At 38.5% G+C, this 60948-nt stretch overlaps 1 protein-coding gene across 7 annotated transcripts; it reads left to right on the top strand.

Moving 5' to 3' along the window:
* Nucleotides 1–252: 252 nt before the first annotated feature.
* On the top strand, nucleotides 253–57389 carry sptbn4a (spectrin, beta, non-erythrocytic 4a). Of its 7 annotated transcripts, XM_049466543.1 has the most exons (24): nucleotides 297–333; nucleotides 1824–1847; nucleotides 2019–2675; nucleotides 3069–3212; nucleotides 3713–3836; nucleotides 33491–33796; nucleotides 33958–34209; nucleotides 36822–36911; nucleotides 38454–38732; nucleotides 40206–40336; nucleotides 41297–41501; nucleotides 44274–44519; nucleotides 45553–45687; nucleotides 47440–47684; nucleotides 47929–48067; nucleotides 48921–49005; nucleotides 49144–49203; nucleotides 49535–49722; nucleotides 50781–51748; nucleotides 52865–52925; nucleotides 53521–53774; nucleotides 54423–54593; nucleotides 55191–55233; nucleotides 56683–57389. In XM_049466543.1, the coding sequence occupies exons 5-24, from the start codon at nucleotides 3714–3716 to the stop codon at nucleotides 57148–57150; spliced, it is 4449 nt and encodes a 1482-aa protein (XP_049322500.1). In that variant the 5' UTR covers nucleotides 297–333; nucleotides 1824–1847; nucleotides 2019–2675; nucleotides 3069–3212; nucleotide 3713; the 3' UTR covers nucleotides 57151–57389. The 7 variants fall into 7 exon arrangements, with proteins under 7 accessions (XP_049322492.1, XP_049322500.1, XP_049322503.1 ...); XM_049466535.1 differs by lacking the exon at nucleotides 1824–1847 and having other exon boundaries at nucleotides 253–333; XM_049466546.1 differs by lacking the exon at nucleotides 297–333 and having other exon boundaries at nucleotides 471–2653.
* Nucleotides 57390–60948: the final 3559 nt, after the last annotated feature.

Genomic DNA, 60948 nt, shown 5'->3' with positions numbered 1-60948 from the left:
TAAACTTAAAAAAGAAATAAAGGTTAAAAAATAGCTAAAGTAGATGAGGGGGCAGTTTTTTTTTTGCAGCCTTTCTACTTGCTAACAAAAATACAGTTTTCAGTAAAAATTGTGAATAAAGGTTTGTTATGAAGGTAAAATGTTTCTAATATTGTAGTAAATTAATTTGTATAATATTTTATCTTTTTATACAATATTAAACGCCTCAGTATTAACAGGTGGTAAAAAATACGCCGATTTTTTTGTCGTCACAGTAAAAATAAAGCCTGTCTAGTTTTAGGCGGTTAAGGCTCGAGCTCAGAGCGTCGCTATGAGGACAAATTCACCACCGAGGTAAACAGTTCAGATTTAAAACATAAACTAGCTAAAACTAAAATACGAACCGAGTAAGAACTGTGTTGCTCTCTGTTGGGATAAACTGTGTTTTAGTTGTAACGAGCTTTTTGATATTTTAATGTGTAGCGTTAGTAAAACTAGCGTTAGATTGGTTAAGGTAAACCTAGCTTTAGCTAAGCTAACCTAGGTAGCTAAGTAGCTATGTTAACTAGCTTCGTATTGCCCAATGCAGCGCTGTAAGTATGGATAACAGAGTTTATCGTAGTTTTTATACGTTGTTTTTTGGATAAATGTTTGGTATTGTGTGTCACAGAGATAAATAGAGGGAGTGACAGAGAGAAAGAAAGAGATAGACTTCGACTTTACATTTTCTTTTATTAAATCGATTCTTAAACTAACAGTTTAATACATATTTAAAAAAGAGAGATACAATGAGAGAAAGAGGCAGACAGAGAGAGATATATAGAGATTCAGAGAGAAAAAGACAGAGAAAAAAGCAGAAACGACAGCGAGAGAGAGAAATATTAGATATTCTGAGAGAAAAAGGCAGAGACAGCGAGAAAGAGAAATATAGTGATTCAGAAATAGAAAAAAGAGAGAAAAAGGCAGACAGAGAGAGAGAAATATAGAGATTCAGAGACAGAAAAGGGCAGACAGAGAGAGAGAAATATGGAGATTCATTTCCCGGATTTATATACATGTATGTATAGGTAGAGGTTGAACAATTTTAGGGAAACTTGGCATTTGTTGAGTTGGGGACCTTTTCTGTTTTATTGTTTAATTATTGTGATATTTTACAACAACAGGGTTGTTTATCAGGCAGCACTTCAGACATGGCAAAACTGAACAAAATGTACAAAAAGTTCTGTAAAGTACACATTAACATTCTATATTTGTAATAATGTCATAATAATGTTATAGAGTACATTTAGATTAAATTATGTGTTGTTACACGGTGGGCTCTATATTACACCCTGCACAGAGTGCATTGCAATGCTCATTGCTATCTTACACCCACCAATAGTCTATTTTCACACCTTGTGACTGGACTGTTCTAAAATAGCAAAGACGCTCAAAAATATATCTGCACCAATGAGTGATATTAAACATTGACGGCTCCCCTATAGATTGCTAAAATAGGGCCCAGTGTTGTATGTTGTGTGAAATTTAAACAGCTATGCTGCAGACACAATAAGCTCATTTAATTGATTCTGACCCAGAAAAAAAAGACTTCACTTCCTCTCACTTCTAGGTATCACACTGTACATAATACAGCCAGCATGATTTACATAATTGCTGCAGGTGTTTACAGAGGTTTAACTAAAAGTGCAGGTGATTATTTAAACTTGTATGTGGTTATTTGAAAGTGCAGGTGAATATCTAATGCTGTTGATGTTTATTTGAAAGTGCAGGGGATTACTCAAACCTGTATGTGTTTATTTGAGGAGGCAGTTAATTTCTTAATTCTTTATGTGTTTATTTAAAAGGTGCAGGTGATGTTTTTACACTAGGTAGGTCTTTATTCAACACTGTAAATGTTTATTGAACATTGTCTCTGAGGTATCTTGAAATTTGTTCTTAAAATGACAGACGTTTAAATTCAGCACTGTCGCTGTCCACTCAGCATGGGGGACGCTTTCTTGTGAAAATATTGATTTTGTTTTTTCCGTTGATGTCCTCAGCCCTGGTCCAGCTCATACTGTCCCTTTAAACCGGAGCAGCTGCACCATAGAGCCACGTGGACTCTTCACCCACGCTCAGCTGGGAGGAAATGACCCTCTACACACACACACACACACACACACACACAAACACACACTTAATCACTAGAGCCATTTTCTCTGACCTTTACACTCATGTCCACTTTAGTCCCAACATACAGTGATTTCACCTATGCTTTATCTTTCCTCCCCAAACCAAACTACAAAACACATACACACCGACACACAAAAAAACACAACCATACACATACACAATGTTTCTCATTTTTCTCACCCTATAATATATACCACCTTGTTCTACCACCTTCTCCCTGTCTCTGACTCTGTCTTTCGCTCTTATTCTCAGTCTCTTATTCACTCTCTCTCTCTTTCTCTCTCTCTCGCTCTCTCTCTCTATCTCTTTTTTTGGGCGTTTTTTATTTTCTGGGAATATAGGTGGAACCCCTATCTCTCTCACCTTCTCCTCCTCCCCCTTCCTTCCTCTCTCCCTTTTTCTCTCTCCCCCTCCCTCTCCCTCCTTCTCTCTCTCTCTCTCCCTCTCTCTCTCTCTCACTGCAGTATCGAGTCCTGAACAGAACAGAAGCCACTGCAGCATGGTGCGCTAACGTCAACCCCTGTGTGCGTGAGTGTGTATGTGCTTGTGTGTGTGCGTTTGCCCACGTTGGACTTCTCAAAACCATATCATTAATAACCCTGTGTGTGTGTTTGTTTTTTCATTGAAGGTGTATTTGTATCTTTAGACTGTATAACCTAATCCCCCCCATCACACACAATTGGCTCCTCCCTCCTACCCCCCACCCCCACCAAACACACACCACTGACTCGACAGTGGGACAGCGTAGCGAACGGACGCACCAGAGCTTCCTGACCCCCACACACACCCACCCACCCACACACATCACACACACATACACACACTACGCACACTGGTTATTGTCTGTGTTGGAATTCTGCTGATATGGGAATATACTGCTGACTTTTCTCCGGCTGTGGATTTCTCTCACGTTCCAGCGCCTGCGTGTGTGTGCTGCTTGTTTTTTCGGATACTGCAGCATTGGACTGTAACCTGGAGGGCATGAGGACCCAGCGGAGTCTCTGAGACACACACGCACACGCACACACACCACCGCCACTGCTGCTGCTGATACTGCCAAGGTGCTGCATGCTTTAGCTACAGCCTTTTGAGAGAGAGCGAAAGCGTGTGTGTGTGTATGTGTCTATATATATATTTATATATGTATGTATAAATGTGAGTGCATGTAGGTCCTTGTAGGTATATATGTGTGTGTGTGTGTATGTTTGTGTGTACGTGTGTGAATGGCTTTTTACATTTTCATTCAAGGATAATTTTATAAGGACCTAGCTGTGATTTGCTGCATTGTACATGTGAGTGAGTGAGTGTGTGTGTGTAAGTGTGTGTTTGCGTGTGTTGACGGTTTTCCTCGTGTTGGGATGCTGGAGTGGTCCGGTCATGTGAGGCCTAGCCCTGGATTGCTGCACTGTGTGTGTGTACGTGTGTGTGTGTGTGCTATTAACTACATGAATTGATGAAGGCTCAGTCGGTCTTTTCTATGACAGTGTGTGTGTGAATGTATGTGCTTGCGGTACCTGCTTGCTGACTGCCCTGTGTGTGTGTGTGTGTGTGTGTGTGTCAGGATGCTCATGCCTCGCGATGCAGGCCGTGACGAGGCTCAGAAGCTGCACAGGAAATGGATGAAGCACCAGGCCTTCATGGCCGAACTCGCTCACAACAAGGAATGGCTCGCCAAGATCGAACAGGTGAGTCACAGAGAGAGTGTGTGTGTAAAAGAGAGAGAAAAAGAGAAAGAAACTGAAAGAGAAAGAGATATGGAGAGAGAGAGTGACAGATGGAAGGCAAGAGAGAACGAGAACAAGAGAGACAGGGAGAGAAGAGTGATGGAGTGATAGATACGGGGAGAAAGAGAAACACTAAGGCAGAGAAGAAGATTGAAAGAGAAACAAAAGAAGAGAGATGGAGAAAAAGGGTAAATTGTAGATGAAATGGTGGGACAATGAAGGAGAAAAAATGAGAATGAGGGACGTCAATCTGAAAAAGGAAGTGGAGATGAAAAGAGGGCGAAAGACAGAAGGAAAACAGACAGAAATAGATACAATATAAGAAAATGAGCAATGACAGGAGCCAAGAGATAATGAGAATAGAGGAGTAAAAAGAATGGAGAGAGTGTGGGGCAGTGCAGAAGAAATGAGAGGAGATGAGAAAAGGAGGGTCAGGAAAGATTAAATTTAGAGATGAGTGGAATATGTGAATGGAAAAAAGGAAGAAAATAAAAGACAGGAGACTTGTGGAAATTAGAGGAAGATAGAGGAGATGAGAGGAAGCAAAGAGGAAGAGGGGATGGAAGTGCAGAGGGGGAAAATGAGAGAAATGAATGGATGAAATGCAAGAAGTAACAGAACATTTGAATGAGAAAAGGTGAGAAGATTAGAAGGAAAGGGGAAACACTATTCCTGTGTCTCCACAGGAGAAGTGGAAAGCAGAGGATGAGAGAAGAGAAAAGAAAAAGGAAAACATGGAAAAGGAGTTAAAATGGGTAGAATGAAGGAAGGGACAAAAGAGATCAATGAGAAGAGGAAGAGAAAAAGGAGGAGAGAGGAGAGGACAGATGTGAAGAAGTAAGAAAGATTGGACAATGAGATGAAAGGGGAAACAAAGAGTGGGCAGTAATAGAGATACATGGAAGAAAAGAGATGATAAAAAGTAAAATAGAAGAGCAGGTTAAAAATGAGAGGAAAGAGAGCATATGAGAAAAGGTTGTGAAAGTAGTTGAGGTGAGAGAGAAGAGAGGACAAATCCAGGGAAGGGGTAGAGGTAGGGAGAAGGGGAAAGGGTGGAATGATGGAGGATGACGAGTGCAGGCCAGGTGAAGCTGTAGGAGGTGGATGTGTAGAGGACAGGTAGAGGACAGGTAGAGAGGGTCTGTTAAGAAGAGAACAGTTAAACAGGACTAGGATCTGATTATTTTTCAGCAGCTTTGTATGATTGGCTTGTATGCTGCAGTAATGAAATGAAGTGTAGTGTGTTTTATATGTGTTTTATGGTGTCTGGATCAGAACTATAAGTGTATTTTATTTAGTAATATTCATGTGTTTGTAGTTGTGGCAGATTTATTCATAATTTCTTAGATACACATGCCATTAACATGTGTTTTGTATCTGGGTAATATCTGGACATATACTTGGACCAGATTCTGATAACATTTGTCATTAAAATGCATCCTCAGCGTGATTAGATAAGATCTGATTAAAAAGAGCATGGAATTCAAGGTGACAAGAAGCTAGTCTAGCCTAGACAGCGAATACATATTGAGACAAATGTTACCCTCAAGTATTTTTGTATATTGCTCTATAAGAGCTGCTTAATTAGTTATATTTTACATTTCCATAGCAGTGCATCTAATTTGGGGTGTGCAATATGACAATATATTATCATGTCGTAATTAGGACTGGACAATAATTTAATTCAATATACAGCTATAAAAAAATCTGAATCAGTTTCTTTGATTTAGCTATTTATTGGTATATGTTTGAGTAAAATTAACATTATTGTTTTATACAATAAACTACGGACAACATTTCTCCCGAATTTCACATAAAAATATTGTCATTTAGAGCATTTATTTGCAGAAAATGAGAAATGGCTGAAATAACAAAGAAGATGCAGAGCTTTCAGACCGTAAATAATGCAAAGAAAACAAGTTCATATTCATAAAGTTCAGAAATCAATATTTGGTGTAATAACCCTGGTTTTTAATTACAGTTTTCATGTATCTTGACATGTTTTCCTCCACCAGTCTTACACACTGCTTTTGGATAACTGTATGCCACTCTTCATGCATAGATTCAAGCAGTTCAGCTTGGTTTGATGGTTGTTATCATCCAACTTCCTCTTGTTTATATTCCAGAGGTTTTCAATTTGTTAAAAAAATGTATGTGGTATTTTTTTCCAGAACTTTATATTGCAATAGATTTTTTTTATATAATGGTGACCACAGTAAACAACAAGGCAAACAACATAGCAAACATCACAACTTACTCTCTCTAATTAGTGCTGTATTAGTGATCTGTCATCAACTATAAGCGTGGCAGCTAACTACTCCACGCTTCTGTGCTAATGCACTAAGGATCACATGCTTATAATAAAACATGAGATGGTGGGTTATTTCTTGCACACGAATAGTACAATTAATTCAGATGTTTATTTTTTTATTATTTAATTTGGTCTTTGCTAAATAAAGATTTGATCAACATATGGCCTAATATCTAAATTCAGTTCATTTTTGCATCTTAAATGAAGACGTATTTGAACAGCCTTGGATCTAGTAAAAACCCATGTGAGACTGTCTCCTATAAAATCTTATTAGTTTTCTTTCTATGAAATATACATGATTTACTGTATCTGTATCACTGACTGATGTTCATTACAGGGCAGTGCTATTAGTTCATTGCATTCAAACTGAGCACAAAGGGCAGAACACCATAGGCTTCGGTACCCTGGCACAGTAGATTGTATCAACCAAAATTAAGAAATATATACAATAAACTGTGTCTATATTGTTCAGCCAAAATCATAATACACAGTATGCTTTTCTAGGCATATTGTTGATATCGTCGCTGTTTAAAAATGCTTTATTACAACAAATAGAGAGTATATTAATATGGGTGCAGCTATTTTTTTATCAAAATCACTGTACTAAATGTGGGATAGTTTCCAGGTAGCATGCTAGATTACAATGCCATTCTTCATATGCTAAACTAAAACACAGTGTAGTAGTACAAAAGTATATTATACATTATGGAATAGCATTGTAGTTCATTCTAAACTGGTAAATTGAGCAGAAGCAGGTTGATTGGGAGTACTCAGTCCTCAGTTATTCTTGAAGGATATATTTTGTGTAAAAACACAAATGGAGCAGGAAGAAGAAACATGTAGAAAGCCATAGATTTTAGAGGAGATGAAAAAAGAGTGAATAAGTGAATGTGGAATTAAAATGAGATAAAAGGAGAAGAAGAAGAAGAAGGGTGAGGAGGTGAGAGAAAGATGAGGGAGTGGTTGGAGAAGCATGAGAGAGGAAAAAGCCTGACGTTTTCTGTTCTTCACACTTCGACGCTCTCTTACAGAGGAGTGGCCGTTCTCCATTCTGCTCTGATACAGCCGAGCACTCGACATGTATACAGAACATATATATCCATTACACATATGTTACACATCATTTATAAGATTCATAATTCATTAATAAGATTCATTAATATTCTTAATATAAGACTATATGGGTGTTAAAGAGTTAATGGGTGTTTAATGCTATATAATGCATGTTAGCATTCATAAGGATGTATTAGAATGTATTAGGGTGTCAGACTTTAGTCTGATAAAAGTCTTTTCAGAGTCTTTTCAAAGTTGTGTAGTGTATGGACAACATAAGACATACTTATCAGGAAAACTGTCTCTCATGGCCATGTATATACATATATATCTTATATCTTAGAGCATTGTGCATATAATTATTGTTTGTAGTTTTGTTAAGTGTAATGGGTGAAGGAAGATCTGCTGTGTGAACCTCATCAATGGAATGGTCCAAGTTAATTAGGGGAGGAGTCTAAAAGGAGGTGTAAAAGGACTGTGTTGAAAGGGTGAGAGGGGCGTTTCTCTCTCAGCTTGCTTTGAAAGCAGCTGCGTGTGCATTGACTATCTGGCCTTGCTGCTCATAGTCTTAGGCTGTTTTAGCCTTACTGTATTTGGTACAGCCAGAGGCTGACTGGGGAGATCAATAGGAGTCAGAAACATTTTTTAAATAAATTTTAACTTTGTGAATTTAAATGGTTTCTTGGCTGTTTTTGCACAATTTAAAATCACTGGAACTTTCTTTCCATATCCATTTCCATATAAGTCCACACTACCACACCACAACATACATTTAAGTGTTTAACAGTGGCTTATAAGAATGTATTAGTGTGTATTAACATTATCAGACAATCAGACCGTTTAAGGAATATTACTGTGTGATATTGTATGTGTAAGGGTAAATTAGAATGTGAAAGGGTGTATTAAAATGTGTAGGAGTGTATCAATTCGTGTAAGTATATTAGCCTATCTAATGGTATTTTAGAGTGTGTTAGGGTGAATTAGAATATACAGTAGTACATATGAGCGTATAATAGTGCATTTATTAGTATATATTAGTAATATTTGTGTTCATACAACAATATATTCATTTATATACAGCAGAGTGTGCTCAGTGTATTAGACTGTGTGTGAGGGTGTGTTAAGCTGTGTAAGAGTATATTAAAAAGAGTCTATTAAAGTGATTTATACTACATAAGGCTGTATTAGAGTCTATACAAATTAGGGGTGGACGATATGGCCCTAAAATAATATCACGATATTTCATGGTATTTTGCCGATAACGATACTTTTGGCGATATGACAAAACACTGAATTAAAAAAATAAATCAAGAATACACTACTGCAACATAATGAAAATGAAGTTTAATTATTGCGTACAATATGATATGGCACACCCCTACCTGAGATATTAAAAGATACAAGAATTTTATCAGATTTGTAACAGAAGTCAATGATCCAGAATATCATGATATTAATAATGTACTCCAAATATCTCCATATATTCAGGATTAAAGTAAAATAAATGATACTGGACAGATATAATCTGTCTCCAGTAGATATATAATTGGAAATGAGAACAGTGTGAATTTTTCTTTTGCTAAAAACATCAAAAAAGTAATACCCTGATGTGATAAATAGGGGTGGGTGATATGACACGATATTTCAGGGTAAAATATCATTCACCATATTAAAAAATGTTGGCGATACAATATGGCACGCCACTAATACAAATATATCGAAGTGTATATGACATAGTAGTGTATGGAAGAATATTGCGTGTGTATGAGTTTATTAGATTGGTTAGGAGAATATTAGGGTGTATAAGTATGTATTACAGTGTGTATAAGAGAGTAGTAGTAAAAATGTGCCCTGTCATGTTCTGACCAACACAGCATGGCGATGACCACCTTTTTCTGAACCAGAATCTCAGTAATAGATATGTTAGAGTATATACTAGAGTATAAAATATAAAAAAAGTAATTTATAGTGTATTTGGTTATCTTGGTGTTTATAATACTAAGATATATATCAGAATGCCTAGAGCATAGTAGTGTGCTTAAGGGTGTATTAGACTGTGTGTGAGAGTATGTTAGAGTATGTATAACAGTTATTTTTAGTGTATAAGGTTATATTAGTGTGCATAATAGTATATCAGGTTGTATAGAGCATGTTAAAGTGTAAGAGTATATTACAGTGAGTAGAAATATTCTACAGTGTGTAAGAGTATATTTGATGGTGTAAGAGCATATGAGTGTGTATAAGGGTGTATTAATCTGTGTGTGAGAGAGTGATAGTGTGTGTACAGGTGTGTTAGGCTGTGTAAGAGTGTATTAGAGTGTATAACAGTGATATATATGTGTAAGCTTATATTAGTGTGTATAATAGTATATCAGATTGTATAGAGTATATTAAAGTGTAAAAGTATATTAGAGTGGGCAGATATGGATAGACTGTAGTAGAGTATATTAAATGTTGTAAGAGTATATTATGTTTTTGAGGATGTATTATACTTAGTGTGTCGGTGTTTATTAGAATGTAACAGTGTATTAGGCTATGTAAGAGCCTATTAGAGTGAATAAAAGTGGTTTATAGTATGTAAGGATGTATTAGCGTGAGTATTAATATATCAGACTGGGTAATGTGCATATTAGAGAATATAAAAGTATATTATGCTGTGTAAGAGTTATTTATAGTATATAAAAGTACATAAGATTGTATTAATGTGTGTAAGGGTATAAAAAACATTAGAGTGTGTAAGGGTATATTAGAATGTGTGTAGGGGTGTAACAGAGTGTGTTTAAGTGTGTATTACAGTGTGTGTAAGGGCGTTTTAAGCTGTGTAAGAGTATATTATAGTGTATTATATGTATTAGAGTGTATATGAAAGTATCAGTTTGTATAGGCGTGTGTTAGAGCATATAAGCGTATGTATGGGTAAATGAGGCTATATAAGAGTATAATCGAGTATATGTATTTACTGACCAGCCATAACATTAATACCTCCTCCTTATTTCAACACCATCTTTCCATTATGTCTGAATCCATGCCGTGTCAAACAGTAATGAATACAAGGAGCACTGGGCCATCAATAACAAGATTGTGGGTTAGCAAGGCTCCTAACCCTTACTGCTCCCTCAGGTGCCACAGGAGTGCTGCCCACTGCTCCGGGCATGTGTGCTCATTGTATGTTACCGAGTGTTTGTGTTTACTGGGGTGTGTATGTGTGTGTTTTACTTCACGCACTGGTTAAAGGTGGAGGCTAAATTCCATCTCTGCTTCCAGCTCTAGGAACTATGGTTATCTTATGATTATCAGCTATCAGTTAGCTCTAATGTTAGATTTTTTTAGTCCAGACTTTCAGAATTTTAAGTTTTAAATAAGAAAGGGGATGCGAATTACAGTCCAGACCAAATTACAAGAGGTCCGACCAAAAGACCTCTGGTACGACTTGGGTCCATCCAAAAAAGGTGATCTCAGTGCGGATTTACTGAATTATGGTCCAATTACCAGTTTGAAACAATCTATGTTGGAGAATTTGTTCTAAAAGTGACAGTATTTTCTTACTGTTTTTAATAGTATGGTCTGCCATCTCATATACAGGCTTGTTTCTGGTTGCACTTAAACCCCAAAGGAGATATTTAAGTGAAACCAAAATAAAGGTAAACCTTGTTTTTAAACCATTTCATTGTTCTATGTATTACATTGACAATGTATGTTTCATTGTCTATATGTAATTATATATCTGTATAGAATTACATGATAATACTGCCCTGGAATGACAAAATCATGCTGTGAGCATCCTGTAGAGAATTACACTCTACAGACTGTACTGTGACAGTTCCATAAATAATTACATCACTGTACTCTTGAATGTTTTATATAAAATTACATATCTGTACTGGTAGTATTTGTTATAGAATTATAGACACAACTGTGACTGTTCTATATACAATTATATAACCATGCTGTGATCATTCTGTGCAGATTTACACAACTCTACAAAGACCATTCTCAATAGAATTACATTACAATACTGTGACCATTTATAAAAATGACATGACTGAACTGTGATTATTCTGTATAGAATTATATAACTATACTGTGACCATTTTATTAGGAACTACATTACAATACAGTGGCCATTCTGTGGAATCAAATGAACCCACTGTCACCATTGTGAATAGAATTATACAACTGTGCTTTGACCCTTCTTTATAGGATTACACGACTGTGATGTGACCATTTCATATAGAATTACATGAATGTGCTGTGACCACTGCATATGGAGTTACACAAAGGTAATATGATCATTACATATTGTGTTACATTACCCTAATGTGATCATTCCATATGGCAAACTATTCCACAGTAATCCCACCATTCTGCAGGAAGGAATTTAAATAATGTACCTGCTTGATAGCTGCTTTCAGGAGCCAATTGCTGCTGACTGTTAAGACAATGTTAAAGACTTCAAAACTTCCATTACCTAACTATAAACTATGGCTAGGCAATATACAGCTCTGGAAAAAAGAGACTACTCACAAATTAAAGTTATCCAAAAGCAGTGTATTAGACTAGTGGAGGAGTATTGGTTGATTGGGTTGTAGAATGCAGTCAGTTCTGCGAGTTGCTTTTCTAGGTGTGCTGAATTGTACCTCTCGATTCCCCTTCGCAGGCACATGCATTACGTAGCAGTAGGGGTGTGAAGAGATACCTGCCTCTCTTTATCTGTAGACTTTAACGTGTTGTTCCGTTAATCATGTGGTCTGCCAAGTCCCCACCCAAACATTACCGCCTTCACTGTTTAAACTGCAGAGCGACAAGAAATGCACTGATACAACGCAAGAGATTTGGTTATAGGTTGCCTGGTCTGTATGTAACCCTCATGGTGGTTGTCATTTATATAAAGAATCCTTACTTGGGGATTCTGACTGTAATTTCCAGGACTTGTGAGATCATACAGGAGAGAAGTTGTTGTGTTTATGGTAAAACCGGCTGCAGTACTTGCATACTGTTCTGTATTTTACTGCTTATGATAAACCATACATAATCCATAATCAGAGTAAAAATCTATCAACCTCTGTTACAAGATGGTCAGTTTTGCATTTTGTGCGTTTTCAGTCAAATTAAATATTTTTAATCATATATTTTAACTTTAAAATAAAAATATATATATGCAATGTAAAATCTCAATCTCGTTTTGTGAACCCAGTATTGTGTCTTCTCTCGTGAGATGAGTGTCCCGTCACACCCCTATGCAGCAGAATAAGTGTAATAGATCACCCTCAGATCTTTATTTCTGATTATAAATAAGGATTAAGCTACAGTTACTGTGTTTTCTGAAGTCATCAGCGTAAGTGTTTGCATCCAAGGTGCCACGGGAATTCGGGTTTTAGCACAACACGTGTTCTTTTTTTATTCTGGTTTGTTTTAAGGCTGTGGACTACGGACTTTACACTGCAGATTAGGGGTGTGCCATATTGTATTGTATACGATAATATCGTCAAAATTTTTAAATATCGTGAACGATATTTTACCTTAAAATATCGTGCCATATCACCCATCCCATTTCCTATTATATATCTACTAGAGACCGATTATATCTGTCTAGTATCATTTATGGACATATGGAGGTATTTGGAGTGCATTATTATTAATATCATAACATCATTGACTTCTGTTACAAATCTGATAAAATTCTTGTATTTTTTGTAATTCTTCTTGTAATTCTTGTATCTCACTTAGGGAAGTGCAGTGTTAAATATATTTTTTATTTTCTTGCAGTTTATAGTGTATTTTTGAAATAGTTTTTTAAAAGTGTTTCGTCATATCGCCAAGAGTATCGTTATTGCGAAAATACCATAAAATATCGCGATATTATTTTAAGGCCATATCGCCCTCCCCTACTGCAGATGAACCGGACTATGGTTCAGTACCGGACAGAGAAACACAGAAATTAGTGATGTAAAGGAATACTTTAAAGCTTTATTGCATTAATATGTAACAAAGCTCTTGTAATGACTATATAGGATTATTTAGGTTGAATTCTGCAGGAATTCTGAGGACTGAGGCTGGGCAACACTTCACAGTGACACAAAGCTAATGTAGTTATTCAACATATCTAATATCTAATTGTTATTCCAAGATAAAACTCAATGACATCCTTATTTTCTGTCTTATTGTTTTCTCCACATGGCAGTACCTCTGCAATTAGCATGTGCACTGTTGCATGACATGATTTTAATGAACCAAACCTCTAACTGCTGCCCATCGAAAGCATTCTGCCTGCTATTTTCTATGGACCTTCAGGGTAAATTTACAGTTTGCTAAAGGTGATTTAAAGCTCTGGAAGGGCTTGAAGCCTGTAGGTTTAGAGCTTTGTGTCGCAGAAAGCTCAGTTAGCTTAGTTACAGCTATGCTAGGTGGTAATTAGACTGATATTTATTGCAGCAGTTTGTAAATGTCAGTCTTGTTTGTTCTCTGGCATGGATGCACGTGTGTTTTGCCTTCAGGAGCTCGTCGCATCAATTACGCTAAATGTCTGCTTATGGTCCAGATTGTTTCTTTTTGACAAAACAGTGTAAGGCTATATTTGTTTTCACAGAGCAGTGTCAGATGTCTGTGGATTTCAGAGTTTTGGATATAAAAGCATTAAGCCAGTCTAGCTGACAGAGGTTAAAAAATAAGAAAACAGGGAAAAAACTGAAAAACTTAGTCAAAGGCCTGACCTTAACCTTGTTAAATAATATGGCAGGACCTGAAACATTAGTAGAAGTAGTTCAGTAGGAGTTTGCCTCCATCATTTTATAGTGAATGGAACTGTAGCACTGGATCAAAGGGCACCAAGAAAGACGATTATTCAGTGTTAATTTTTTTATATATTACGTCTGTCAAATTGTTATGATTTCAATTAAAACAGACAAAATAACAGTAATTTTTCATCCCCAATGTATAATGTATCATTTATCAGTGTGGCCTGTGCAAAAATCTGGGTTATTTGAAGGACCAGTTCTTAGTAATGCTCCCTTTTGTAGCAGCTGAAAGTCTATGGTGTTGGAATTAGCTCATTGTCCTCCACTTACAAGATATTTTCTTAAAATAGCTTCTTTTAAACTAAATCCTTAAATTTGGTGGAGTCCATGCTTTTTTGTGAAAAGGAGGAGATAGTTAAGGTTTTTTATGCTTATGACTATAAGACTTTGTTTTTGTAATTAGCAATGCGTCACCTTCTTAAAGTAGTTTTATGTAGGTTCTTAGGGGCCAAATGGGAGGTTTGGTTAGATTATCTTAACAGCAGCTCTCTAAGAAAGTGTTTTTTGTGAATTTATGTATGTTGGTTTTCCAGATTTCATACTGACTTCCACAGTTCCCCTAAACTAAAACATTTTAGTCATATTCCACACTGTTAAACCACGAGCTAAATCTTTCTCGTAAGCCTTTCTCTGCCTTTTTATAATTAATAACTGTCGGTTTCTGATCTTTACACAACTGCAGACCCACAGTTGTGTGTTAGTACAAGGTTAGAGTCAGATAATGTACAAAGCCTAGAAATGTTATTCAGTGAATAGACTTTTAACAGCATTTCTTTTTGTTGTTTTTTTATGTCAAAAAAACAATGCAGTGGCCTAAGCATCTGTCTAAGCAGCCTACAGCAGCTAAGCCTTAACTACTTACACTGCAGAGTAACACAGCTTATTTATTCACATCAATCAGTCTTTCTTGCACTATAACAAATCCAGTGTGGTTAATTCAAAGGGAAAAAGGGTTGGAGGTTGGAAAATGGTCATCTAAATATGATCTATTGCTGTTTTTTATGTATAAACCACATAAACCTTACAAGGTAATCTTAAAATAAAATATATATGGGTTCCCGAGTTGTCCAGCTGTCTAAAGTGCTGCCACTATGATCGGGAGATGGGCTGGTTTAAATCCCGGTCATGCTAAGAGAGCACAATTGGCTTTGCTCTCTCTGGGTGAGTAGATGGCGCTCTCTCCCCACATCACTCCAAGGGGTGATGTCGATCAGCACAAGGCATCTGTGAGCTGATGTATCAGAACCGAGTTGGTGCTGCATCAGCAGCAGTTTTAAAAAGGGTGGTGGCTGACTTTACATGTGTTGGAGAAGGCATGCGCTAGTCTTCAGCCTTTTTGTGTTGTGGCATAACCTGTGTTGGGGTAACAGCTGAGTAGCACCTGAATAGGTGGGACAATTGGCCTAGCTAAGAGTTAAATCTTCTTCTTCTTTTTATTGCATGGATTTTGGCTGTTGTAATCTGGAATGTTTATTCCACTCTGAATGAGGCGTTAAAGGCAGGGATCTGTTATACTTCAGCTCAGCAGATTAAATGCTTGGTGGTGGCGAGAATGCAGTGGCTGAGTGTGTATTATACTGCAAGCGCAGGGCCTTTGGGTGTGAACTTCTCTCTGGATCCTGCAGTGGACTGTGATTTTAGCAGGTCTCTGCTGTTTGTGTTGTGGCTGTTATGTGTTTCAGCATGCTGGAACTGTCAGTACAGGTTTGTACACGGTCCAGTTTCATTGTTTTAGTGTTTTAGGGTGTACTCACACTAGGCAATCCGAACCGTGCCCGGGCACGGTTACCTCCCAAAGCACGGTTCGTTTGGCTAGTGTGATCGCTCCGAACCGAACCGTACGCTGAACCGTGCCCGGGCCCGCTTGAAGAGGTGGGCCCGAGCACGGTTCACTTGGACCCGGGCACGGTACAGATGCAGTGTGAGCGCAAACCGTGCCCGGGCACGGATCAAGATGACGTCAGTGATGCGACGCTACTGTAAACGGAGGACGTTTTATACACAATTCTGCATATAATATTTTTGAAAAGGGTTCTAAAGAGCACCATAATGGTTAGTGTTACCCATAATAAATTAGGACTACTATCTACAAGTCCTAAACAACAAACACATTTTATTATTACTTGAGTTTTATGTTTCGCTCCTTTGGTCACTATTTATGTATATAGCAAGTACGTCTCTTACCTTACTGATAAACGTGAATTGTAGTCCGCGAGTAAAGCTGCAAATTTCTCCCTGGACGTCTGCTGCTTGTGTAAAAACCTTCTTACACGTGCAGCACGATTAGCAGTAAATCGTTGTGTTGCACAATCAATGAATCTCTGGTTCAGTTGCGTATTTGCACGCCCAAAACGACTCCAGAGAAACAAAAACAACAGTACAATCCTGAACTCCATTGTTTTGCGCGCGCATACTGTTCTTCAAAACAAAAGTCACCTGTTGACGAAAGCGTGCTCGGGCACGGATCGTTTAGCGCAGTGTGAGTGCAGGCCTGCGGGGGAGTGGGGAGGGGGCCGAACCGTGCTCCGGCACGATTCAACCAAAACGGGCCTAGTGTGAGTACACCCTTAGATCCCAGGCCATTGTTCTCGGTTAGGCTACTTGCAACTTTTATATAGAAAATAAGAGGCGGTGGTGTGTCTAGCTCTTAAATCTAAGTTTTACAACTAGGGCTTGACAACCATTCAACAAAAATACATGATCTTGATAGTGATGGTAATGGTGATACGATTAACACATATGTCTCATTTCAATATACACTTTTACAGCATCTTTCCGACTGATGCTTATTACAATATGCATTATTTGAATTGACAATTTCATTTTCCAGAAGTTTGTTTGTACAGATACACATTGTGAGACTGTTGGTTGTGGCTTTAATATTGTTCATATCGACTTCCATATTATATAGATTTGAAATTAAGAAATATATTTTATATAAGTAAAGATGTTTTATGGCAATCTCAGATTGGCTTTAAAAGTTGTTAGAACTTTATTTTTGGCATTCTAATAATGTTGCAAGAACATCCTTATGCTATTTCAGCAAACTTAATTTTCAGAATGCAATTGTTTTGTAAATTCTCTATTTTAAGTATACCTTCAATTACAAATAACTAATCATATTATACATCTAAATAAGATAAACATTGCTGTTTTAAACAAATACTGCAAAAATAGACAGGTTGAATATTTTTACATAAGGTATTAGTTTAACCATGTGCGCTAACAATGCAAACAATAAATGAAAACATGAAAATCATTGTGTAACATTTTTACCTTAAAATAATAGCTTTAAAATCATAGTAATGCTGAAATAGACTTACAACCAAGAGAATATTGTCTCTATCGGGGGCTTTTCAGGCTGGTCTATGTACCGTACTATAAACTCTAGTGAAGCAAGAAGAGCAGCGCTAGTCAGACAGCGCTGTGTTATGCTGCATATTCTGAGTTTTGTGTAAAATCCTGTAATATTACTCTACTGTAATATTCTGTAATATTACTCTGCCTCCATCTACATGATTCTAACCCAAGTTTTTAAATTAAGTTCAATAATACAGAGTTGTCGGATCACCTAAGATGATTAATACGTACTAAGTCAAAAATGAATAGCTGAAAATCCCACTCATTTTATTCACACTTTATTTGTGTAAGGTTGACTTTTAACTTTTGTTGTCGATCAATTAAAAAAATTAATCTGATTAATCACAACAATAATCTGTGAATAACATCGAATAATTGTACTTGTTCTTTTTAAGACACAAGTTTTTATAGGAAATATTTAAACGTTTATAAAAGAATAAATGGAAGACTAGTATATTCGTATATGCTTGTATGTTTGAATAAAATGTGAACGACAAATAAAGGAACCTTGTTTTCAGCTTGTTTGTAAGATTTTTTTTTATTTGAAGCATGCGCACCACCGACCCAGTGAGCCGTAGGTGTGGAGTTTGGACTTGTGCACACCCCTGCACCACGTGTATACAGGAGTCCAGTTGTGCATGACCAGCAGCAGCAGCAGGCAGTCCGTGACGCAGCTCAGCAGGTCCACGAGGGCCAGGTTGACCAGCAGCGTGCGGGCATAGTTGGGGTCAAGCTTGGTGGCGTAATTAATTTGTGTTAAAAAAATTATAATGTGTTACTGATTCCAAATTAATTGCATGCATTAACGCTTTAATGTTGACAGCCCTACTTTATAGCATACTTCGACTAAGTACAAATATCCAGCCTGACGATTGACCGACGTGCGGCCCTTTTCATTTAAGCTGCATGGACTGGCTGTGGCTTTCGCAGCACTTCAAGTATAAACTGATGCACACTGCGCTGCCAGTGCTTACTTTTCTTTTCTTTTTTATTGAGTTTTGGGTTGGGCAGCAGGTTGGGCCCAGGCTTGGGCAGACAGTCCAAACTCTAGTGTGTCTTTCCCCCTCACTCACATCAGTGTCTAGTCACTCCCTCAGACTACCTCCACTTGAGTGTACGTTTTTCTGCTTTTCTGTTTTAGAATGGTTTAGAACTCAGTCAGCTGTAATACATGCATGTTGCGATTTTCTGCACTGATGTGTGTGACTGTATGCTGTCTGAGCACAGCAGTATTCACACAAGCTTATCCACAAGATTATACTGTCAGTGTTTTTGGCGGACTCATAAAAGCATTACTTAAAAAATGACCTTCAGTTGAGGTTTTTGGTTAAGGAAAATTTAAAGATTAAATTTAAGTAACAGTAGGTTTTAACATTTTATTATTTATTCTAACCCTGCATATTTGAACTGTACTAACTATAGAGGTGTTTTTTAAATAGAGATTAATACTCTTGAACTACACAGAATTTTAAATGAAGTTCTTCCATTGTAATAAAAATACAGTCCATGACTAGGTGTCAGTTCTGTCACTGTCTGTCTGCCTGACACTGAGTTTACCTCGCTTTAAAAAGACTACATTCCCCAAAATGCACCCGGGCTCAACTTTCTAAAAAAGCCGGATAACATGTTCCAGCTCACTATACTACTGAGATTACACTCACCAAGACTCATTTAGTATAAATAGCCCCTGCTTTTACTCAATCCTCGCTGAATCTGAATCAAATTCTATAGCTCTTCTATCTGACGTTTTCTTTGTTGTTTGATCTTCTGTTTTCTGATCCTTTTTGCTTACTCAACTACTCTTTTGCCTAGCACTTTGTTTTTTTTTTAGCTGTTTTGTTTTTTACCTGTTTTTGTATTTTTGACTATTCCTTGCCTTGCACTTTTTGCACTGTTGTGGATTTCTCTGCCATTTGTTTATTGACCCTGCCTGTCCTTGACTATTTTTTAAAGCCTGACCCTTTATTTAATAAACTGAGTGTTTGGAACACTTGTCTGTCCTGTGTTTTGCACCAGAGACACTATGATTAATTAGTGTCGGTGAAACTGACCTATGCTTAGACACTTTTAAATTCAGACTGAAAACCTTCATGTTTGAGCAGGCCTTCAGCTCAGTTTAAAACACTGCAGCTCCCCACACTCTTATTCTGTAACGGCACTTTTATTCTAATTAATTTAGTTTTTTTTTTGTTTCATTTTTAAATATATATATATATATATATATATATATATATATAATTATTAATTTTTTTATCAAGTTTGAATCATGTTTTATTTATGCTTTATTCTTATTTTATTTCAATTCATTGTAGTTCTTTTATATGTTTTTAATTTGAGTTCTTTGTTTCATGTGTGAATCATTAGTGCTTTATTCTTGTTTTATTTTTTTATTTCCATTTTTATTGTTATTCTTTTACATGTTTTTAATTGGACTTCTCTTTGTATTTTCTCATTTTTAAAGCACTTTGAATGACCGTTGTGTATGAAAGGTGCTATATAAATAAACTTGCCTTGCCTGTTATCTTAAGTGCATTCAAACTTAATCTTTTGATTTGATCAGCAAATCCTTTGTAATTAATTTAGGTAATAAATAGGTTAGATGAACTTACCTGTGTGTAACTTAGCACCTAATTAGCATTAAATTTAGAGCACTTAATAGTTTAGCCACAGTAGAGCATTTAGGATGTGAAGAGGACGTTTTTTGTGAGCTGGGCTGCTGAAGTTTTATGACCGTATCATTGGGAGATTGCAGGTTCAATCCCTGGTGATGTCACATCCATCCATGCCTGGGAATCCCAGAGTGATTAACTGGCCTCTCTATCTCTGGGTGAGTAGGGTAGGTAGGATAGCCCTTCTTCTCTCAACATTATTCAGTGCAGTGGGTGTCTGTTAGACAGAGAAGTTCTGTCTAGTTGGTGGGGCGTGACACTGAAAAGATAATGTGTAAAAACTGGAAATTGCTTCATGTCTATTGTACACTGTTGTAAAAATATATTATCTTTTTACATCTATTATCTGTTATCATCTGTGACTTATTTTCTAATAGTAGTAGACCTTTTGTAGCATGTTTATTCTTAAAACACTCTTAAAATATTCTTAAAATATTCTTAAAAAATATTCTTAATACATATTATACACTTTGTTTCTGTCCAGAAAATCTCGTAGCGTACCTCTGTCATGTTTCTGGTGGCTGGTAGTACCGTTTCCTCGTCTCAATAGCTGAGGAACTTCATTATTACCACCCATGGCAATGTAGATTTAGGGTTAATAGGACCAATCCTGCGTGCTCACTCTATTACAGGGGGCGAGGTGAAAGCCACTTCTCCAGAAATCCACACGTATCAGAGCCCTTGGATTTTTTCGGGCAGTCCAACCAGTCTTAGGTTCTCGTGCCAAGCGTCTCCACTGTTTTCTCAGTTTCCTCACTTTGACTTAAAGAAAGGTCACATCGTTCTCTGTTTGTGAGTCTCCCCAATTCTTTGCAAGTGTGACTGGATGTCCCTTTTTATATCATTATTTGCTTTTAACATATCAATCGATTGTTGGTTCATGTCTTCTTTTAGCAAGGGAATTTCTTTGAGAATATCATTGTTTGTTGGCCCCTCCTGTGCAGCATCATTAGCGGAAGTATCCAGCGTTACCTTGCTAGCATTAGCTTTAGCTCCATTAGCCCCACTGTCTTGTAAAGCAGTTTTGCTCATTTGTTGGCCAGATTTGGTGTTTTTCGGTGGCAGGATGTCTAGTGAAAATCTGTGCATTGAAAATGATTAAAACTGTGTTTACTAGTCACATTTCAGGATCAATTTGAGAGAATTAGCAGTGAGCCTCATGTGCATATAGCCTCATACAGTGACCATAACCAGAACTCCAAAAAAAATCTGATATATTCCTATTTTTTATTTCCTACATTTGGTAAGTGTGAAAGGCCAGAAATGTTCAAATTTATTCAAAATATGTTCACTGACATCTCTTTATGTTAATTCTCCTTTAATACAAATTCTGAAGATATTGCAGATAAACTGATTTCTTTATGTTTGTGGGGTCAGTGTTTTAGAATTTTTAACTGACTAAAATAAATGTGAATTAATGCAGCATCTCATTGTAACTTCTACTTAAAGTCTATAATTGTTTTCCAGATTACTTTCTTATTTTTAACATTTACATTTTGTTGGGATTTATTCAGTATTCATGTAAGTAGTATCATTCATGTATTGTAGTGTACATTCTAATAGAAGTCCTAGAAAGGTACTGTAGAATATAGATTATATATTCTAATAGAAATCAATAGAAATGTTTATTTTAGTATTAAGCTAAATTCATTAGTACAGGGGTGGGTTTCCCGAAAGCTTCGTAACGCTAAGAACTTCGTTAACTCGTACTTAAGATTGATCGTTAATTAAAGAGTGTTTCCCAAACCCGTGCGTAACTAAAGTACTACGTAAACTCACTCGCAGATTAACGAGTGCTCTGACCCAGTCGTTATTCTTAAAGAGCTTCTTTAGGGGATCTCGACTTGCAGTTCAGCGCCTTAAACACCAGGGACCGCCAATTTTGAAGAAGAAAAAATATTATTTCCGTGGTTGAACAATTATATTATATTACTATTAATTATAATCAATTATATTATTATATAATTATCAATATTATTATATTATATTATGTTATGTTATGTTATATTATATTATATTATATTATAATGCCAACTTTGTCTGTGGCTTGTAGTATAACTGGGCATATTGGAATTGACCAATCAAACCCACGAATAAATCATTAAAATCCAGATTAGCGATGCTGGAGTTCTTGACATTAATGCTGCAAGAAATGCAATCAGTGAATTCCTGCAGATGATGCTCACGGTTTAAGCAAAGCTGCAAAGTAGGTCCGGTGCAGGGGACGCCTGCACTCTAAAAAACAGAGGTACGATATGAGTACTTTTTTGTACTCGAAGGTACACTCTTTATAATTGTACCCTCAAAGGTACAATATTGGTCTTTACGGGGTCAGATTTGTTCCCTCTGAAGTACAAAGTCATTTCTAACAGCAATAAGTACAAATTTGTACCATTTAACCAGCCAAAGGGTACATTCAGTATTCTGCATCACTGTACTAATGAACAATATATATTTAAATTGCACATTTTTTATTTGAAAGCCAGACAATTTTGTATCATCAAGTTTTTGAGCCATTTTTAGTTGATGATAATGTTTATAATCTTTATGATCTTTACTGCCACAAAAAACATGGGTACAAAAAAGGACTTTCACTGAAAGGTACTTTTTTGTGCCTCAATATAAGGTACAGCCCCAGCGACAAGCTTTGTACTCTTTTAAGTACAAATCTGTACTTATATTTCTTAGAGTGTGCGGTGTCTTTAATCCCACCTATACGTATTGTAAAGGGTATCGGTGAATGTGCAGGTAATATTTAATAATATTCCTTATTCAGGTGCTTCTAACCAACATTGTGGCCGTTCATCTGGGCAAACTCTGGGGTGTGTCAACTCGCAAATATATAAGTACCAGTCAAAAGTTGGACACGTCTCATTTAATTATTTTATTTTTTATTTTTTTACATTGGCGATTAATATTAAAACCATGAAAACGATTAATTGACGCATATGGAATTGTCTAGTAAACAAAAAGGTGCATGGCCTTCACAATCCCCTGACCTAAACTCAACTGAGTGATTTAGGATGAGCAGGAGCCTCATAGAGTGTATATAAAACATATTTTTATATACATACGTATAAGTATTATTATATTATTTTTATATAATTTATTTTTTATATATTTTATATTATTTTTATATAATTATTCCTAATAATAATAATAATAATAATAATAATAATACATTAATATTACTATCAATATTACTATTAATAATATTAGTATAATATCTATTAATATAATATATATTAACTATAATAATTTTAAAAAAGTAAGAAAAGTTTAATGTTTTAAAATAGATTAGATTTTTTATTATTTATTTAGTCATATGTATCTTTAGGAGTATTTTATTAATGCCAAAGTACATCCTTTTGTAATTTAAATTTCAGAATATGTATAATGTTGATGATTACAACACAGTTCTACGTTTTTATGGTCTAATAGTGAATAAATACTGCATATATGCAGTGTTGAATCGATATTTGTGGATCGATTGAGCGCGCTGTGTCGGAGGAGGAGTCAACAAAGACGTTCTTTAACCTTGTTCGTTAATTTTCACTTTGCGAAGCTCTTTGGGAAACACTCGCAGAACTGGCTCGTTCTTTACTCACGTCATTCGTTAGTTCGTTCGTTATTCCCTAAGATTGATCGTTTTCGGGAAACCCACCCCAGGGTAGTTATGGGTAAGCTGACTTTTAGCATTTGAGGTTTGTGGGGAGTGTCAGAGCGCCATTGAGCCAGGCTCTAGCAGAGCCACTGTGGTGCGGGTTCTGGTGTCTGTGGCCTGCAGGTTTGGCCCAGACTTTGGCTCTGTATCGATTCTGTTGTGTACGAACATAAGTGTGTAAAAATACTGTCTGGGGAACAGCGCTGAGGAAAGAGAGACAGACAGACAAACACAAAGCGAGAGAGTTCTGTTCCTATCTGTCTATTCCTTTCAAATCATTCATTAATTCAATTCTATTTTATTCTTCTCTTTCATATTCAGTATTTTCCTATCGTTATTTCATTAAAAATACTTTCTATAAAAAACAGTTTTATTATCAAATATTTCACACTCTACTCTATTTATTTCTATTTAGATTTCTTCTATTCTATTTCATTTTTTAATATTCTGTTTTGTCTTTCTATTCTATTAAAGATCCATTATATTAAGCTCTATTATATTATCTGGCTTTTCAATTTTTCATAATCTGTTCTTTTTAATATGCTATTATACTATAGAAGAATCCACTTTGTTATTCCCACTTGTGTTATATTTATATTCTGTTTTGGTCAGTTCTTCATTTTCATTTTCTGTTCTGTTCTGTTGTAGTATTCATTTACATTAACATCAATTCTAATACAGTGTTTTATTATATTATCATGTTGTAAAATCAGTCATATTTCCTTATCTTTTATTCTACACTCTTCAGATCAGATCAGAGCTTTCACATTCTATTTTGTTTGATTAGTATTTTTTTTATAATCTGTATCCTGTTCTATTTAAGATTCATTATAATATTTTAAGCTCTATTCTTTTTAGTATATTTCAAATATTTGTCATATTCTATTATTTTCTGTTATATTATTTCATATTCTGTTTTTTTTATATGGAAAATTCCATCTTTTTTGTAGCCAGTTCTTTTATATTCTATGCTTTTTAAATCTTTCTTTTTCTCCTCTGTTTTATTATTTTGTTTCATATTATTTTCTTTTCTACTGTGGTATTCTATTCAGCTATATTCTAAAATATTTTGTTCTATTCAAGTAAGTTTCAGTTCTGTTTTCTTATATTATATATTTTTTCCAAACCTTTAAAGTGCTATTGTATTATACAGTTCTGTTATATTTTATTCTATTTAGATCTTTAATATTCCATTCTTCTTTTTTATATTCTATTATATTTTTTCAGTTCTGTTCTGTTCTCATTTTTTTATATAATATAATGTAATGTAATATAATATACTTTACTGATTTACTGAGTTACGATGGCTTTTATTTTCTTATGGCTAGGGGCTGTAAAGGGCTCTCATACTCTCCATGCCTTCTTTTCCACACACACACACACACACACACACACACACATACACACACACACACACACATAGGAAGCAAGATAAAGGTGAGTTAATGAATGTTACCTGAGAAAGAGGAAAAATGATGATTCGGCGTCCTGCTGTGATTGGAGAACTGTGTGTCCTTTTGGAAGGGTTCCCGCCCCCTCCCCCACCGGCTGTTCGCATTTAGTACCGCCCCACCTATGATGGACATGTTTGCGAGCCAATCACAGACTTCTTCACACCTGACCTTGCCTGCTGGGTTTAGCAGCAGAGGAGAACGTGTGAGAGGCAACAGAAGCTAAAACAGCAAAGAGTTCAGCCATAACCCTGAGGAGCATAAAACAGACTAGAGCGTGATAGAATAAAATACAATAGAACATGATAGAATAGAATAAACCAGAACAGCGTAAAACAGAACAGAACATGGTAGAATAGAACAGATTATTATAGAATAAACCAGAACACTATATAATAAAATATATAGTGTTATGTATAGCATGACAGAATAGATTAGAATAGAACACGTTAGAAGAGAATGTGATAGAATAGAACAGACCAAAACTATAATAAGTATAACAAAACAATTATTGATTAAGTATTAGATTAGTATTATTAAATAAGTAATTTAATGATAAAATAGAACAACTCATGATGCTGAATTAGAATATGATCGAAAAGAATCACACAATATATGCTAGAACAGAATAGAACAGGATATGGTAGAATAGAGCAAAACAGAGTAGGGCAGAACATTGAATATAACCAAATTAAAATAATAGAATTTTAGTACCTTAAAGAAAAGAACAGGATGTAATATAATACAGTATGAATGGATGAATGCAATAAAACAAAGAATAGAAAAATAATATAAAGCCTTATCTGGACAGTATTAGTTTCTCAGGGGGTTCTGGGGTAGTTTTGTCTTTTATGGGGGGTCCTCTGTGATTTTATTCCCGTCCGGAACGACCATGTCCTCTGAGAAAATTATAGGCTAAATTACCTGCTGTTTTTCGCTGAACTCCGTGGTTCTCCTGAGATTTTTGTGAGATTGTGAGATTTGTCATCTTGTGTTAAATAAAACAGCTATTTGTCCACTGCCACGCACCGTAATTACACTTTGGGCATGCATTTCCACAGAGATCCTTGTAAACACAACAGCGAGTGGACATGGAGGAGCTACTGAACGTGATGTCATGTGACCAAGAAAGTCAAAAACTTCCTGGTCCTTCTGTTATTTCAATTGCAGTCCGGATGCAAAAGTATATCACTGAGTAGAAGTGTGAAATACAAAGCTCATGACAGAAATAACAGAAAAATAAAACATATAATGATGTCATGATGTAGAATAGCATATAATAGACTGCATACACTTAACCCACCTTTAGCTAGGGTTAGCTCCTTTAACAGAGCACAGAGAATACACACCTGGGTTTTGTGTGTGTGTGTGTGTGTGCGTGTGTGTGCTGTCTCTATATCATGGCGACTAGGTTAGGACAGTGATGTAATCATGATGTAATCTGTACTCTGATTATTACTATGTTCAGTATCAGTGTGTGAATGAGTGTGTAGTCAGGGTGTCGCCCTCTGGCCCAGACCCCTTTTCTCTCTCTCTTTCTCTCTCTCTCTCTCTCTCTCTCTCTCTCTCTCTCTCTCTTTCTCTCACCCTCCCTCTCTCTCTGTCTCTCTCACATGATCTCTCGTCCTCTCTCCCAACCCTCTTTTTCTCTCTCTCCATCTCTCTCTCTGTTTCTCTCCCTCTTTTTCATTCTATTTCTCACTCTTTCCCCGCCCTCTCTCTCTGTATAACTCTCTCTTGCACCCTTTTTCTCTCTCTCTCTGCCTCCTGCTCTTTCTGTCATTTTTTCGCTTCTCTCTGTCACTCTTGCTCTCTTGTTCTGTCTCTATCCTGTTTCCCACCAACCATCCCCCTTTCTGTTCCCTCTCGCTCTCTCTCTCTCTCTCTCTCTCTCTCTCTCTGTACCTCTGCGTGTGTGTGTTTTGCAGTCTCTGCAGTATATGTGGGGGAGCAGACAGCAGTCAGAAGGCAGAGAGCTCGGGCCAAAGGGAGAAATGCAGCACTGCGTTATGAAACGCACGCACACACCCGCACACACACGCATCATTCTATATCTTTCTCTTTCATCATTCTTCTATCATACACACACATGTATGTCTCCACACATACACACCTTTGCAAAAGAGGGAGGGCAGAATGAGGGAGCATGAGGAATGAGAGACAGAGAGAGAGCGAGAGAAAGAGAGAGAGAGAGAGAGTAATCATGGTGTTGCAGTCAGGTCGCCATTTTCAAAGGATTTTACACCAGTGTGTGTGTGTGTGTGTCCTATATTAGGTAGTTGGAAATGAGCCATGGCTCTATGGAGATAGAGACCCTCTACTTTGATCTCATTCCATCTTCGTCATTCTCACACTCTTCACACACACATACACACACACACACACACACTCATAGCATGAAGCATAGAATAGTGGGGGCTCCAGTGTTCCAGTTTAGGCCATATGTCTAACATGGTCATGCACTGGTTGGTTTGTGTGATCTGGAGTTGCCTTTATCAAAAACAGTGTAAGCTTCACAAGTGATAAATCATGAAGCTAAACCACCAGAGTTTAAGACTGTAGTGTCTCATGTTGTGTACCGTTGTGTTTAATTGTAACGTTGTGTTGTGTTGTGTCTTTTTGTGTTGTGACATATATTGCGGTGTCGTTTTGTGTAGTGTGATGTGTCCTGCTGTGCAGTGTTATGTTTTGTTGCATCACTTGTTGTATTATCATGTGTAGCATAATGCTATGTAGTGTAATTTAGTTTAGAATTATATGTTGCATTACGTAGTATAGCTTCATATTATTTATGGTCCCATTGTGTAGAGTACACTAGATTTTGCTACCCATAATTTTTTTTGTGATTAGATTTTTATCCGTTAGAACCTGTATGTAAGCTACATGTCAGTCCTTCACTCTTAGAACTATAATTTTATAATTATAACATTCACCAACAGTCCACAACAGCTTCTGCATGACAATTAATAGACAAATAAGTTAGTAAACACTGTAGTTCACTGCTTGTCACACTGCTTGTTGTTTTTCTCTGAATAAATCCTTCTGAGATGTCTCAGTAGGAATACTGCATTAACCACAAACAATAACCCAACAACCACTTGAATATGTGTGGATTACATGTCTAGCTTACTGTTTATTACATGTTTTCCTTGTAGGTTGTATTTGGAAGTTTTAGTTTGGCCATTGGTGGTACATGTTCTAAAAAGCTTGAGAACCGCTGATGTAGAGTAGCTTTGAGAGCATCAAGTTGTATAGGTCTGTGAGGTGTAATATCATTGTGGTGCGCCACGTTGTGTTGATTAATCTTATATAGTGTCATATTGTCTAGAGTCACACTGTGTAGTGTGATTGTGTTGCAGGTCAGGACTGCAATAGTATCTTTTTTCATATAAGAAAATATAAATTACTAAACTGTCTGACCACAATACACTTAGAGAAGGTAGACATGATTAACAAACGGCTTTACTGTTGTACAGTAAAAGTTTAGGTGGCATTTGTGAATGTAGTTCTGTATTGTAGTGCTTGACAAAGGTGCCCATATGGGTCTATCAGCCATTGCTGAATAATGTTTTTTGATGCAATGTCGTGAGGAATTGGAGATAATAGGTGTTTAGTTAGACTTGTGCCCATGCTCTTTACTCACTGAAATGAAATTCTTCCTGATTCTTTAAATTGTTGATGTTTTTCACTTTAAAGCGAGAGATATGCAAATCTATTCCAATGTTTTTGAAGCTCATTGTATTTTATAGTTTAATAATTTTTTTTTAAGCATTTGTTGACAAACGGGAGATTGCATGCCCAGCGTAGCATCCTAAAAAAAATCTGTGAATATTTTTTATTCCTGTTTACATCAGATATTTTACTACATTACCTATGCTTTATCATCTTTCAAACTGCAGGAATGTCTGTATATTAATAAATGAAATTAAGTTGACCGGACAAAACATGACACATCCTGATGATGATTTAGGTTCATACTGGCTCCAATTAAATAAACTTCAAGCTAAATGTAAAAAAAAAATACTTTGTCTTATTTACAAGTTGTATAATTGTGTAATGTATTGAGTATCGCTGTTGTGTAGCATTGAGATTTGGGTGTTTTGTGTAGTGTTGCTTTGTCTAGAGTTTTGTCTGTGTTTTGTAGTGTTGTGTTGTGTTACATTGTGCAGCATTATGTGTAGTGTTTTATATTGTCACTAAGTCATCACCTGCTAGTTTTTGAGCTAAAAAAAACACAAAAATAATGTGAGTAGGCTAGTAATTGTCACGCCTGGCCCTGTTTCCTGTCTGTCCTCGTGCCTGTGTTGTCCCACGTGACCCGTGCCCCTGTGTTCTGTCAGTGTTTTTCCACTCACCTATGTCCATTTGTAGCTCCGCCCCTCATTAGTCTGTCCCCAGGTGTTACCTGTTCTCCTTCCCGCCTTGTGTGTATATTTAAGCATCTCAGTCATTAGTGTTTCTGTCGGTTCTTGTGCGGTTATACGTCTGTCACGGCTGTGTTAAATCCCGTCTGTCAGTTGGTCTCCTGTTTCTCCTGTTTCTGTTTGATTTATGTTTTGTTTTCTGTTCTTTAGTAAATGATACTTGCGTTAGCGTCCGCTCTCCTCGTCCAGTCCTTCACACAGCGTTACAGAAGAACCGACCTAAAATATGGACGCTGCAAGTAATCCTTTTTTTGGATCCAGGCTGGCTATCCGACCCACTCCCTTCTCTCGCGGCGTTCAGGAGGAGTATGCGGCTGAAAACTCCTCCACTTCCCGGCGCCGGAGGAGAAGAGGTGGGCGGCGGCGCTCTCAGCGCTCCCTTTCTCCGGTGGAAGATTTCCGGAGCGGAGAAAATTTTGGGGGGGCGATACGGGTTGGTGCGGTTAGCCTCGGTACTCTTTACAGAGGAGGCCAGGCTACCCGGGAGCCGTGGGACTTTCTTGGCTGTGCTCCCAGCAGCTCCGAGGACGAGGAGCCTTTCCCCGCACCAACCCGCCTTCCGCTGCCTGATCCCGCACCTGTTTACTGGCCGCCTCCTGTTTCCACGCCGCGCTCCGTGAGGCCCGTGGATGGGACGCCACGCTCCGTGACTCCCGTGGCTCATCCGCGCTCCTTGACTCTCCCGGCTGAGACGGCGTACTCCGTGAAGCCAGCGGATGGGACGCTACGCTGTGTGATTCCCGTGGCTCATCCGCGCTCCGAGAAGCCGCTCTCTGAAGCTCCGGCTAAGCTAGCTAGCCTGCTAGCTCCACCGCGCTCTCAAGCTCCACCTACTTCCAGTTCTCCAGCCCGGCCGGATTCCAGCACTGCGAATCCTGATCCAGAAGCAAGCTCCGGTCCGGTCTTTACAGCCTCGCCTACTGCTCCAGTCCTGTTAGCGGCCGCCGCGCCTGCTCAAGCTGCACCCGCCGCGCCTGCTCAAGCTGCACCCGCCGCGCCTGCTCAAGCTGCACCCGCCGCGCCTGCTCAAGCTGCACCCGCCGTGTCTGCTGAAGCTGCTCCAGTCTTCGTGTCTGCTCCAGCTGTTCAAGCCTCCGTGTCTGCTCCAGCACCAGCAGTGCCTGCCACCAATGTGGTACCCACTGTCCCTGACCCTGTACCCGCGGCTCCGTCCGCCTCTGACTCTGTACCTGCTCCGAGACCAAAGTTTGGCCCTAGGCCCTGTGTCCCTAAGCCAGCGAGGTCTCCTGCTCCAGCCCCTCGAACTCTGCCCAGGCTGGCCCCTCAGACATTGACTTTTCCCAGCCCTGGGCTTCCGTCTATGTTTGTATTTGTACCTGTGTCTGTTCCTGTTTTAGTTCCAGTTTCTGTCTGCGTCCCAGTACTCGTTTCCAGTAATGTCTCAGTTCCTGTCCCCGTCACTGTGCTAGTTTCTGTCCCAGTAAATGTTTTTGTCCCTGTTCCCCTGTCCAGTCCTGTCCTGTCTGCATCCCTGTCTAGTGTCCAGTCTCAGTCTCCTGTCCAGTTCCCCGTCCAGTCTCAGTCTCCTGTCCAGTGTCCCGTCCAGTCTCCGTCACCCGTCCAGTTCCCCGTCCAGTCTCAGTCTCCTGTCCAGTTCCCCGTCCAGTCTCAGTCTCCTGTCCAGTTCCCCGTCCAGTCTCAGTCTCCTGTCCAGTTCCCCGTCCAGTCTCAGTCTCCTGTCCAGTTCCCCGTCCAGTCTCAGTCTCCTGTCCAGTTCCCCGTCCAGTCTCAGTCTCCTGTCCAGTTCCCCGTCCAGTCTCCGTCACCCGTCCAGTTCCCCGTCCAGTCTCAGGCTCCCGTCCAGTCTCAGTCTTTCGTCCAGTCTCTGTCCTCTGTCCTGTGTCCGTTTCAGTCCCCGGTTTCGTCTCGTGTTTTCCCCGGCCTCTCCCCGCCGCCAGCCCCCGGGGTTCGTTTTTACGCGCCTCGGGAGCTGCGCGTTTAGGGGGAGGCTTCTGTCACGCCTGGCCCTGTTTCCTGTCTGTCCTCGTGCCTGTGTTGTCCCACGTGACCCGTGCCCCTGTGTTCTGTCAGTGTTTTTCCACTCACCTATGTCCATTTGTAGCTCCGCCCCTCATTAGTCTGTCCCCAGGTGTTACCTGTTCTCCTTCCCGCCTTGTGTGTATATTTAAGCATCTCAGTCATTAGTGTTTCTGTCGGTTCTTGTGCGGTTATACGTCTGTCACGGCTGTGTTAAATCCCGTCTGTCAGTTGGTCTCCTGTTTCTCCTGTTTCTGTTTGATTTATGTTTTGTTTTCTGTTCTTTAATAAATGATACTTGCGTTAGCGTCCGCTCTCCTCGTCCAGTCCTTCACACAGCGTTACAGTAATGTTTAGATGGTTAGCATTGGTCTGTGGGTCTGAAGGACTTTGGACTGACTGTCTTTTTTAAGGAATATAAACATCATCCGGCTTAATTTCTGTGTTCTCCTTTTGATGTTATATTAGTACATCAATACTGAAAATATTGTATATTTGCTGTGGTGCTTAGAGGAACTGATCAGTGCTGAAAGTCTCAATATCCATCACTTCTGTTTTTGCCCTGAATGACCTGTAAAGAGACAGGGTATTTTGGGTGGAATTTAGACTTAAGAGTCTGAAAAATGTGCAACAGAACTGTCAGAAACCTGAGGCGCTTCAGCTATTGATTAAGCAATACTTTTCCCTAGACTCTTAAAAATAAAGGTGCTAAGGTTGTTTTTTGCCATAGCAGAAGAGTTTTAGGTTTCCTTTCAGTGGCTGCTGCATAAAATAATTTTAGAAGAAGAGATGTAAGAGTATAATTATTTTTATAAGTTTAAAGAATGTCTTCATAAGAAAAGCTCTCCAATTGGGTTAGAATATCATAGACCAGTAGTTCTCAATCTTTTTAAAACATGTACCTCCCATGATCAAGCTAACATTTTCAGATACCGCTTAGAAGTCATGGAAATACATGCACACATACAAACAGTACGTAATATGTGGTCTCCTCACATCATACATTTCATCTCTTAGCCCTTGGTTCATCGCCACATATGTGGATTCTACATAACTGTAGTTATATATAGACATAGAGCTACATAAATGTAGAAGATATGTAGCTGAAATGTGAAAGACAGCTAGGCTAACAGACTTAGGGCCGTAACTTACACCCTGTGCAAGGCACGTTGCGATGCTCATTGCAATCTTACATCCCGTGAACGTTGTTTAAATAGCAAAGATGCTTACGAATATATATCTAAACTAATGGGCATGGTGGTTTGGAAGTGAGGTGTGTTCAGGTAAATTTTTGCCGTATTGCTATCTCAGCAATGGAAAACATGTGTGCCACTCACTGATTAAAACCCTGACAATAGTCATCAAAGTCAGATGTTCATTCCTATCTTGGAATTAGTAAATTTAGAACATTAGCACACATTTGTGTGTTCTAAGCCGTGCAAGGTGTACTCTTCCCTTTGTTGCGATAGCAAAGAAACACTGACACGCCCTAAATCAAGCTGCACGGTTGATGGCTCGCCTATAGATCACTAAAATAGGGCCCTTATTCTAGTAGATAGTATGCTAACATTAAGCTAGCTTTTTAGCTCATATCTTTTAAGTGGTAAACAGTTACTTTGTGTCTGTGAAGATGTAGTAACTGATACTAAGTGTAAAACATGGCACTAAAGTTTTTTTTCTGGAATGTATTCAAGTGTATTAATTAAAAAAACTAAACTTTTCGTTTATTGACTACCTGCAGCCATTTTATTGTCTTGCTCTGCTACAAAGCTACATAGCTTTAGCATTAAAGCTTTAGCTGCACCAAAGTCCTAAAATAATCTAACAACTTTACATGACTATCAGAAAAGTGTAAGTGCAAATAACTTATATGATATCTCTGTACGTGTAGGAGGGGGAGGAGCTGATCCAGGAGCAGCCAGAGCTCCGGCCTGTGGTCCAGCAGAAGCTGAAGGAGATGAGGGAGTGTTGGACCCACCTAGAGAGCACCACTAAGGCCAAAGCCCGGCAGCTTTTCGAAACACAGAACCACCGCACTCCAGAAGTACCTCAGAGTCTGTCTGATCTGGACCAGCACCTGTCTGTGCTTCAGGACCAGCCACCTCCAGTTGGGACGACCACACACAACCCACATACCACCCCCGCCAGTCTCCTGCCCTCACGGGCTACTTTCAGCCAGCAGCTCCAGAGGATACAGGTCAGTAACACAGGCCGACACTAGATGTTATTCATTTTTGTGGTTAAATCCCACAATAATTCACCCAATTTAAATTGTTTTTAGGTCTGTTGGACATAAAACTTATGTTAATTGGTGTCTTAAGCATTCTCTCTCTCTCTCTCTCTCTCTCTTTCTTTCAGTCAATGGAAGCTCAGATGCAGCTCTATCAGGGTGTAGGAGAACTGAGGGGCGGGCCTGAGACCAGCAGGTTAAGTGATGTGGGTGTGGTTAACCGCCTGCAGCGCGGACCAATGGGAGTTGAGAGTGAGAAGCAGGGAGGCGTGGCTGAGACCCGGATAGTGCGTCTGATTGAACCACTAAAAGAAAGGAGGCGAATACTTCTGGCCTCCAAAGAAATGCACCAAGTCACACAGGACCTGGAGGATGAGATTGTGAGTTCAACTCTTTCTTTTAGCCTTTTATCTTTGGACAGAATTTACAGTAAATGAGATTAAAATGTCTAAATATGTATTTAACAATATATAGACCGAAATAATGAGTAGATCTGGTCACAGCTGACTAACTAAAAGAAAAAAAAGAAAAGAAAAACATGCTAGTGTACCACCATTTTAGTGTATCACAAAAAGCACAAATTCATTGAAATTTACATTTTGAACCTCTAACCAATGTAACGTTGCCCATACCAGTTAAAATTAGTGACAGATTAATGTTTTTTTTAATGGTTGATGCCCATATTTAGAGATCACAAATGGCCAATGGCGATATATAAAGCCAATATTTAGCTTTTGTCGCAACTGATTTTTATTTTATTTCCCCCTGTTTATTCATACTACTACTACTACTACTACTAATAATAAAAATAATTATGATGATACACATTTCAGACATGTGAAATTACACTACTAAAATAATTTATTACTCTGAACTGACTTTAATTCCAGTAGCTCAAACATTGAATATTTGAGACACCGTTACACTTGGAGGATGTGCAGCATAAGCAAAAAAGAGGCGATGGAATCCTTTTTACAGTTTATATAAAACAAACACAAAATATGAGTAAAATACTGACATAAAAAGGACAACAATATTATCTTACCTCAGACAATTAGAGACATAACAGAGTAATAAGAGAGACTCTGACCTGTGGGAAATAATGCTTTTCAGTGGAAACAGTCCAGTTTATCTATTTCTCGAGAGAGCCTCCACAGCATTCTCTGAAAAATACATTCTGATGTCCAGGGGAGTGTGGCTGTCATCTGTGATGATAAATAATACAATACAAATGTGAGAAATTGTCCTATTATCATGTTTAACTTATTACAAAATAAAGTAACCAACTTCAGAATTTGCCATTTGCATAATTACAGAAGCCACACCTGACATGCATTAGCTCACACTAACCAAATCAGTTATCATTTACACACTATTCACACATTTTAGCACGAATGCACAGATTTAATCATTATAAATATTATGTATATATTATATTTCTATCATTTACACCTGATTCAGTACGACACCCACACTAATAATGCCTTTAAAATAGGCCAGTAGGGGGCGTCCAGCGGTCTAAAGCGCTGCCACTATGAGCGGGAGGTTGTAGGTTCGAACCCCCGCTCATGCAGCTTTGCCATTAAGCTGACGGCGCTCAGAGGGAGCAAAAATTGGCCCTGCTCCCTCCAGGTGGGTAGATGGTGCTCTCTCCCCACATCACTCCTAGGGTGATGTCCACAGCACAGGGCGTCTGTGAGCTGATGTATCAGAACCGAGCCGCTGCACTTTCCTCCAAGCGCGCTGTGATACTGCTCGGCAATGCTGCATCAGCAGCAGCTCGAAAAGAAGTGGTGGCTGACTTCACATGTATGTTAATCTTCACCCTCCTGGTGTGTTGGGGCATCACTAGTGATAGGGGGAGTGGGTTGGGTAATTGGCTGTGTAAATTGGGGAGAAATTTGGAAAAAAATTTAAATAAAATTATATAAAATAGGCCAGTAGCATTGTATTTACCAGAAGAACATATAATATGATGTAAATTCTAACGCTAATGTCAATGCCAATTCTAGTTGGGTAACTTGGATGACCCGGACTAGTGGGAGCACTAACAGCTCTCCACTGCAGAAACACTCACAGGGCTGCCTGAAGCTAGTAATTAAATAAAGGCCTTGTGCGTGCAGATATCGGCATATTACGATCCTATAAAAAAATGTGAATAATCGGCCGGCAGATATGTTGGTCAATTACTAGTTAAAATGCATCAGATTATATTGTAACCAATTAAAATAACATTCAGTAAAATATGTGGCCACAATCAAATTCATTAGCTGTTGTCAGACATAAGATACAGGTAAAAACCCAACCGTTTCAGAAACGCATGGAGGCTGGATGTAAATGTAAAAAATTTTAGCCAATGAACCAAAAACAAGCAGGCATACACAGAACAAAACCAGCTATATAAAACAGGCATGCTCAAAATGGACTAGGACAAGACAGATAATGACTGTATGAGCTCTGTTCCCCAGAAGTAAAGGCATACTGGAAAATATAGATACATTTTACTGTAAACTAGCATTGTTTTAAAACTATGATAATCATTTCTAAGAAAATTGAAAAAACTAGATTAAAATCGTTATTTATAGAGAGTACAATAGAAACTAGTCTGCATGTAATCCATCAGTGGCAGTAAACACACCCACTGGGAGCAGTGGACCTCAACTAGGGCTTCAGTGTCTTTCTCAAGGGCACCTCAGTGACGAATTTTGTGGGAGAAGAAAGAGCTCAGCCCTGCGTCTATAACCATTAGCCATTTGCAAAGGCATAATAACATGCTGTAACTGCTTTGTGACAAGGTTGAGTTAGGCAGGAATAATTAGGGTGGAGGAGCATGACCCCCAAATCTACTCATATGTTCTGCATCATATGGCGTAGTCTATTGGATTTATTGGTTTTATGATGCACTGCATACATCAATTTCTCCTTTTATTTATTTGATCTCCATGTAGTTCCTGTCTGATCTCTCTCTATTTCTCTCTGTCTCTTGTTACAGGTATGGATTCAAGAGCGATTACCTTTGGCCTCCTCTAAGGAATATGGGACCAACCTGCAGAGTGTTCAGCAGCTTGTTAAAACCCATGAGGTAGGTTGGCTAAGAAAAAACATTGCAAATAGTATGACTTGCTCAGAACTTCACCAGTAGCCACTTTATTAAAATAGTAATACTGATATGGTTAGTGAAGCTCACAAAATGGCCACCAAGTAAAAGTGCAATGTTGTGTCTGGCAGGTGTAAATCAAACTACACCATTATTAATGTCCCCTTCCAATAAAAAACCTAAGTTAAGTACCAGCCTTGAAAAAAGTAATGATTTTATTCTTAATTTAGTCACAGAATATTATTGTGATTAATACATTTATTTTTTTTAATAATACCACTGTGTGTTTCTAACACTAATTATTTTATACACATTTACATACCCATTATCTTAGCTTAAGCTTAGTCTTAATGAAGAAAAGTGTAATTTATTTTTAATTGAATGACATCACTAGTTGTAAGCATAAACTGACCCCCATCCAGTATTCCTGCACTGTTACACTAATACAGTATGTAATACAATTCTTTCCTAATATATTGCTTATAAAATCTCATTATTCTACAGTGTAAACAGTTTTTTGGTTTTTCATGACGTAAAAGGATATTTGACAACATTTCATGATTGCATTGGTCTATAAAAAGATTAGGGCGACAGAGGCGCTGTGTATGTTTTGAATTATTGATTTATATGACTGCTTTTTCCTTAAATGACTTCCAACTGAAGCTGAATATGGCATGCATGAGTCTTTTAGAAACAGCAGCTGTAAATCATTCAGTAGCTATTCTGCATTTTTTTCACTGCTACTCACGGTGAAAGTGTTGTTGTTGTTGAACACTAAGTGAAAACATGTTCGACTCCTGCTTTATTATATAATTTTCTAATACATTTATTGGTCCCTTGGCTGTCTGGATTGACTTGTTATTATTAAACTTATTGTATTAAGGATGCAGCCAATACAATATCACGACACACTAAACTTAAACTTGATCCTTGCCATTATTTGGACACAATCCAAAGACCACTTTAAAAATGTAGATGGTTCTGTAAGCTGTCATATATGTATATATGCAGTGTGTAAGACCTGTGGAGGAGAACATGCCAATATACAAGGAAACTGTGATTCCACCAAATATTGATTTCTGAACTCTTAAAACTTTATGAATATGAACTTGTTTTCTTTGCATTATTTAAGGTCTGAAAGCTCTGCATCTTTTTTGATATTTCCGCCATTTCTCATTTTCTGCAAATAAATGCTTTAAATTACTATATTTTTATTTGGAATTTCAAAATAAATGTTGTCTGTAGTTTATAAAATAAAACAACAATCTTTATTTTACTCAAACATACACCTATAAATAGCAAAATCAGAGAAACCGATTCAGAAACTATATATATATATATATAGAGAGCACTGTATTGTTGTATTATTAACAAAATAATCTGATTTATACATATCATTTTATACATTGTAATTTATCATAAAATCATGCTTGGAGCATATAAAATGTGGATTGATATTTGTTGCGCGCATTTTGTCTGTTGACTGACAGCTGTGCCTTGTTTGTGATTGGCTGACTGGCTGTACAGGCTCTGCAGATGGAGCAGCAGGCCCGGCAGCCGCGGCTGGAGGAGGTGCTGGAGCGGGCGGAGGCTATCGCTGCTCTCCGCACGCCCGAGGTGGAGCTGGTGAGAGAGGGAGCGGTGCACGTGAGGCAGCTGTGGGAAGTGCTGCAGGTGGAGATGGAGCGGCGCACCGTAATGCTGGATGCAGTGAGTCACGCCCAGCAGTATTACACGGAGGCAGCGAAGGCGGAGTCTTGGCTCAGCGGCCAGAAACTTCATGTTCTCAACGAGGAGAGCGGAAACGTATGTATGGTGGAAACGCGTTTTTTTTTACTGCCGTCATATTTATGCTATTTAAGTGTAATTACATAATTACATAGTTGCATTACAAACTGTATTCACAAAAGAAAATTGTAAGCAAAAAAAATGTTCTCCAATGGGTAATGCTCAGAAGCCACCCTGCATCCACCCATGTGGATTACAGGCTTATATATGTATATTTAATGCTTATATATATTGTCATTCTTGTCATGGGCTCTATGCTACCTGTATCTTTACCAATTTAAGCGTTTCATAAACCTATGTGTAACCCAAAATCTTAAAAAATTACAAATGTATTTATACTTCTTTTAAAGCGTAAAACAAACAACCAGAACAACAATTAAAATGGTAGTGTTAAAACTCGAGACATATTTCAAGCGTCTTTAGGCAATTTATTCTTATTCTTGTGGATACATTGTTTTATTTTAAGAGAAAAGGTTAATCATTTTAAATTTAAGTGCTGCCTTCAGCACAATATATGACAGTATAATCGATTTGGCCCAAATTTAGTGATCTCTAGGGGAACCATTAACTGCGCAATGCCCAGCTTGATTCAGGGCGTATCTGTGTGCCTTTGCTATTGAAACAACGGGAAAAGTATGCCTTGCACAGCTTTGATCATGAGTGTGTTTTGGACGTGATGTGAAATAAAAAACAATCACAGTGTCAATTGACATTCCTTTTAAGACCCAGGAGCACTCTAGACTTTGGCGGATTGGTATTTTAATGGCGCAGCGCTTCTTGCTCCACTTTTCAGCAGAGAAAAATGAGCTGCTTTTTAATGCTGTGAAGGTGCGCGATCAGCTTATTTACAAAAAAAAAAACAATTTTATGCAGGAGTAAACATGAGGTAACCGCATCTGCATACACATGGTTGGGCACAAGCTTGTAAACACACGTGTCTTTTGTTTTGCGAAGATATTTCTAGTTACAGCTGAATTCACTCTTTTAATCCCAGAAAAACGCTCTTATTTAACTTTTAAAAAGCCATTTAGATGCCTGATTAAAGGGCCGATTACCTTTGTTTTGCTGTTTTCTTCAGGTTTTGAGAGCTCGGCGCTGACTCAGCTCTTGATCGGTCCGGACGCAAGACAGCGTGTGGGTGGGGGAGGGGCTGTTGACGTCCTGAGCCCTGCATTGTTTAATATTGAGATATATATTGTCGAAAAAAGAACATTTGCAATGTAAAAGCCCCAATTGTCATGGTTCGCCAAGATAACTATAAAGCAGAAATTTACCGGAACACACCTCACTACCAGACCACCACACCCATCAGCATAGATATGTGATGCTCGTGAAGCAGTGAGTGGTAATGGCCTTACTTACAGCCCAACAGTGGCAGCTTGCCAAGCTCGGGTATCGAACCCACAACCCTGTCATTAATAAACCGGTGCTGTGACTGCTGAGCCCCCGTAATGTTGTGTAATCTGTCTCTGTCTCACTCTTTGTCTGCAGGATGAACCAAGTACTCTGAGGTTGCTGAAAGAGCAGCTGGCTCTGGAGCAGAAGGTGGAGAACTACTCAGAAACAGTGGGCTTCCTGTCTCAGCAGTGCCGCCGCATGCTGGAGCTGGGACATCCGGACAGGTAAATAACCAGCTAAACAGATACAGACCCCTTTAACCCTCTATGGCATGGTGTTGCCCTCAGGCAACAAACCAGTAGATCACTTTGTTAGGGACATCATGATAAAGCAGTGGTTAATAAAAATAAAAATATGGTCTGAAAAAAGTTCCCTGAATACTGGTGTTTTTTTTTTTCTCACAAAAATATAATTTGTGCCATAGAGGGTTAAAAACTTTCAACAGCTTGACCATGTACTCATCCCTGTTAAACATCTAAACTGATACACACCCATTTAAAAAAAGGTAAACATATTTATTAAAATCTTTGAATAAACAAATAATAATAATAAAAGCCTACACTCGCAGGTAACACTCTTTTAACTCTCAAAATGTGGAGTCATAGCAAGGGAGATGCGGAGAGCGGATAATTTTCTATTTATAATTTTAATAGACAATACAAGTAAACAAAATAAACAATAAACCAAAACTACAGCAACAAGGAGACACAGATCACATTTAGGACTGATAAAAGAAGGAAACACACAACCTGAACAGATGAAAAACACACAAGAACCGACAAGGGACACTGAAACAAAGGGACTATATATGCACACACGGAAGGAACAGGAAACAGGAAACACCTGAGAAGAGGTAACAAGGGGGGCAGAGCTACAAATGAACACAGGTGAGAGCATTGAAGACAGGGGCAATAATAATAAAAAAATAAATAAACAGACAGGCGGGCAGGAAACACACAGAGACAGACAAGAGAGACACAGAACAGGACGAGAAAAGGTAAACCCTCATTTTACAGATGGTTATGGGTTCTGAGTAACTGACATGGTACATTCATATTGGACTAAAATCACTGAGGGTGTTCCTGTCATCTCTGCAACATTACTAACCGTATTACTAACTGCTGAAGTCATGAACCAGACCTAATCAGATCTAATGTTTTTTTCCTCCTTTCTCTGTCCCTCAGCGAGCAGATCACTAAGCAGCAGGCTCATATTGACCGGCTGTACGTGTCTCTGAAGGACCTGGTGGAGCAGAGGAAGACGAAGCTGGAGCAGCAGTACTGGCTCTATCAGCTGAAGAGGGAGGTGGAGGCCCTGGAGAAATGGATTTCAGAGCGAGAGGCTGTGGCCAGCTCTACTGAGCTCGGACAGGACCTAGAGCATGTCACGGTCTGTTTCACACACATGCACAGGCACAGATACACACACACACACACCATGTTCTTCTAGCCCTGGAGATCTACCCTACTGAAGAGTTCAGATCCAGACACATAGCTCTAGTATTCAGAAGTGCCTAAAGGCTTTCATCGCCTATATCAGATGAGCTAGATTAGGGTTGGAGCTAGTGCTGGGCGATAAAATGATATCGATAGTTATCGAGGAAAATATATATTGTGATAATTATAAGGCGGACGATAGGAGTCGATAACCCCTCCCCTCAGAGAAGCAGCACTTTCCGGTTTTTTTTCCTAACTCTCACTGTTTCTGTTAGAAAACCATGAGGGCAGAATTCTCCTCTGTCTTATACACTGTTTATACAGCAGTTACTTTGTGTTTTTAGTTTTTAACAGATTGAGAGAGTCTGTTGTGCTGGATATTTTACTAAATATAGAAGATTATATAATCTGTGTAGTTGTATTTTAACGGAGCTAAACATTGCTGTTACTGAACTGGATGAGTTTTAAATACACTTGTTAAGTAATGTAAGTCTAGTCTACTGAAACCCAGTAATGTTAGTATAAATATGTACTGCAGTAGAAGTGTATCATTTCAGAAACTTGGCTTTATTCCTCCCACCTCTATTACAGGTCACTTGCTTTAAAATGTTTAAATGTTAAAATAATTTAAATGCAACAAAACTTATAGGCTATTATTTTAATAAACATTAGTAGTAAATAATCTCAAAATAACAACAAATATAAAATAAAAACAGTAAAACATATGTAATACATACTTTTTATATGACCAAAATTTATTAGACTACAACTAGACTAAAATGTGACTAAAACTAATAATATCCGATAGACTAAAACGTAACTAAAACTATTATACATTTTAGTCAAAAGACTAAGACTAAACTGTATCAAAATCACCTGTCAAAATGAACACTGTGATATACTCTTGTGTTTTGCTTTACGCAGTTGCCTGCGGACCTGTGTGACTGTATAATGACTTTTTAAAATTAATTTAAAAGCTGTCTGAGCACCTTGTACTCACCTGGCAAGATGTGAACATCCTAGTGTCTGTCCACAAGGCTCTGAGCCTGCTAGTGATTTTGGCCATAACTCCCTTATTCTGTCACTTATGAGTAAAAATAAACCTTTACGTGTAACAGAAACTGATTTGATTTATATCGTGATACATATCGATATCGGCTGATATGGAAAACTATATCGTGATAAGATTGTTTTCCATATCACCCAGCCCTATTTGGGGCTGAACTCTGCAGGCTGGTAGATCTTTAGAACACTGTTTGTGATAAAGAAAGCTTTACTCAGTTAACCGTGTAGTACAGCTGGGCAGTTCATAAAAAAATGAATTCAAACATTTAGAACAAAAAAAAAATGTAGGTAATTTATTTATTTAAAATTCTGTTATTTTTGGAAATTCTGTTCATATTGTTCCCACTGTGTGTGTGCATACTGCGGCTTGCAAAACTTTCCATACTCCCTAATTTTTTTCACATTTTGTCACCATACAAACAACAAACTTAAATATATTTTATTAAGATTTTAAGCAATAAGCCAATACAAAGTAGAATAAAGAGGATCGGACAGCACTTTTATAATGTACTGTATATTTATTTGACTTGTTTATGAAAAGCATAAACGTTTTAACCCCTTAAGCCTTTCTCAGCGTGCCTCTTCCGATTGTTTATTGTGGATTCAGCACATGAAAAGCACTTGAGAGCACAGCCTGTTTGTTGACCCTTCCAACACAAAGCAGCCCATAAATGATACATGGTTTTAATCAAATAAAATTCTAAAATTCTTCCTTGCAAAATAGCTCAAGCTCAGCCAAGTTGGATGGAGAGTGTCTGAACAGCGATTTCCACGTCTTGCCACTATAGCTCAATAGGATTTTGGTCACATGAATATTCTTTGATCTAAACCTTTCCACCTGTAGCTCTGTGTGAGGGAGGGTGCGGGAAGGACGAGGAGGCGGACCCAAACGCAAACTATACAAAAATGTATTAACAAAAATAAACACAAAATAAACATGGAATAAAGAAACCAGTACTGAAAAAACAAGGAAAAACACGGAGCACTGACAGACGTGAAACGTACAAGGATTGACACGGGACAAAGGGAACACGGACTATAAATAGAGGAGCACACACACGGGAAACAGGAAACACCTGGGACTAAGGGGAGGAGTTACAAACTGAACACAGGTGAGGGCAAAGAAACAGTAAGGAACCAGGGTCACGTGGGAGACACACTCACAGGCACAAGCAGACGACAGGCACAGAAAAGGTAAATAAACACAGAAACATGACAACAGACAGGAAACAGGGCAAGGACGTGACACTCTGGCTGTATGTTTAGGGTCATTGTCTTGCTGGAAGGTGAATCTTCTTCCCAGTCTCAAGTCTCAAGTCCGCCAACAGAAAATACTTTTCATATTTTTTTCAGAACACGTAACACTTTTCAGATGTTTATTTGATTCAAATTTTGAAAACCGTGTATCATAAAATACATCCAAGTTTCTGGTTGTAGGCTGATAAAATTTTAAAAAGTTTAAAAGGCATAAATACTTTTGCAAGCCTTTACTTTACACTTTATACTTTCCATGTCTAGTCTACAACATGGAAGCTAACAGTAAAGAAAAACGCTGTCTCCACCATTCATTTTCCATTAACGTTTGATGGCATGTGGATAGTGGCTGTGCTGACCCTGGTGTGTGTGTGTGTGTGTGTGTGTGTGTGTGCTCTCTCTGCAGGCTCTGCAGGAGATGTTCACTAAGTTCCGAGCAGAGACGAGCTCTGTGGGTCAGAGGCAGATGGACTCGGTCAATAAGATGGTGAACGAGATGATTGACTGCGGCCATGCGGACGCCGCTACCATCGCAGAGTGGAAGGACGGCCTGAATGAGTCGTGGGCGGACCTCCAGGAACTGATGGAAACCAGAGCGCAGATGCTGGCCGCGTCCCACCAGCTCCACAAGTTCTTCACCGACTGCCAAGAGGTTAAACCCACTATACACACAGTATCACACTTTTCTTTCTTTGGATATGCAAAAGCATTCTCTCCCCACATGAATTCTGATATTATACTATATGGAGTTTCTTATGTACAACATTTGTCAGAGATTTATTTATGCCATTTTAATTTAAATTGGCCATTTTTAAAGTTGGTCTTATGTTTCCACCCTTTGTTCAGAAAAACATCACTGTCAAGCATAACCCTTGTAAATTAAAAAAAAACTTAAGAGCTTTACAGTAGAATAAAAATCCCTTCTAGTTTTTTTTTATGGAAGTCAATGTGAAATATTGTATTACAGTTTTTAAGTATTTCTATTAAAACACTTATTATAACATTTTGATGACATCTGAATGCAGAAGAAAGTACTAGGTTTTTGAGACATAACAATGAAATGTATCATACGTATATTACATGTATGAACAGTAATTTATATACATTTATGCTTGCTACATACATATCCATATGCTTTTAAATCAGCAGTACTGTATGCATTATTAAAGTATGCATTAGTATATCCAAAGTGAAACTTACATATACACTGCATCTTGAGGTTTGACCAGTAGAGGGAGCTTTACACCACCTGATTCACCCTGATTCACTTTCAGCACCCTGATTCACATTACAGCACTTACACATATATGGTAGATGTCCTCTAAAAAAGGTAACATATATATATATATATATATATATATATATATATATATATAGTTAAATATAGTTATTTCTGTCTTATTAACAGCAGCTGATCATTTATTTGTTACTGTAAACATATTTAGTCAGATTAGCTAGATAAACAGATTATCTGTATACTAGTACTATACTATTATATTTTGAATAAAGTGTAATTGATTGAGCAACAGCTTACAACTTTATGTTTAAAGTAAATCAATTCATTTATAATTAATCAATTACTTTAAACTATAAATTGCTCCAAATATCTTCCATCCCAGACTATTTATAATAACATCACTTCAGTTATTTATTGTGAATGTGATTGTGTGTGTTTTTGTTTTCAGGTGTTGGTACAGATTGAGGGGAAGATGAGGCAGTTGCCAGAGGTGCGGTCCTGTCAGGTGAGCACAGCTAACCCCGGCACACTCCAGAGACTGCTGCACTCCTTCGAACACTCTCTGCAGCTGCTGGTCTCGCAGGTGAGCTCTACAACACCTGTACTGACCAGGTGCAACCACCACTGCTGATAGGCTAGTCTGAGGGAATTTCCCATTTAGACTCTCTGGCAAGCCTTACCTCACTGCTACTTTACCGTTCCCTGGTGTAGTTTATCCTAAGGGTCTTATTAGCTAACTGTACTTACCATTACCAACATTAGCTTATCTTATACAGGTAGCTATGAGGCTAGAGTAGCTAAATAGCAATCAAAGCCAGTACCCTACTAGTAATCTCTAATAGACTTGTATATGTGGCTTCCAAAATGCTTAACAAACTGTTATCTACAACTGGACAGAAGTAGCTCCCATTGAAGTAATCTTGCAGGGATGTAAGTGTCCTAATGTTAATGTTGTGCTATTTTGCTATCAAGTAGACTGACACTAGTTACCTTACAGACTTACAAATGTCCTATTATCCTATAATTTATTCCCAGCACCTCCCCGTACTCTTGCTTGCTATAAAATATAGTCAGGTGCCTTGTGTATGTGTTTTAGTTTTATGTATAAAAACTAGCGAAGAGAAATGCAACTGTAACATCTCCATGGCTGGCATCTGCTCCATGATTTAAACCCTGAATACAGTAAGCCATCATACGTACATCTAAGGACGCAGCTGCACCATGCGCTACCAAGACGTATACACTACATCCCCCACACAAAAACCCACTTTTTACATCAACAATAAATGTGATACTCTCTAAATTAACATTAAATTTTCTGTTTCTGTAAATGACCTGCTTGCACACCTTTGCTGCTTGAATGAGCAGACCAGTTTCCTCTGCTGAGAAGCACAGAAGTGCTGCACCATTAAAATACCAATAAACAAAAATCAGAGCGCCCCTGACTCTTAAAGGGAATGGCGAGTGAAACGCTGGTTTTATTTCATTTGTGCATATCTGTGTTTTCTTTTTTTTTGTTTTCTATTTTTTCTAATTTCTCCACAGTTTACACAGCCAATCACCCAACCCACTCATTAGGACTCCCCCTATCACTAGTAATGCCCCAACACACCAGGAGGGCAAAGACTAACACATGCTTCCTCCGATACATGTGAAGCCAGCCACCGCTTCTTTTCGAGCTGCTGCTGATGCAGCATTACCGAGCAGCCAGCGCGCTCGGAGGAAAGCGCAGCAGCTTGGCTCCGATACATCAGCTCACAGACGCCCTGTGCTGTGGACATCACCCTAGGAGTGATGTGGGGAGAGAGCGCCATCTACCCACCCAGAGGGAGCAGGGCCAATTGTGCTCCCTCTGAGCACCGGCAGCTTGATGGCAAAGATGCATCAGTGGGATTTCGAACCTGCGACCTCCTGCTTATAGTGGCAGCGCTTTAGACCGCTGGACCACTCGGCGCCCCCCATATCTGTGTTTTCTACTAGAAATGTACCTGAACACACCTTTGCCACATCTCAATTTCTCAGATTATTGTCTGGTTAAAGAATAAAAATTCAAATATGGCCTGACCCATGTAGCTCCTTTGTCCTATGTTTCCCTTTATCTGATTACCCAAGCTCATGTAAACATGATCAGATTACTGATATACTCTGATCTTAGTAATGATAGGATCAAGCATAATAATGTGATAGACCCTATAACTGTACAAATATTGCCTTTTATGTTTACACAAAGAGTTCTGATTGTAGATTCAGTAAAGAGCTTATATTTTGCCTGAAACTTGTATCTTTCCAAGTTTGACCACTAGATTCTAATGCTTTGTGACTTTGACCTGTTTAGGTGCGACAGCTGCAGGAGAATGCCTCTCAGCTCCGTGCAATCTATGCTGGAGAGAAAGCCGATGCTATCCTGGCCCGGGAAACAGAGGTGATGCAGACATGGAAGGAGCTGCTTGTGGCGTGCGAGGGAAGTCGTGTGCAGGTTACTACAGTAACTGATAAAATCCAGTTCTTTGCTGTGGTGCGTGAGCTTAGTATGTGGACGGATGGAATCATGGGACAGATCGGACCCTCTGAAGATGCCCGGTATGAGACTGCTTTTGTACTTCCATATTTTTTTTATCATCCAGTCTCCTTAGGACTAAAGAAAACAGCATATTTTTCATTTATCATGGCTGTGATGTCACAACAGGACCGTGGTTTAAAATGGTAAATTAAGCAAAAGAAAAACACAGCTGGCTTTTCCTTCCTTGTTAATGACTGATATTCAGACATCTTACTATTACTGTGTGCGTGTGTGTGTGTGTGTGTGTGTGTGTGTGTTTTATAGGGATCTGTCAGCCCTAGAGAATATGATCTCCCAGCACCAGAACCTGAAGAGTAAAATGGAGAACAAAAGCAAGAGCTTCCTGCAGTGTGTGGACATGGGCAAGATGCTGCTCGCTGCACACAACCCTGCAGCTGAGGAGGTACACACTCTCACACATGTACACACTTTTACACATTACCACAGAGGGTCCAAACCATCACCGCCACAATCACAGTCAGCAAAAGTTGGCAATGTACTTTTGTAGAATTTGTAGAATTGGCGAAATTTCCAGTTCTTCAAAAAAAAAATCTTTATTTAATTAAAGCCTATAAGGACTTTATAAGACATCTGAAAAAGACATTGAAGCATGGACCAAAAACATGTCATGCTTTCAGTTTAACAAATAAGTTTATTTTTGGCACAGTTATTGTGTTACAGTCATGAATAATAAATAATTTGGTCCATGGACAATAATAATAAATTTACTAGAAATCTTTAAGAGATTGTGACCTAGGGGTTCCGAGTGGTTCAGCGGACTAAGGCGCTGCCACTGTGATCAGAAGATTGCTGAATCCTGTTCATGTAACTTGTTATCAGCTGCCGGAGCCCTGAGAGAGCACAATTGGCCTTGCTCTCTCTGGGTGGGTAGATGGCATCCTCTCACCACATCACTCCAAAGGGTGATGTTGATCAGAACAAGGCATCTGTGAGCTGATGTATCAGTCACTGTGCTTTCCTCCGAGCAAACTGTGATGTTTCTCGGCAATGCTGCATCAGCAGCAGTTTAAAAAGAGGTGGAGATGTATCGGAGGAGGCATGCGCTGTTCTTAACCCTCCTGGTGTTAGGCCATCACTAGTGATAGGAGGAGTCCTAATGAGTGGTTTGGGTAATTGGCTGTGTAAACTGGGGAGAAAATGGGATACAAATATTATTTATCATATAAATAGAAATATTATCTTATATCATATCTTGCTTGCCTCTCTCTCTCTCTCTTTCTCTATTTCTAAACTAGGTGAAGGAGAAGTTGGAGTATGTGATGGCAAAGCAGAAAGATCTGAATGATAAGTGGGATCATCACTGGGAAAAGCTTCAATGCAGTAAGAGAATCTGTTTGCAGATAATAATAATAATAATGTAAATGTAGATTTACAATTATTGGTGCTTTTTTAAACAGTACTGATGTTTTGCTATAAACCAGTCAGCCATAACATTAACACCTCTGCACACTTTGTTAGCCTCCTTTCATCCTCAGTGGTCTTCAATGGTCAAGATCCCACAGGACCCCCACAGATCAGGTATTATTTGGGTGGTGGGTCGTTCTTAGCACTGCAATGACACTGACATGGTGGTGGCGTGTTGGTGGTGTTTATGTTATGGCTGATTTTTATGGCTGTGTATTTTTGGCATATAATGAAATATAAATAGTTCTATTTAGAGCCAAAAATTACAGCTTAGAGCATAAAATAATCATTCAAAATGTAATTTTAAATACATCATTAAATAACTAATTAGACAGATTACATTTTGAATTTAGATAATTTTAGAAAGACAGATAAAAAAAAATGACAAAACATATCAAAAAAGAATGAATGTCTGCCTAACCAGCGATGGTTTTTGTGTCTACAGTGCAGCAGAGGCTACAGTCTGCCCAGCCCAGTACAGCTGAGCAAGCATGGTTAACATCAAAGGAGCCACTCAGCAGCAGACGTGAGGCAGAGGGCGGAGCTGATGAAGTGGAGCAGCTGATTCGCCGACATGAAGCATTTAGGAAAGCAGCAGCTACATGGAGGGAACATTTTAACTCCTTGCGACAGGTCTGTTGTTGTTTTCTGTCAGTCTATACCAAATTCATTATTATACTATGCATTAATATGCATTCATGTCTCTGCTTTTTTAAATATCGGTATTGGCATTATGCAAACAAAATCTCAATTCTTCAACAGAGACAGTTGTAGACTATAGCAGCATTGAACCAGAATTGACTGGTTCCATTCATTCTTTTGACTTGCGTGATTCTTGGCTTTTTCCACTTTGATCCATTCTTCTTAATCAGTAGAGAAAGGTTGCCCAGCTCTGCTTCTAGAGATTTAATCACGATCAGGGATGTTTCATGGCATTTAAGGGCCACAAGCAAAATGGACAACCCTTCCCCCCTTCTGCCCCCACACCCCTGGACCACAGCAAAAAACCTTAGGCCTAACCACCATTAGCGGACCAATCACAGCTTCTGCTGTCCACTTCTTGTAATGCGTAGTTACATTTCTGGGGAGGTGCACGTTAGTTGACCTTACTGGCTTACAGTCAGCAGCTAGTTTGTCTTTGCATTTAATTAATAAACAGTCGTTGTCTGGGGGCCACAGGCCAGCTCGATCCCCAGGCAATTTGCTTGCCTTGTTGCAACAGGCCTCTGCTGAAAGTGCAGTATTAAGTGTTATCCCTAAATTAACAATGGACAATAGACAAATAATATGAACAATAGACAGTTGTCTAAAAAATCTGTAGAGACCATCACACATTCCAGATTGTAGCAAACAAAGGTAGATCAGAAATGTAACGTGAGCACCAGGCTGACTCCACTATAACACAGATCAGGATGGTTGAGCTTAACTTTAAAGAAGTAAGTCTATAAGAGTAGAGTTGGATAGCTCAGCATTAAACACGGCACTAAACCCTATACAAATACTATACAATGTATATAATATAATAAGTTGATCTCTCCTTCTAAAAACAGTGTTGTGTCTCATTTATACCACAAATCAGAACACATGATTCATTTGGAATGCTAACACAGTGTATATCTATCTATTAATGATGCTATTCATTCAGTTAACCTCAGTATACAACTCCGTCCCTTTTCATGTTATTTTCCCAGGCGGAGAAACTGAAGGAAGAGCAGAGCAAGCAGCCAACCACCTCATCTCTCCTCAACAGACAGATGTTCCCTCTCTCCTGCCTGGTGCCCAGCTCTTCTTCCTCCTCCTCCTCATCCTCTCTCTTCCGGAACCCTCTCCAGGACACACTGCTCGAGCCCAAGCCCAGTCCTCAAGACCTCTCGCACACCATGGCGCACACGGCCGCTCACCCCCTCACCCAGAGGCTCGCATCTACGCTGAATCCGTACACACCAGTCATGAACGGCTCCTCCTACCATGGACTCAGCCAACAGGGTGTACCAGGGCTAGACAGCCCCAGCTACCATGGACTACACCAACAAGCCAGCGTTTTGGGGATGAACAGCTCCAGTTACACTGGATTAAATCAACAGGTTGCTTTAGGGGTGGACAGCTCAAGCTACACCGGTTTAAACCAGCAGGCTGTCATGGGAGCCGATTGCTCTAGTCATCACAGCCTGAATCATCTCGGTGCCGTGGGGGTGACCGAACCCAAGCTGGCGTACGCCTGGCAAAACCTGAAAGCTGACTTCCTCCAGCCCAAAATCAACCACATCCACAAGGCTGTGCCGCCTCTGTTGGAGGCCCACCGCAGCCATTTTGTTGGTGGAGCACCAGATACCCCCGGGACCCCAATGGGCATGGATCCCTCCTTGGAAATGATCCACAGCCGGCTGCAGAGGGACCCTCGTGGCAGCCGCTCCGACCCCCAAATGGACCACCTGCGGCGGGAGAGGGAGTACCGACTGGGCCGACAGACATCCAGCGAGCAGGAGATCCAGGCCAGGCTGAACGAGTTGCCGCTGATCGTGCGGCAGGAGCGTTATCGGCGGCGGATGGAGCGGCAGTCGTCCAGCGAGCAGGAGGGGAGCGGCAAACACAGGCTGCAGAGGCAGGACTCCAGTGACCAGGAGTCTGGAAAAGAAGGGTCAGACAAGAGGCCATCAGGGTAAGGGAAAGACATTGTGTACTGTGTGTTTGTGTGTGTGAATGGTTATAACACACAGTGAATAATGGCTTCCCATTGAGCAGACATAATAAGATCCTGTTTTACTGCAGAAGCTGTGCATGTGATCTAAACAAATCAGTGGCTTCCAAAAGTATTAATACCCCTCAAACATTTTCACATTTTGTCACCTTACAACCACAAACTTAAATGTATTTTATTTAGTGTCAGGTAGGAAGCAGCAAGGAGACATGGAGAACAGACGCAATTGCAAGTGTTATTTATTAAACAAAAGAAACTAACAAACAAGGAACCAAAAACTGAAACAATAAAGTAACATGGAAAACAGAGAGACTGCAAAAACATGGAAAAACCGTAACCTGACTGACCATAGATGTAAACCACCGACACTGAAACAAAGAGCTAGGAGGCAGGAAACAGAAAACACCTGGGGCAGGGTAACAAGGGGCGAAGCAGGAAAAACACAGGGATGAACAAAAAAGACACAAAGCAGGACGAGACCATGACATTTTTTTCTGATTTAATAGGCCAACACAGAGTAGCACATAACTGTGGAGTGAAATGAAAAGATGAGTTTTTCAAAATATTAATCAAATGTAAATAAAAGGTGTGAAGTATTTAGTATTCAGCCCCTTTTTACTCTGAAACCCCTACATAAAATTCAGCGTAATCAGATAGTCTCTTAATTAGTTAATAGAGTCCAGCTGTGTGTAATTTTTTATTTGATTGCATTTTTTTTAAACCATATATTATTTTCATTCCACTTCACAGTTATGTGTTATTTTTTGTTGGTCTATCACTTTTGTTGGTTGTAAAGTGGCTAAATGTTCAAGGCTTATGAATTTGAATTGTAAGCCACCATACATACATTTTTTTGCTAAGCAAATTACATTACAGAGCTATTTAAACATTTGTAACAACATGGCTAGTTCTGAATGTTGTCTTTATCAATGTGATGCTTGTTATATATTTTATGTAGAACTTAGGAATCTTATGAAATTTTAAGTAGGCATATTTATACTGTTAATTGATTGGATATTTATTATATGTTATATATGTAATCATAATCATAATCATATTGATGTATTGCTGTTGTAGGGAGAAGCGCTCCACCATGGCTGATGTAGTTGAACAAGTACAGGAGAGAGAAGCATGCAATGTGAGTACTGCTGCTTAATTTACTTCAATTAATTAACAGTAGGTTTTCCCAGCAGCACTTATGTGTGTTGGATAAATGTAAATATATTAGGGTTTATAATAAATGTGTAGTTGCAGGTAAGTTATGATCATGTCAAACACCACAACCAGCGTTAAGAAACTGGGAAAACGCGTTAGTCAGTTGTTCCATTTAGAATAGGTGATCTAAATTAATAAACTGAATGTTGGATTATTTCAACATTTCTCCTTGGTCAGCAATACAACAGAGAGTATGTTTTACACGCATTTAATTAACTGATCATAGTCAGATTTCTGCAGCTGTCCGTTTTTTTTATGACCATGTAAAAAGCACATGATTAAATAAAGGCCTAGAAATTCATATAAGAAATCTGGTAAAGAAAACTGAATTTTAACTTATAAGTTATTTGGATCTCAGCCCATTTATACCCTTTGATTTCATATATAAAAACATAGAGAAACTGAATTTACCACTGTCTTGTGGGAGAGATTGGTAATGTGTTCACTCTCTTTGTTCATTCGTGAAAAAAAAAGTTGTGAATATAGAAGAATTAATGGACCTTTTCTCTATCTCTTAGGCGAGGGGAGAGGTTTATCGACCTTCCAGCAGCCTCTCAGCCCCCGTCACTCGTCTCGATCGCCCTCGAGCTCGTGATCGGCCCAAGCCCCGACGAAGGCCGCGTCCTAAAGAGCCCGAGGAGACGCGTCGCTCCCGATCCGCCCCGGCGCAGAGCATCCCGAGTACACCACAGCCTCCCACACACACTGTACGACACGAGGGCTTCCTATACCGCAAGCATGAGGAGGAGGGCAAGGAGAGGAGCCCCAACAGGTACTGACTGCTGCCAGCTAATGACAAAGAAAGTAACAGGGATCTTATTGACAGGCATGTTGGAGCAGTGGAGTTACTGAACTATGCAGAACATTAAAGCATAGTACCTCTCCCTATCAAAATATTTTCAGTTAAATTCCAAACAATAAGAGATTTAATAGCACACTCATGAGACGTACAATAATACCACTTAATGTCAAGAATTTGACTACTTTGGTAGTATTTAAGAGATTTTTGGGATTTAAGGGACTCTAGCGCTTATATAAACATCTGCAAAACATATTTTGTGTGGAATGCGCAGAATTCATTGTTTTTAAGTACTAGTAGTAGTGATGATAATGAGGCCCCCAGAGTCAAGCCCCTGGAACATGGCAGTTGTGCACTTTTTAATTTGTTTAGAAAAACGTTCAATTATTTCCATAACTGCCATAAATTTATAGATACTTACACCAGGGCTGACATTACGGTTTTCATTGCTCTTTAATGTGTAGAAAAAGCAACATGATATAATTGGTCTAGTAGGACTTATGGACATTCAAGTCTCAATTCATTCTTAAATTTGAAAAATATTTTTAATGAGAGCTGTCCTACCATCCAAAACTCCAACATGATCCTTATGTTTTTTTTCTGTTCTCTCTCTCTTTTCAGCAAATCCTGGGTGAACCTGTTCTGCGTCCTCAACAAAGGAGAGATTGGCTTCTATAAGGATGCGAGAAATACAACAACCCCTTACAATGACGAGCCACTCCTCAACTTAGCCATCTGCACCTTCGATACCACCAACGGTTACAAGAAGAAGAAGAATGTCTTCATCCTCAGGTAGAACTTGTCCTAGTATGGCTTTTAATTTTAAACACTTCATTCAGCCTGTTAGACCAGCAGCCCTGCACAGAAACTAGTAATAAATGTAATAAAGTTAATTAAGCTTGTTGTCACACTACCTTATTTTGGTGTAAGGATCTGCAGATCTGCAAAATATGCAAAACATTGACAATAAGCACAGACTTTTTTGTGTTTTAGTTTTCGGTAGTACCCCCGACATTATGGTTGTTTTTTGGTATAGAATTTCGATACCCAGCCCTGGAAATATAACAAATTATAAGTGCTCTGTATGTTAATAGATGTGGTCGGTATGACAAAGAAATATTGTTATCGCAATGAGCCTTATACATTTCTAAGCATATTGTTGATATCGGCAGTGAATAAAGAAAACTGACCAACTGTACATTCCATTAGTGTGTTTAATTAGTCTTGGTTAATTTGATGCAGAGCATTTTGTTATGAAATAAAAAAAAACTGTAATAGGTAAAAGATAGTGTTATAAATAGCAGTTTTTAAGAATCTTAAATATAAATTGTGATGTAAGATATGTTCATTTGTTCAAATACTAATTCTGTTTTATTTGACCCACCACAGGACCGAGACTGAAGGGGACTACATCTTCTTGGCAAAAGATGAGGTGAGCTGTGTTTCAGCACTCTGTTACTGTCTACTGTCTTACATTGTCTACAAAGTACATTGTGTGCCAAAAGTAACAGCACAACAGAGTCTTGTCATCTTAAACAGGATTATGTATAAGAACACTAAGGGTTAGTGTGTATTTGTGTATTTTTTAAGGTTAAATCAGCCGTTCAATATTACAGATACACCATCAAAATGGTTTCTGTTCTGTTCCAATCAATAAATAAACTTTTGGAGCCTTTCTTATAAAATATTAAATATACTGAAATTTAAATCCTGATTAGCTTGTCATTGTTAAGCAATACCTTACATACCGAAAATTCATTTTTACTTTAAATGGTAATCAATGTAAAAAGATTCTGTTGTTTCATTTATCATTAAAGTTTGAAACAACTGCCGCATAAGCATTATGTCAAAAATGCATTCAAGTTAAAAATTAATTTTATTTAAATTAAATTTAATTTAATTTAATTTTAATCCTGATGGCTGCAAGGTTTTTTGTCAAAAAGATATAACTGTTTTTTTCATACTTAAAAGAAAAGAAAAGAAACAAGTAAGTTGGGAGAGTTATGGCAGGTTTAGCTGTTTTCAGCAAGGTTTCTAGAGAGGGTTATTTTATCTGTCTTAACAAACAGCGCAAATGCAGTCTAAATATACATATATAATAAACAACCAAATAAATGAATAAGTTGATTAATAAATAATTGATATATATGCTGCGAAATAACCAGTAGGTGGCAGAATTCTAATAAAAATAAAACCTGTATAAAAGTCTGTTTTTCTTAGAAATTGAGTCACTAATTACTAATAGTAATTAGTATTTGAGTGTGTCTCTATTGGTAATTATTTTTGGTATTATTGGTTGTGGTTCTGATTGAGCTACTATTAGACAAAATGGCAAATAATGCACAAGTGGCAGCAGTGACAGGAGAATTTGCAGGAATGCATGTTGGCAAAGCAATACTATCACTTCCAGTTAGAAAAAGTGCGTTAGTTTATTAATGTAGATAGTCTGTACCCAACAATATTAATGTGTATTATGCTGCCGGGATGCAGCCAAAGGGCAATTTCCTAAATCTGTTGTCAGTAGGTCAGTTGTAATGAAATCACAGTTTGATTTTTAACATTAATTTTTAAACAAAACAATAGCAAGAGTATCTAAAGCGATATAGAGAAGCAGTCACATTATAAAATAAACTAATCACGTAACCCTACACATGGCACCAGGAGCAGATAGCTTTCACACCTTTTCTTTTTAAATTGAACTTTTGACCACAAATTACTGGACAGCCAGAGATTGGCAGTCTGGACCACTCCCGAGCCTAAAAGCAGCTTTAACACAGGACCAATTAAACGCAATCCAGTGGAGGACCAGAGCTTACGGCTAGCGTGAAAACAAACACCCTAATTCCACCTTTAAAGTTTTACTTGTTTTTGTGTTTTACAGGAAGATCTTAAACGCTGGGTAAACAGCATCAACACCAGCCTGAGTGAGATTGATGATATTGCAAAGTGGGATAAACCGACCACTTCCTCCACCGACCCCGACAAATCAGAACGCAAGGAGCGCTCTGAAGGGGCGGAGCCATCGGAGAAGAGCGAGAAAAGTGAGAAGTCAGAGAAGTCTGAGAAGTCGGGGCGCTCAGAGCGGTCAGACAAAGGAGAGGCTTCAGAGAAAAGCTCGGAAAAGAGGGACACGTCGGAGAGGGAGCGAGCCGAACGACGAGAAAAAGAGAGAGGGGAGAGGGAGAGGGAAAGGGGAGAGAGAGGAGAACGAGATCGAGGAGAGCGTGGAGAGAGGGGACATAGAGAACGAGGAGAACGAGAGCGAGGAGGAAGAGAAAGAGAAAGAGAGAGAGAAGAAAGAGGAGACCGGGGTTCCAGGGCTTCCAGCACTTCGGGAAAAAGCAAATGATTCACTGGGCTCGTCTTACTTCACACCTTTATTTGTCCATCCGTCCATTCTTCCATCCATCTGCTGAGAGAGGAGGAGAAGGAGAAGGAGGAGAAGAAGAAAGGAAGACTTGTGGTTTTCTTTCTGTGTTGCTGATGATGGGTTTGAGGTGCTGGTGAGAGCTTCCTGTGACATACTGTGTGTATGTGTGTATGAGTGTGTGAGCATATTGGAGTGTCCCAAAGAGAAAAGTTACAAAATGTTTTCTGTTTCTCTGAAAGCTTCCCTCTGTGTAAAACTACTGATTTGCTGCAATGACAAAGAAATAAGTTAAAGAATGAAGACAGTATTCCCCTCCACATATTCCTAGAGCCTTTTAACTGAAGCAATATAATGTATGAAGTATCTCTTTTACAGTGTCACAGATTTCCTCTGAGCCATATGTGTGTGTTTGTGAGTGTGTTAGGGATGTGCACTGGTGCCCCAGTACTTATAATCATTCAATAATCATACTAAAAAACACTGTTAGAGCATTATTTACCTTTCATCTGGACAGGACACAGAAAATAAGCAAATTAACAATTCAGTGAATTGCCACTTTCATTATTTTATTAGGACTTTAATGTGACTTGTGTAGTCTTTGCCTGGAACATGTGTTTGTGAATAAGATGGCAGTGCTAGCTTTGCTTTAGTAATAAATAGGCTTATTAGCGAATATTAGCTAGATCATAACTGCTCTAGCTGATAATGCCTAATTGTTAAGTTTTCTAGCTAATATTAGCAACATGCTAACTCATCTAGCTGTTGAAAAATCTGGGCTCATCAAATCATTTCCATTTGGTAAATATGAGTTTATAGTGCCGTTCACGTGCGCTCATCTCGTAAATACGCAATATTTTCAGCATGACCTGAAGGCAGCATTAAGATTGTAAAAGTCAAAGAGTTTTGATATTGTAACTGTTAAAAATAGCTTTTTAGTTTTAGCTTTGGCTCATCTGAAGAGAAAAATATCATTTTCCTTTGTTTATCCTTCAGTCAACATTTTGAAACTAAAAAGCTAACTCTTGCTATAGATGGTTACTTAACCTGTTTCAACAAACTTAACAAAGTGCAAATGCAGCTTGAATATACATCACAAATTGTCTTAAAAAAACAAATAAATACATATGTTGATTAGAAATTAGGTGATATTTATGCTGCAAAACAACCAGTAGGTGGCAGGACTCTAATTAAAAAAAAAAAAAATTAAGTCACTAATACTAATTACTAATACTAACTCGTTTTTGAGTTATTATTTTTGGTATTATTGGTCAATCAAATCATTTGGTAAAGTTGGTAATTATGAGTTAATAGTGGCATTCATGTGCGCTCATCTCGTAAATACAAAGTATTTCCAAAATGACTTGAAGGCAGCATTAAGATTGTAAAAAAACTGTTACTAATAGCTTTTCAGTTTCAGCTTTGGCTCATCTGAAGAGAAAAATATCATCAGATTAGATACATTTTCTCACCTGAGACTAAAACAACAGATATCTCTGGGCTGTTTTTATATAATAATGTGCTTTTGACATTTTTAGCCTACAGCCCTATATTTCTATTTTCTACACCATTTCTTGTGGTTGTCTGAATATCCATTGGTGACCTCTTGCATACACTCGAACATCAGAATTAGCCTAAATGCACATCCCTAGTGTGTGTGAGAACCGAAAATAGACAATGAATGCTTCAGGAACACTGAGAAACACTGTTGCACACACACACACACACCTGTGCTCTGGTGTTTATTTCGCTCTTAGTGGTATAGTTCACACAAAAATGCTATAAATGATAGTATGGCATAAGAACTATCCTTTAGAGGTAACAGTGTGGCAAAGAATATTATATATAAAAAAAAATACAACAGTTGCCCCTCTTTGCATCAAGTGCAGTCAGGCCATATTCGATGACTGTGGAGGAATTTTGTTTGTGGAGGTTTATGGATAATGGTTTGTCCTTCCCTGTTAAAATATTCAAATAGAGGTTTATTTCAGATTACCCAACCCCCCCTCCCCTTCTATTATCCAGATGATGTAAAGTCATATTCAAGATGTCCAAGTGCGTTATGAATGTATGGCAGTGAGAGTGTGTGCGTTCAAAAGAGACAAAGTTAGTAGGTATACGCTCAGCCATTGTATTCCTTAGGCTATCGCAATACATTGAATGAAGTGTCTGTGCGGAATACGAGAGATGAGGCTGTTCTGTGTAGGAAAATGCTGCTCTTCTTACCTTCATCCTTTGATTGTACAATGATTAGTACATATTAAAATCGGATGTAGGGTGTCTGTGAAACTGTCATGCTATTAAAAATTGTACATATATATATAATATATAATATATATATATTTGTATATATCCTAGTTACCAGATTCACTTCTATGAGCTGCATTGAATTACGAAAAAAGAAAAAAAAATACAAATCATTTTTAATAATCAACTGAAATGTAAAGAGCTGAAGAGTAGTACTTGTTCCAATTACTCCTGACATCATAAGTGGTAAACCTGCATTTAGGTAGCCTTTATAGATCCACAGTGTACACACACAGACACACACACACACACACATCTCTCTGTTGACCTTTTTTCGTTTTTGGGCAGGAAAATGTACTGGACACCTTGTGAAAGACAATATATTCACATCGCTCACCAGAATCTTTCACCTTCAAGTTTCTATTTTCTAAAGGTAGACACTCTCTCGGTTAAGTTATGAGAATGGAATCATTATACTGTTGGTCAGAGAGAGAACGAGAGTTAAAAGAAACTCACACAACATTATTCATATGAATGAAAAGTCTAAACTGGGCCTTTTTTAGATGTTTGTTCTTAATGCACTATGCTTGGTGAGGTCAATCTTTGCGCTTTGTCCCCATTCCTTGGCACCACTTGTATATTTTTTTTCTGCCCTCTCGTTGGGCGCCCCATATATTCAAAAGTTGAGCCCATGTTTGGATAGCATCTCAGTGAAGGAGACTCTGTGAGGGGTGTCATTGAAGTGGGCTCTGGAGAACAGACCCATTTCTCTGGTAGAGAGAAAAGGAGACAGTAAGAGGACAGATGGAGAATATGAAAAGATGTAAATGCTGGAAGTGAATGCAGGCTTAAATAAGAGAGTAATGGTGTTTTCACACTTACCCCAAGAACCTTGGTATCCTTGGCCTAGAGTGAAAGCTATTTATGAGCCTAGGAGTGATGCAGAACATTGATCCCTGTTCCTTATAAAATGTTGATCTGGAGTTTACTGTGAAAGCTGTCTGCTCCTGGTGCTGTTTGGTTAGTAATCTGATTAATTTATGGGTTTCCACTTATCCCTATTTCAGGTTTTCTAATGGCAGAGAATTAAACATTTGATTGTACAAGAACATGTCACATGTCCAGTATTCATAGTTAAAGGTGCTGTATATGATTCTCTAGAGCAGTTATTAAGGTTTGATATTGATTCACTAAACAGCCACTCCCCAAATCATGCATTTTGTGAGTTAGCAAACTGCTGCTACCGGGGGGGGGGGGGGGGATGGGGGCTGGAGCATTAGCATTAATGGCTAAGCGCTGCAGCATTGCTAACCGGGGTTAGGAGCAGACTACAAGTAGATAATACTCACCTCTGAATGGGGAAATAGCGAGCGTGGCTAGTGGGTAATGCAACTGCGGCTCCAGCAGTCCTAGCCAGGGTTAGAAACTGGCCACATTCTGATAATACTCACCACTGGACGAGGAAATTGCGGTTAGCAGGTAATGTTAATGCTACTCCAGCCCGGGTGCTGGAGAACTAAACTGAAACTCCTG

The sequence above is a fragment of the Astyanax mexicanus genome, chromosome 1 (genome assembly GCF_023375975.1).
Source record: "Astyanax mexicanus isolate ESR-SI-001 chromosome 1, AstMex3_surface, whole genome shotgun sequence".
NCBI lineage: Eukaryota > Metazoa > Chordata > Actinopteri > Characiformes > Acestrorhamphidae > Astyanax > Astyanax mexicanus.
The sequence above is the reverse complement of the archived record's forward strand: the minus strand, read 5'-3'. Positions and strand labels throughout refer to the sequence as shown.

Bases quoted from the DNA above. Each gene is read 5' to 3' on its own strand.
- sptbn4a (XM_049466531.1), top strand. From the start codon at position 3,651: ATGTGCTTGCGGTACCTGCTTGCTGACTGCCCTGTGTGTGTGTGTGTG. The intron at 3,837-33,490 runs GTGAGTCACAGA...CTGTACGTGTAG, and splicing joins GGCTCGCCAAGATCGAACAG to GAGGGGGAGGAGCTGATCCA. The intron at 41,502-44,273 runs GTCTGTTTCACA...CTCTCTCTGCAG, and splicing joins AGGACCTAGAGCATGTCACG to GCTCTGCAGGAGATGTTCAC.